The sequence below is a fragment of the Miscanthus floridulus genome, chromosome 8, assembly GCF_019320115.1.
Source record: "Miscanthus floridulus cultivar M001 chromosome 8, ASM1932011v1, whole genome shotgun sequence".
Taxonomy (NCBI): Eukaryota; Viridiplantae; Streptophyta; class Magnoliopsida; order Poales; family Poaceae; genus Miscanthus; species Miscanthus floridulus.
The window spans coordinates 225,060,482-225,130,843 of record NC_089587.1 but is presented as its reverse complement, the minus strand read 5'-3'; the positions used below and the strand labels follow the sequence as shown (position 1 = coordinate 225,130,843).

Here is a 70,362-nt window from a genome sequence, read left to right as displayed (position 1 = left end):
ACCTGCTAATCGCGAGCGCGGCCCATTGCGAATCCGGCGCAATGGCCGCGGTGGCGATGGGCCCGTGCGTGAGCTTCTGCGGCCGCAGGGAAGCACGGGCACCCGCCGGCTCTGTGTCACGGCCGTGGGCGTGTCGGCGGGCTTCCTCAGCGCCGCGGCCGTCGCGTCGGCGTCCGACGGCGGCGCCGGCGCCGCCGGCGCCGCCTGTCCGCCCTACACTTGTTCACCACAGGAGGGGTAAGCGCTCGCGCACCGGCAGCTACTACCTGCACTCCATTCCACCCACCGTCGTTTCCTTCCTCAGTCAGTTTGCTGTCTGCGTGTGCTTCGAGTGGGGCGTGGGGCGGGCACAAGGTGTTCGTGCAGCACGATTGCGCGCCGTGCCACTCCGGCCTGCCGTACGCTGGCCTCGCCGACGAGGCCCTGGCAGCCGGAGGCGAGGTGCAAGCCAATGCGGCCGAGATCGTGACGCTCCACGGCGGCGCCTGCCCGCCGGACGACCTCTCCGTCATCACGAAAGTAAGCGCGTCCGTTTTGGTTTCTCATCGCTCCAGCTCTGCTACCGTAATCCGTTGCTGACACGAGTTGTTGCTCTGCCCTGTGCATGGCAAAAACCAAAACCAGATGCTGGAAGGGCTGCGCCGCGACGACCTGTACAACGCCGACGAGGTCAAGAAGCGGATGTCACTGCCTTCTCATGTCTGGCTGCAGTTTCTTCAGCCGTACACGAGGACTCCCCAGGCAGCTTCTGCTGCAGTGCCTGTGTTGGGACCATCCTCTTTCTGATTGAAAGAAACCAATACTACCACATCACTATGCATTATGGTCTTTTTGCTATGTTGTTGACAGTACTCAAGGTGCAACAATAGATTACGCGAGAAGCATGTTGACGAAGTTTGTAGTTCCCAGTGTAAAACAGGTCAACGCTGTGTTGACTCGGATTCGATGAACGAACCATGAATTCCAGTCTCACTGACACAAAACGTAGTTTCAGAGTAATACATGACCGATAAGTTAAGTTGCTGTATCTCTTATCTGAAAAAAAATAAAAAGAATTAAGCTCTGATTCTCGCCTGCTGCAGCAAATGACTTGGGCGACCATTCCATTTCTCACCCTCTCTGTTGTGCTTAATGTGTCCGTTCTTCAGAGAAATAACCTGAATATGATAGTTACCGTTTTGCTCACGTCTATGTGTTTTCTTGGAATCTCTGATTCTTGCTCAACTCAAAGGAGCCGGCGCGTCCACCACCTGAGCTTATTTGGGTTTCAAACGAAAAAAACTCATCAAACATAAATATGAAAAGAGAAGGAGATGTTACATATATATTTATTTTTTATTTTCTATGTAAAATTTAAAAGCTATAAGTTGTTATATAATAATTACGGCATCTATAATATAAGTTAATATTGACCATGATATAACAATGTCTTATTAAATCTGCATCAAATTAAAATACAATCTTAATAGATTTTTTCTTCTGTTTTAAACACAAAATTATTTATTTGTCAATATATCATAACTTTATTTTTCATAGTATCTATATGTATTGGTAGTGTTAGTGCCAAGCTGTCTTTCACTATGTATTCTGTGATGATGAGCAACTTCTTCTCCTCCTTGAAGAGGTAGGTGATGACATGGAGCATGTTTGGGTGGACGATCCCCCCTCCCCAAGCCAACACATGTGGTCCGAGAAGTCCTCCCATCCAACGCCGTTCATCTCCTTCAACCAATTCACCACAAGGGACGACCCATCCAGTAGAGTCACCTTGTACGGCGTGCTAAAGTTGCCGCTACCTAGCACCACGGCATGTGCGCAAAGTAGGTCCTCCAACTCGAACTGCACCTGCTTCTCATGGACAAACACCAGCTTCCAGTGGTCGTCGCGTCGCGCTTCTCGGCCGCGCCACATGGCCTGCGCATCACCTCACTCATCGTCTCGCCCACATGCTGCCACCATCGGACCCACTCCATAGCCGTAGGACTGGCCATAAGCCTAACTCGTGTTCTAAATTTTTGATGCGGGTGGGGTGAGGGAGAAAGAGATAAGGATAAGGGGCAACTTCATATTTTCCCCTTCTTTTCCACGGATTTTGTTTTTTTTAATAGTTTATTCCACCCTTAACAGACAGATATCCAAATTAGGGGCAAACCACAAACAGAGGTTTTGTTTCAAAATTAAAAGTGTAAAATCACAAAATTGAAAAAGGAGGCACACGCCTCGCCTAAATGCCGCCTAGCCCATGCACTGCCTCATTCGTCGTGTCGCTCGCGAGCTGCCACCATTAAAAGTGTAAAATCACAAGCTCCCTCCTTGATCTTCTTCACAACTTATTTTAGATAAATAGATAGATAGATATGGTTTTCTGGCTTTGGACTTGGGTGGTGACTGGGGCCAATGGAGCGGACTTGCCAGTCCATGGCACTCCTAGCATGACACGAGTGGACCGACAGAGGGAGCTCGATCGACGAGCCAAACAGATCGAGGCCACGTACGCACCCTCCACCGATATCAAAATGATTCGAGATGGAATCTAAACCACGTCACGAACACATGCAACCACGGGGGATGAAGTCGGACTCGGACCAACTCACCTATAAACCACCGTACCGGATCCTACCTCTCATGCCTTGTGTTGGTGCTACCTCTCGAGTCTCCTCAATAGCATGGTCGCCGGACTAGGTGCTGTCGGCCTCCCGCCTCCCGCCGGCCGACCCGGCGTGCCTCTTCCACACCTCCCTGGTCTACAAGCACTGGCGTAGCTGAAAGGTCCTTGTGTGGTTTTGGTAATTGAGTGACAACCTAGGTGGACTAATTGTGTTTATGTGAGATACACAGGTGATTAGTCCACAGGTACATGTATATGAGCAACATATGCCATGAAGGTGAAAATGACTTGGAGATGTTGCAAAGCTCACACATATGATGATGAAGGAGCTCATTGCAAATGAGATATGACATTGAGTCATGTGATCAAGGTGGAGAAAGATCAAGACATGAATTGGCTCGATAGACCGGTTGCAAGCGTGAAGGGCATGTTGGAGGTTTGGAGCGATGGACCGCGTGGCGGTGAAGCTTGAGCAAGACTTGACGCCGATGGACGAAGGCAACAGTGAAAAGCAAGTGAAGTCAAGATTGATGAACCAATATGATCACGTGATGATATGAAGTGGATCATATCATTGATGATCATGTTGGTGCATGTGTTGCATCAACATTGGAGAAGATGAAATGGAATGCGCAAGGCAAAGGTATAACCTAGGGCATTTCATTTCACCGGTCATAGGTGTATAGAGAAGTTGATGACCGGGTTTAGGATAGATGGCCGTACTATCAAGAGGGGTAAACTTATTTGCATATCGATCATCTAGTGCCACTCGAGTGATCTAACTTTGCATCATCGCTAGGATTGAGTGGCGTGGCAAGTTGAGTGGCTAATCCTTTGGAAAATGATTGTGAAAATGCTAACACACATACACATGATGGTATACACTTGGTGGTGTTGGTATATTTACAAAGGAGATGAAGTTGGAGTTGATGTGGATCAACTCGGCGATGAAACGGAGGCGAGAAGGGTTTAAAACTCCACCGGTGCCCTATATATAAAAGATAGGGTCTCACAGAGTGGACCGGACGCTAGTCACGTGGTGACCGAACGTTGGGGTCCTACATCCGGTCAGTGGTGGCCGAGAGCGTGCAGGCGTTGGTCTTTGACTGGACGCTGGCAGGGTGCGTCTGGTTAGGCTAACGTATGATGACGTAGCCGACATAGAGAAGTTGGAGTAGGACCGGACGCTGATGCTGCGTCCGATCATGACTGACCGGACGTATCTGGTCGTGACTAGTACCTTACTGGAAACGACCGGACGCCGGCGTTGCTGCGTCCAGTCAGTTTGAGCAGCTATGTCCGGTCATCACTTGACCGTTGAGATCAAGTGACTGAGGTTGAATGGAGGCGACACGTGGTGAGCATCCGTTGACCGGACGCTGAGGTCCTACGTCCGGTCGATACGACCGGAGCGTCCGGTCGTCTCAAGTTTTGCCCAGTGAAGGGGTAACAACTAGTTTAGCCCATGGGGCTATAAATAGAAGGTGGCCTCGGCCATGGCTGGAGCAGAGCACCTCAGAGGACTTTGTGTCTATGCTTGTGAGTGCTTGGGAGCCCTACATCTCATATATACTTGATAGTGATCATTTGATTGTGTGAGAAAGCTATTCTAGTGCGATTTCATCGTGAGGTTGCATTGAGTGGCACTAGGTGATCGAGTTGCAAGACGGTGGTGCTTGTTACTCTTGGAGGTTGCCACCTCCTAGCGGCTTGGTGGTGGTCTCCGTTGAAAGCCCGCAAGAAGCTTGTGCGGTGCTCCGGAGAAGAGCTTTGTGAGGGGCATTGTGCTCCCTGCGGGAGCCGCGAAGAGCAACTCTAGTTGAGCGTGTCATTGAGCTACTCTCACTTTCGGGGTAGGTTCTTGTGGTGCCCGACGTGCAGGCTTGGCGGGTGATGCCAATTAGCCGCCGAACCACCAAGTGAGCGGTCGACACAACGGGGACTAGCGTGTTGGCAAACACGTGAACCTTGGGAGAAAAATCACCGTGTCAACCTTGTTCTTCCCATTGGTTTGCATCCTCGTTACACAAGCTTGTAATTACTTTTATATACATTGTGCTTGTGTAGTTTCTCTTATAATTAGTTAGCTTGTGTAGCTTAAACACAAAATTATTTATTTGTCAATATATCATAACTTTATTTTTCATAGTATCTATATGTATTGGTAGTGTTAGTGCCAAGCTATCTTTCACTATGTATTCTGTGATGATGAGCAACTTCTTCTCCTCCTTGAAGAGGTAGGTGACGACATGGAGCATGTTTGGGTGGACAATCCCCCCTCCCCAAGCCAACGCATGTGGTCCGAGAAGTCCTCCCATCCAACGCCGTTCATCTCCTTCAACCAATTCACCACAAGGGACGACCCATCCAGTAGAGTCACCTTGTACGGCGTGCTAAAGTTGCCGCTACCTAGCACCACGGCGTGTGCGCAAAGTAGGTCCTCCAACTCGAACTGCACCTGCTTCTCATGGACAAACACCAGCTTCTAGTGGTCGTCGCGTCGCGCTTCTCGGCCGTGCCACATGGCCTACGCATCACCTCACTTGTCGTCTCGCCCACATGCTGCCACCATCGGACCCACTCCATAGCCGTAGGACTGGCCATAAGCCTAACTCGTGTTCTAAATTTTTGATGCGGGTGGGGTGAGGGAGAAAGAGATAAGGATAAGGGGCAACTTCATATTTTCCCCTTCTTTTCCATGGATTTTGTTTTTTTAAATAGTTTATTCCACCCTTAACAGACATATATCCAAATTAGGGGCAAACCACAAACAGAGGTTTTGTTTCAAAATTAAAAGTGTAAAATCACAAAATTGAAAAAGGAGGCACACGCCTCGCCTACATGCCACCTAGCTCGTGCACTGCCTCATTCGTCGTGTCGCTCGCGAGCTGCCACCATTAGACCCGCCCCCAGCCGCCTGATCTGCCACAAGCTTGAGTAGGTCCTCCAACTCGAACTGCACATGTCTCTCATGGACGAACACCAGCTTCCCTTGGTCACCGTGTCGTGCCGCCAGCCTCACTTCTCGGCTGCGCCACATGGCCTGCGCATCACCTCACTCACCGTCTAGCCTGCATGCTACCACCATTGGACCCACTCCCTAGCCGCAGGACCTGCCACATGCTAACTCGTGTTCTAAATTTTTGATGCGGGTGGGGTGAGGGGAAAGAGATAAGGATAAGGGGCAACTTCATATTTTCCCCTCATTTTCCATGGGTTTTTCTTTTTGAAAAATAATTTATTCCACCCTTAACAGACGGATATCCAAATTAGGGGCAAACCACAAACAGAGGTTTTGTTTCAAAATTGCAAGTGCAAAATCACAAAATTGAAAAAGGAGGCACGTCGCCTCGCCTACATGCCACCTAGCCCTTGCATCACCTCATCCATCGTGTCGCTCGCGCGCTGCCACCATTAAACCCAACCCAAGCTGCCTGACCTACCACAAGCTTGACTCGGGCTATAAATTTCCAATGTGGGTGGGGTGAGGGGGGGAGAATTATGGGTAAGGGGTCAACTCCATCCTTTCCCCTCCTTTTCCCCATGGTTTTTGCTACTTTAAAAAAAGTTCATTCCACACTTAAGAGATGGTCACCCAAACCAGGCGCAAATAGAGGTTTTGTTTCAAAATTGGAAGGGCAAAATCACAAAATTAAAAAAGGAGGATAAGATTGCTAGATAGGGGCAAGATGGTTGTTCTCCCTAATAAATTTTATTCATAGATAGATAAAAACTACATCAATAATTTAGTGGTGAAAAATATTTATTTATCAGAGAAGAATAAATAACTGGTTTAAAAACCTAGAATGTTGTATTTTATGATTTAATTGTTATGTTTACAAGAAAAAGTTGGAGATAAAGAAAAAGAAAGTTATGGAAGGAGCAGACTAAAACAGAAAATATTAGGGATACAGGTAAATAGATTTTTTAAGGGAAGCCACACTCTTTATTCATGGAGTTGGTCATAAGAGTTACAAATGTCCAAAGGCGGATCTAACAGCCAGACATGTGCCTGTATCAAAAGAAATCAAGCTCCTAGCTAGAACATAAGCATCAACATTGGAATTTCTATTCTCATGAATGAAATCAACAAAAACAAAATCACAAGCTCCCTCCTTGATCTCCTTCACAACTTATTTTAGATAAATAGATAGATAGATATGGTTTTCTGGCTTTGGACTTGGGTGGTGACTTGGGCCAATGGAGCGGACTTGCCAGTCCATGGCACTCCTGGCATGACACGAGTGGACCGATAGAGGGAGCTCGATCGACGAGCCAAACAGATCGAGGCCACGTATGCACCCTCCACCGATATCGAAATGATTCGAGATGGAATCTAAACCATGTCACGAACACATGCAACCACGGGGGATGAAGTCGGACTCGGACCAGCTCACCTATAAACCACCATACCAGATCCTACCTCTCATGCCTTGTGTTGGTGCTACCTCTCGAGTCTCCTCAATAGCATGGTCGCCAGACTAGGTGCTACCGGCCTCCCGCCTCCCACCGGCCGACCCGGCGTGCCTCTTTCGCACCTCCCTGGTCTACAAGCACTGGCGTAGCTAAAAGGTCCTTGTGTGGTTTTGGTAATTGAGTGACAACCTAGGTGGACTAATTGTGTTTATGTGAGATACATAGGTGATTAGTCCACAGGTACATGTATATGAGCAACATATGCCATGAAGGTGAAAATGGCTTGGAGATGTTGCAAAGCTCACACATATGATGATGAAGGAGCTCATTGCAAATGAGATATGACATTGAGTCATGTGATCAAGGTGGAGAAAGATCAAGACATGAATTGGCTCGATAGACCAGTTGCAAGCGTGAAGGGCAAGTTGGAGGCTTTGGAGCGATGGACTGCGTGGCGGTGAAGCTTGAGCAAGACTTGATGCCGATGGATGAAGGCAACAGTGAAAAGCAAGTGAAGTCAAGATTGATGAATCAATACGATCACGTGATGATATGAAGTGGATCATATCATTGATGATCATGTTGGTGCATGTGTTGCATCAACATTGGAGAAGATGAAATGGAATGCGCAAGGCAAAGGTATAACCTAGGGCATTTCATTTCACCGGTCATAGGTGTGTAGAGAAGTTGATGATCGGGTTTAGGATAGATGGCCGTACTATCAAGAGGGGTAAACTTGTTTGCATATCGGTCATCTAGTGCCACTCGAGTGATCTAACTTTGCATCGTCGCTAGGATTGAGTGGCGTGGCAAGTTGAGTGGCTAATCCTTTGGAAAATGATTGTGAAAATGCTAACACACATACACATGATGGTATACACTTGGTGGTGTTGGTATATTTACAAAGGAGATGAAGTTGGAGTTGATGTGGATCAACTCGGCGATGAAACAGAGGCGAGAAGGGTTTGAAACTCCACCGGTGCCCTATATATAAAAGATAGGGTCTCATAGAGTGGACCGGACGCTAGTCACGTGGTGACCGAACATTGGGGTCCTGCATCCGGTCAGTGGCGGCCGAGAGCGTGCAGGCGTTGGTCTTTGACCGGACGCTGGCGCTGGAAGTGACCGGACGCTGGCAGGGTGCGTCTGGTTAGGCTAACGTACGATGACGTAGGCGACACAGAGAAGTTGGAGTAGGACCAGACGCTGATGCTGCGTCCAATCATGACTGACCGGACGCATCCGGTCGTGACTAGTACCTTACTAGAAATGACCGGACGCTGGGGTTGCTGCGTCCAGTCAATTTGAGCAGCTACGTCCGGTCATCACTTGACCGTTGAGATCAAGTGATTGAGGTTGAATGGAGGCGACACGTGGTGAGCATCCATTGACCAGATGCTGAGGTCCTATGTCCGGTCGATACGACCGGAGCGTCCGGTCGTCCCGAGTTTTGCCCAATGAAGAGGTAACGACTAGTTTAGCCCATGGGGCTATAAATAGAAGGTGGCATCGGCCATGGCTGGAGCAGAGCACCTCAGAGGACTTTGTGTCCATGCTTGTGAGTGCTTGGGAGCCCTCCATCTCATATATACTTGATAGTGATCATTCGATTGTGTGAGAGAGCTATTCTAGTGCGATTTCATCATGAGGTTGCATTAAGTGGCACTAGGTGATCGAGTTGCAAGATAGTGGTGCTTGTTACTCTTGGAGGTTGCCACCTCCTAGACGACTTGGTGGTGGTCTCCGTTGAAAGCCCGCAAGAAGCTTGTGCGGTGCTCCGAAGAAGAGCTTTGTGAGGGGCATTGTGCTCCCCGCGGGAGCCACGAAGAGCAACTCTAGTTGAGCGTGTCATTGAGCTACTCTCACTTTCGGGGTAGGTTCTTGTGGTACCCAACGTGCAGGCTTGGCGGGTGATGCCAATTAGCCGCCGAACCACCAAGTGAGCGGTCGACACAACGGGGACTAACGTGTTGGCAAACACGTGAATCTCGGGAGAAAAATCACCGTGTCAACCTTGTTCTTCCCATTGGTTTGCATCCTCGTTACACAAGCTTGTAATTACTTTTATATATATTGTGCTTGTGTAGTTGCTCTTATAATTAGTTAGCTTGTGTAGCTTACTAGTTACCTTCTTGCTTGTGTAGCATAGAAGTAGCTCCCTTGCGTGGCTAATTTGGTTTGTGTAACCTTGTTAGTCACATTGCTTAGTTTGTGTAGCTAAGTATTTGCACTCTCTAATTTGGCATTGATTGTCTTGTTATTGAGTATTGCTAGTAAGCTTAGATAGCTTTGTGCTTTTGCTTACATTTTGTATAGGAGCTTACTTGTTGCTTAAAGTATTAGTGGCATAGGTTTGTGTGACCTTGCTTCTAGAATTGGTTAGACGAGCTCTAGCTAGCCCGACACCTTTGTTGCTTATTTAGTATCTTTGGAAGGTGCTAGAGAACATAGATAGAGTGGTGTAGTCTGTAACACCCCTGGTGTTACGAGCTTGTTTAGCACCGCGATTGAGGCCTAAGGAAAATTTTCGAAGCGAGTTTTCTCGGATTTTGGATTTAAAACATACTTGAGGCAATAAGCGAATCCTATGCAACTTAAGCGAATCATGTGCGACTTAGAGTTGTGGACTCAAATCAACGCTAAAGCTAAATTACGTAGTACGTAGAAATATTTAGGAGTGTCCGATAACGACTCTAGCAAATAAATAGCGAACGGCTTGTTTAATTGATTAAGCATGAAAATCAACGTTTTAAAAATAAAATAAAATCCAATAATAAATAGAACTATGTATATATTTACTCGCGGGTTTATTTTGTTAAGCACGAACTGATGATAAAGAGAGCGTAGCAATTTCATTTATTTTTTCTGGCGTATAGTGTACTCATTATAGGGCAATTATTCACTGTCTCGTTCCCGTCATGGTTCTGCACCCCGGCGCGTCGTTTTGCCAGCGTCACTGGCCTTATCGTGCCCACGCCCCGCTAAGCGCCACCATTCGACTGCCCGTTTCATCACGTCATCTCTGCTACAATGAATGCCGCTGTCTGCCTTGCCTGTCTCTACGGCCGCGGTCTTCTCCGTGCCAACCGGCACGCTCTGCCAGCCACGTTGGGCTGGACCGTCCTGCCATCGTGTTTAGAAAGTTGGCCGGGTCACTCACGTTGTTTTCTTCCTCCTTTTCTATTTCTGCTGCATTGGTCTTGTCTGCCGTGCCGAACCGTTGCTCGCTCTGTCCTCAGTCTTTGCTTTTCCCTCTCTCTCTGCCTTGGTTTCTTGCTTTAGGTAAACGTACATGAGCTGACACTCGACTGCACGTTCTAGTATTGTCTCAGCGGCCAGCATTTTTCGACGCACGCGCGCGCACACACACACACACATATATACACACACACACACATATGATGCCTCATGCCTGTAACAATGTCGAGTTCAACAACGTCTGAAGTAGCAAGTTGATTAGGTTTAGGGATTTATTATAGAGCACTATATATATATAGACACACACACACACGCACATACACACACTATCTGTCGAGCAACCGCATGAGCCAGCGTCCTTGCTGTTGCCGTGTCTCTCTGCCTTGATTGCCTCTGTACCTGCTGAGACATGTTAGCGCAGTGGTTCACATGGAGTTTCCTGCACGATGCAACGCAGAGGCCAAGTAGCTACTGCTGCTGCTGTTCGTGCTGCTTGTTCGCTTTCTCTTGCTTGTGACCGCGAGTGGTCTTGTCCATTTTTTTAATGGAAGCACAGCAGTCGTGGCTCACCTTTTTGAGCACCAGCAGCAACGAGTTTTCAGCACAGCAACCGAACCATTGTAGCTGCAAGCGGCTCCTGTTCTTGCGAGCCGTCTTCCCCGCCGCTGGCCACCGAGCTCCGCCATGTTTTTCTGGTGGTGGCTCCACTGGTCGGGATCGTCGCTGCCGCCGCCGCCATGGACACAGTGATTGCCGTGCACATGGACGGGAACCTCCCAAGCTTTCGCTGCGTCACCCAACCTCGTCAGCCATCTCATGGTGAGCTCCTACTGCTCTAATCGTAGATGGATGGATTATTTTGGCACTGAGCCGGCCAAAGCCGCGTCGCCATGCTCGCGCAAGCAAGCAGCCGACCGTGCTCGCTTGTTAGCTTGATGGTGTCACTCCAACATCATGCGTGATTTATGGCCGTTTTCCTTTAGAAAAAGAATTCCAGAGATACAATGGAAATACACCAATACTAACCTCTTCACTCATGACTGGGCTCCACCGATGGACTGGGCCGGTTTGGTGGCCATTGCCCTTTTAATTTTCTAAAAGTACGTGTTAATTTAGTCTCAGAAATAAACTGGTAAAATTCGTAGGAAATCATAGAAAAATCGTAAAGATGTCAAACCATTTTTGTTAGTTTCCTAAAATAATGATCTACCTGTTAGTATAGTTTGTTCACATAGAGTGATAATATTCTTGGAAGCTATCTAATTAATTTAAGGTACTTAATATTGTAAAATATAAACTTGTAGGAATTTTCATGATAAATTGGTAATATAGTTGAACCTGAAATTTATACAGTAGGTTCCTAGCAAAATTAGGTACTCACTGTAATATTTTTGTAGCTCCAGAATGATCAATTTGCTAGGTAGCTAATGATGCTCTATTTCGAATGAGGATTAAGTCGATAGAATAAAATAAAGAAACACCTTGGTTTATATAACTAAAATAATTGTGGGCAAATAACTCCTTATCCGACAACATGTATATGTAGCCTAAGTACGGTTGTTGTTAGAATTAGCCCATTAACTCAAGAGGCGTACGTCGTATTTTATGAGTCACAATTGCAGTTGATTAATTATATCTTTGCATTGCATCACATTCATATCATATAGGTACGATGATGGATCAATGGATTGATCAAAGGATGATTGGGAATCCGAAGATGGTGTAATGGTATTCTCTCCAGGAGATAATGCAATGGGCTTTCTATTCAGATGATGTGGATGATCTGAAGATGCTGATACTAACTTTTTAATATATCTTACACAAGCAAGCCCCGGTGCATAACCTCTACTTTTCTGCAGTTTAAATTATATTTGTGCATTAAGTTTTAAGGAGTTGAATGAAACCCACTTGCATATATATCTTTATCCTATGAGTCTTACTAGTATGACAGGATTGTGTAGATTGCTATGCTACAGGACTCCGGTAGAAGTCGAGTGATTGCCTGTCACTCGCGAGATATAGAATATATATTACTATATGATTATCACTTTGAATATATAAAATGGTGGAAAGGAAAAATGGTGACCGGGCAGGGATATAGTTTGGGTATTGGTGGGTGTAAGAAGTTGTATCGTCGCGGATGCGGGTCATAGCTTGGTTACACCGTTGTTCCCTATCTGGCGGTTAAGGACCGTTCGTTGCATAAGATTCTAGGCAAGTCACAGACTTATTATCCCGAGCACATACTTGTGTATGGGCGCTTGGAAGACTTGTTGCTCTCTTGTCGTAGATCCGGCTCTTTCTGGACTGACTGTTAGGGTTTTATTTTGGTGGAGGAGGTCCTTGTACCGCACTGAGTCCGGGACTCAGGGGTGGGGGCTTGGAGTCCCAGTTTGGATGGGGATCTAGACACCTAGGACAGGAGAGTGATAGGTTGGTCCTGCTTATGCCTGGGGCACAAGCAGGGCGTGTGTTTTCGGGGTACCTAGCTGGGGGCATTGATTCACGAATCGCCGGGCGATCCGGTACGGCTTGTCTACGGTTTAGCATCGTAGTAAGAACTGAAAGATGAAAGATGGAAGATGGAAGAAGGGAATCTGATTGCTTACCACCTACTTAAAAGTAGCATAGGTGCTTATATAGAATGATTAGTTAATGAACCAATGCGGCTATTAATAAAAATAGAATATAAGGACACACGTTTAGTAATGCTTCCTGCAAATGCAATAAAACCCACAAGCTAGATAGCCTTGCATATCCTTGGAGTCTTTTCTTTCCTCCTGTCGGGTAAGTCTTGCTGAGTACAATTGAGTACTCAGGGTTTTATTCCCCCTGTTGCAGGTGACGGGTGGATGCCAAAGCTGACCTTTGTGTGTGGATTCCTCCTGGTGGGCTCAGAGAGGATTTCCTTTACACTGCGATCGTAGTTGCTATTTATAACTCTCACCAAATGCTTTTATAAATGAAAGTTTCATAATCCGTTATCATGGTGTATATATCAATACTTCATCATGTCATTAATAGATGTTTATTTCCGCTATAACTCTGTTCACATGTTTAAATTCCACTGTTCAATTAAATTATTCATAACTCTGATAATATGATTTCATTCCGTTGTTATATTAATAAATATTATACTCTGATATTGTATTAAAAGTGATGTAAGAAATGATTCAGAATGATGTAAGCTTTATTCTCTCATTTGTGATCCTGATGGCAAAAATGTGGATTTTCGGGTCCTCCCCTGGGGTGTGCCCGACGGAACCGAGTAATTTAGTGTTCTCCTTCGAGTGCTTAGTGTCTAATAGAAGACAAGCACTCCTATGAGGCATTAGATTAGGCGGTTCTGCCACATTGTCTTGGCTAGACCGATAGTTATAATTCAGCACTTGTTTTGGTTAGCCGACGTGATTAATTTTAGAAAGGACTATTCACCCCCCCTCTAGTCCGCCATCTCGACCCTTCAAGTGGTATTAGAGCTAGGTCTCTCATTTGTGGTCTTTACCGACCCAAGAGGATGGTGAACTTTGGGCTAGAAATTGTTTGTGACACACACATTTTTAACGGCACACACTATGCATGGTGGAAACGTTATATGCTTGATCATTTCTGTGATTTGGGTCTCAAGGCATGGTGGATCATTGTTGTTGGTTTTTCTTGTGATGCTTTGGATAAGGACAACTTAACCCAAGCACAAGAGGATTGCTTACAACTTGATCATCGTGCTCTCTATTATTTAACGTGTGCTTTACATGATGATGTTTTTAGACGTGTGTGGGACTTGGAGAGTGCTTATGATATGTGGATGGCACTCCAAGCCTTCTATGGTGATTCCTCCATATGGGATGATGGTAAATTCAAGGAGGATGAGCCCAAGAAGGAGGCACACGAGTGTGTCGAGCATGATCACAATTTGGTGATTGTGAAAGATTGCTCCACCTCATGGTCAAGTGATGATGATGATGATCGATCCACCATAAGCTCACTTGACAAGGTTGATGATGATGCCACAAGTGTTGCACATGAAGACTCTACCTCAAGCACACTTGATGGTGATCTTGATGATGATGGTTCATGCTCGGGCCATGATTGTGATGCTACTACAAGCTCTTCTCTATCACCACATTGCTTCATGTCACAAGGTGACACCAAGGTATCAAATAATAATGTGGTTGATCATGTTGATTCATATGATGAGCTTGTTAGTAGACTTGCTAGCATGACCATGTCTTTAGAAAATGAGAAAGCTAAAACAATGAAATTAGAAAATGAAAACTCATTTCTAAAGAACTCATGTGAAGAACATAAGAAATTACTTGATGCTTTTAAATCTTCACATGATGAGCTAAAATTGAATCATGAGACACTTCTTGCATCTCATGATAAATTATTAGAACAACATACTTCTCTCATTAAAATATTTACAAAGAAACTTAAAAATAATGAGAGCTCTTCACACGGATCAAATGATAAATCACAAATTATTGCTAACCCTTGTGATGTAGGCAAGAAGCATGTATCCACCTCTAGTGATGATTTATTAGAAATGCCATGTTCTTCACAATTAGATGCTTGTTCTGCTTCTATGTCTTGTGAGACTAACCTTTTGAAGGAGAACAATGAACTCAAAAATGAAGTAAAGAATTTGAGCAACAAGTTAGAGAGATGCTACAACTCAAAAGTCACCTTTGAGCACATGTTGAAGATTTAAAGAAACTATGGTGACAAGTGTGGCCTTTGCTTCAAGAAGAAGATGACAAAGGGTGAAATAAAGAGAGAAAGAAAGATGAAGAAGTTACAACAAAGAAAGCTCTCTCATACCATGTGCTACCGGTGTCATGAAGCGGGACACCTTGCAAATGGTTGCCCTAACATTGAGAAGCTCAAAAAGACAAAAGAAGAAGAGAGGCTCAAGCATGTGAAGTGCTTCAAGTGCCGTACTTGGGGTCATCTTACCTCAATGTGTCCAACCAAGCAATTGGTGAAGCAACTAGAAGAGCCTCAACCAAAGCCACACGTTGAGCAAGAGAAGACACCCCAAAGGCAAATCAAGATCAACCATGAAGATGGTGGTTATTTGATGATAAAGAAGAAGAAAACAAGAAGGGATGGAAAGGCAAGGCATCAAATGCAAACTCAAGATGCCAAGATGATGAGCAAGAATAAAGATGAGAAGAAAGATTATGCTCACATCAAGTGCTTTAAGTATGGAAGTACGGGACACTTTACCTCTAAGTATCCTACCAAGCTTGAGAAGAAGGCTCAAGCAATCCATAAGAGGCAAGGCAATGAGAAGCATCACATGAGTAAGGAAGAGAAGGTTCAATCAAAGAGAAAGTGCTACTTATGCCGGGAAAGGGGACACATGGCACATTTATGTCCCCTAGGTAAAACTTCTAAGCCTATTTCAATTGGATAAATATGCAATGTTGCTTGCTATGAGTTGATTGAATGGATAATTGCTGAGTAATCAAGTTTGGATTGATTTGTGTTGGATAAATTTGTGAGATGATATTTAGTAAGTGGAATGAATGGATTTATGTCTTGTGAAAGTATTCAAACAAGTTGGTTTCAAGTTTGATTCATACTTGATGAAGTATAGCTCAAGTGATTGAAATATGTCCTATATTGAAAATCTAAGCTAGCTGTGATCTTAGCCATGTTTGAGTGATCAAAACTTTTTGGATTGGCATGAAATTTTGTGTACATGCTCTAGACTTATGGTATAATACTTTCATGAGGATTGGATAAGAAATGCTTTGGTTTTAGAGTGGATCTTATCAGCTATAGTGCAGCAGTTTTCAGCATGTAGCAGTGGTGGAAGAATTGAAATCTGGTAGCAATCTAGAAGTCAAAGGAAGCTTAAATTTTTACAGCTGCTAGATAACTTAGTTAATCACATCTCCATCAAATTTCGTGACATTTAGATTTGTACTTTGGGACATATGTATTTTTCTTTGAAGAGAACAAAATCTGCTAGAAAAGTGACAAATATTTGATTGATCTAGAGTCACTTTGATTGAAAGGTCCTCAAGTTGGAAACATGTTTATAAGTAATTGAGGCACCTAAGTTTGGTTTTGAGATGATCTAAAAGCATGACAAGATATGAGTACAAGGCTATTTGATTGTGGAGTGTACTTTGCACACTTTTGGTACTCAAGATGAAGATCAAGATCAAACTCAAGTTGAAGATAAAGTTTAAGTTCTAGATATGATTAGAGATCATTTGGTAGAAAGAAAATGACTTAAACAAGTAGAAAGAAAATAACTTAAAGAAGGAATTAAGGTTACTCATCAGGTTAAGTCCATCACTTGGATCAATCAATCAAGCTATTTCAAGTGAGTATCAAGAATGGTTCTTTGAAGAGAGGTCACTTCTCCCTAGTGTAGGGGCTTGCCGCCTATGTGTAGGTGAACTAAGTGTGGTACTTAGAAGGCTAACATGGAAGTGGTGATCCGAGGAGCATTTGAGATGCTTAGTTGAAGCAATCAAAAGGGTTGATTAAGAAAAGCAAGCAACACCCAAAAGAGAGCTAATCATATTATTTTAAGTGGTATTCCAAATAGTTCTCTCATGCAAGCACTGATCAAAGGATGAAGCAAGCCAACCACAACAAGAAAGTGCACTTGATCATAAGTGGTATTCATTTCATATGGGTGAAGAATGGAATTCAAAATGGTATCTATTGGTCTTTACATTGCTATTGGAGTAATGAATTGGAATCTATATGACTATCCTCTACTCCAACATAGCAAAGGTATCATTGTAATATGCATGATCATTTCATCCCTTACTAGTATGCGGTTAGTGCATATAGTACATGCTTCATAGGATCATGCATAACAAATAAAATATTTAAATTTATAACCTACCACTATTGCTTGAATTATTACTTGATCTAGTGGTTATTATATGAATTTATTTATGAGCTAGTGATCCCAAGTACTTGATCTAATTTGGATTGCTAACAAGTGACAAATACAACATTGGTAAGACAACCCTTGCAAGAGGTGTGAAGAAGCTTGTCATTGGTTTAAACCGGACTTGAAAGCTTAGGCAAATCAATTTAGTTCAAGTTAATCAAAGAACCTCATGACAGTGATAAGAGTACAAGCACAAGACAATAATGCAAATGGATGTCTAGTTTGTTTGTTTCAAGTGGTATCTAGACTCAAGCATTTAATCAAGAATCTACAAATGATGTCTAGATTAACTCTCAAGTGATATCCTATAAGTGGTACTCATGAAGATAGAAAATATTCAAGAAATGGTTTTTATTGATAAATCCAACAAGTGGTTCCATACTGAAAGATTCTTTCAAGTGGTGTCACATCTACACATGGTATCAATCATGCAAGACGATGGTTCCACAAGTGATCCTCAAATTTAAGTGATCATCAAATGAAAAATGCATCCTTCACCTACAAGAGCTCAAGTGTATTAAATGGATGACCCATGCTATCACATAGGGGGAGGTGTCCCACAAATTGATCTCAAGATAAAAAATCTTATGTGTGGTATCTCAAAAAGCCCTACACAAGATACAAGTGGTACAAGTTACAAGTGGTATCTACAATTGGTGTCATTCCAACAATCAAGTGATGTCCATAAAAAATGCAAGATTCAAGCCTCAACCAACTATCCTAAATGCATACCTTTGTATCAATAAGAAGCACACCTTTTATGGAAATTGATGACAAAGGGGGAGAGATTGTACAAAGATATGAAATCTTTGAGATTGAGATTGTACAAGGGGGAGAGATAAGATATAAAAGCTCAAAGAAGTAGAGGTTGGACATGGACATGGACAAAGAGGGAGCAACATTGAAGAAAAGAGATGGATCAAAATTCTTAGATAAGAGAAGCACACAAGTAGGGGGAGCAAGCTCATGAACTTTGATTGATTGCATTTGATATGTGCATATTCATGTGCTTGCTTGTATTGCATAAGCTTTCAAATTCAATATGCATGCTTGTGTGGGTGTATGCTAGTTGTAGAACTTGAATGATGATTTGATAACTAGTATGCATAGGATGATAGCTAGACTAGTACCTTGCTTTTAATGTTGATCTCACAAGGCATCTAGTGCTTTTATTTTCAAGTGATATCTAGCTAACCATGGTGCTAAGGATGAACTTAAAGGTGCAAATCCGATTAGTACACGCTTTAAAGATTTATTCTATACACCTTAGCATCATTTAGTAGTAATTACTCTCCCATAATTTTAATCTATGCATATGTGCGAGCTTCAAATCAAACACTCTAGCACATATGTAGGGGGAGCTAATACTACCATTTCAGGTTTGTGGTACCTGTCCAAAATTATTTTCACATGGTAAAATTGCTTGGGCAAGCAACATGAATCCAAAAGAGCTTAATTTCCATATCTTTGTAGAGTTGTCATCAATTACCAAAAAGGGGAAGATTGAAAGGTCCTTGTGTGGTTTTGGTAATTGAGTGACAACCTAGGTGGACTAATTATGTTTATGTGAGATACACAGGTGATTAGTCCATAGGTACATGTATGTGAGCAACATATGCCATGAAGGTGAAAATGGCTTGGAGATGTTGCAAAGCTCACACATGTGATGATGAAGGAGCTCATTGCAAATGAGACATGACATTGAGTCATGTGATCAAGGTGGAGAAAGATCAAGACATGGCTTGGCTCGATGGACCGGTTACAAGCGTGAAGGGCAAGTTGGAGGCTTTGGAGCGATGGACTGCGTGGCAGTCAAGCTTGAACAAGTCTCTAGACAGTAGTGTTTGAAGTTATTGAAATAGTGAGAAAGTTTTGGGTTTAAAGAAAATAAGAAGGACAATAGCGTTTATGTAAAGTTCAAGAATGAAAAAATCATTTTCCATATCCTGTATATAGATGACATTCTACTCACTAGTAGTGATGTTAATCTGCCATTGGAGAAGAAGTTCTTGTCCTCAAGTTTTAATATGAATGATCTTGGTGAAGTAGAAATTCACCTGAGATAGAAGAAAAAGGGTATTAGGACTATCGCAAAGGCATACTTAGAAAAGATTCTAAAGAAATAAAGTATGCATGCGAGTAGACCTACGTCTGCTCCTATAGTCAAGGGTAATAGATTTGGGAACTTTAAGTGTTCTTGGAACCGATATGAGATTGATCAAATAAACATGGTTCCATATGCTTCAGCTATTGGAGTAAGAACTTACCCTGATGTAGCTTACGTATCCAAGATATTTTGGTAGAAGTCTAGTCCAGATATAGATCACTGGAATTAAGTTTAGAATGTCTTGCAATTTTGCAGAGTATTATAGGCCTCATGTTGAGTAAGAAAGAACAAGTACTCTCAAATAGTTATAGGTACAAAATGTTAAGTCTTAGCGAGATGTGTAGTGAAATCCACAGTAGTTGTTAACACTCGCAGTTAGAGTATTATTGTGGAAAAGCTCTAAAGAAACAGTTGTGGTGTCATCAATGATGCATACCATAGTATAGCTTGTCATGAGGCTTAAGGAACATGCAAAAGAAGGTTAAGGAAATTTGTACCTAGATTTAACAATGGTAGTCAACAGCAATAACCATTTAAAATAGTTAACTCTTAAGATAATAGGTCAAGTGTGCTGCCAAACACATTGACATTGAGTTATATGTTGTAAAGGAGAAAATCCAGAATCTTTTTGAAAGCATTGAGCATATGAGTACCAAGCAAGTACTTGCAGATCCGCTTACCAAAGGCTAACCACCCAGTGCGTTCAGAGAACACACAGTCAACATGGGTTTACCGGAAAGCCTATGATTTCTAGATACTATGGGCTTAGTTGAGAATCTGTTTCAAAATAGAGAGGTGCATTGTAGCTGTTTAATCTAGTGGCAACTGACCGTGACGATAGAGCACACTCTATGCACTGATCTATGATGGAATGGGAAAAGATAAAGTAAGTTAAGTTTAAGTCATAAGGTGAGATTAAGGGGGAAGAACGTTAGATTGATCTTCACCAAGTTGGCCCAACGACCAATTGAGCCCTTAATCCGCGCCCTGATCGGGGGCACTCAGCCGTACTCCTGGCTAATGGGCCCCCGTCGCGCAGTACTATAAATAGGAGGTGGGGGCTAGGGCTCGAAACACAAGATTGACCGCAGCCGCTAGCGTCCCACCGACGACCTAACCCTAGACCGATCTCGAGGGTGTGTTGTGAGCGACGGGAAGCGTCATCGCCTTTGCCGCCGCCACTGGACCGCGCCTCCACGTCGATGCTTCCTCTACTCTGAGCATCGCTGCGGCACCATGGCCACGACATCGGTCCAGCGAAGTACATAACCAAGTCCTTATCTAAGTTATGTTTTACCCGCTAGATCTACACCTAGAAGTCCTATCAGATCTGTCACCTTTAGCGACGCTCACCGTCTGGGATCCTGTCACCGGCGATCACGAGAGCTTCTCCCCACCCTCGGACGTCGACCCGTACTACCACTTCACGGTTGCGGTGCTCTGCGCCTCAGCGTCCGCCTCCGACGGCGGCGACTGTGACCATCTCGAATGCAGCGGGGGGCCTTTCCTCGTGGTTATCGCGGGCGTAAGTCACGGCGAGGACTACGACGAAGGTGGCGTGGCATGGGCTAGAGTCTACTCGTCGGAGACTGCCACGTGGGGCGCACTGACCACCCTTGACGTCGAGTCCTCCGTCGGCCCTGCCCTCCCCGGCCTGGTCACCGCAGGCGCGATCTACTTCATGCTTGAGTTTGGCAGAAGAATCCTCAAGTACGACCTGGCGGCCGGGGGTGCCCTGTCGGTGATGAAGGCGCCGCCCCCGCCCCAGATTGAAGAACCAAACATCATCTTTGCAGCGGCACGGGATGGCGAGCTGGGAGCCGCCACCGTGGAGGGCTACAACTTGCACCTGTGGTCGTGGTCGTGGGACGCTGGCGTTGGCGAATGGGCACGTATCAGGGTCATCGAGCTTGATACCATGATCCCAACCTCCATGGCTGACCCCTCGACTGAGTTTGATCTGGCCGGCTTTGCTCAAGGCGCTGGCTTGATTTTCATCAGTGCAAACGATTATCATCATAGCATCTTCACCGTTGAACTCAAGTCTGGGCACATCACCAAGACAGGCAAGACAAGAAATTCCGGCAAAATCTTTCCTTTAACCAGCTTCTGCACTCCTGCATGGTACTAGCTAGCTAGCTTCATGCACATTCATATATACGGTTGTACCGGTGCTGATTGGAAGGACCACCGCGTTACCGGAAGAAGCATGGCGCTGCTTGTCGATGATAATGATACGGAGAAGGCGACGTTCGAAGGGAAATGGATCAGCTTTGCGGGTCTCGGTGAAGCCTGGGGATGTAGTTTGGTGCTCTTTGTCAGTTCTTCTTGTTTTAGTCGTCACTAGGTTCCGCTCTGTGTATCGTTTTTTTAGGCCGAACTATGTAAGAATGCTTAACTGTTGGTCTTTGTAATAAATAAACCTAGATTGCAAGCGCCAATAATGACTGAGTTATCAATGGCATAAATAAACCCAGCTACTGTATGACACGGGGAGTTGATGCTTGTGATGTTTTGTATCAGCCATTGTCGATGAATATGACTACTGTTCCTAGTTAGAAAGAAAACAATATCCTGCTATGGTTTTTCCTCTTAACGAGGAGTCCATGACGGCCATTTTTATTGTTTTTTGCAAGGGTTTTACATTACTATTATTTACTTAAATTAAACAGGTAATGAAGCCGAATCACTGCTGCAAACCTAAAAAAATCTTGAAAATTTACAGTTTTTTTACATGCCCATGCATCGTCCCTCTCCGTAGCCGTGCATCCTGCTCCATGCGATCATTGTTACCTGTCCCAGTCGCCACTGCCCCGGAAGCAGGACGCCGCCCGGCGCCGCCTCCGCCTGCCACTGCGTCGGCCTTCCTTGAGGCCAGGCCACAGCTCCGCCTTCCACCTCTCCAGCGTCAGCTCCAGCTTCTTCTGCTCCACGGCGGCGCCTCTGGGGTCCAGGTGCCCGGACTGACCGACCAATTCCGGGTTGCTTCGCGCCTGCTGGCCGTCGTCCACACCCGGCTCCTCGCTGACCTCGCCGACCTTGCACAGCGACGCCGGGCGCTTCATCGCGAGGTCCTTGACGGCGACGGCGTCGGGCGAGCCCGGCACGCCGTAGAGCGGCGGCGCGCGGGCGGCGTCCAGCAGCGCGACGGCCACATTGACGATTCCCTGCGGGCGGAGCGAACGCGGCCGCCGGAGCTGTAGCGCCGCCACCTGCGGGCCGTGAACGCTGCCACCGGGTCGCACGAACGTGCTCACCACGATGCGCGTGACGCCCAGGACGGGGTCCGCGCCCAGCCCGCCCGTGCCTGCGCACCTCCACGGTCACCGCCGCCGTGTCGGAGCGCAGGAAGGCGCCGTCGGACGCGGAACAGGAACCGGTCGTTCCAAGTGGGGACGGCGCCGCCCGCGTGGTCCACGCCCGTGCGCAGCTTGTGCCCCGCGTCCGCCCACGCCACGGCGTACGCGCGCACGCGGCGGCCCAGCCGCCGCCGGTGCAGGTCCTGCGCCGAGATGACCGTCACCTCAAGCAGGTGCAACGGGGACGACAGGGATTCGTCGACGTTGCCGGGCGGCGCCGACATCCCGCCGGCTGGGGATGGAGGCGTCCAACGAAGAAAGAAACATCAGTTATTACCAGACGGGGTACGGTCGGCTATGGTTAAGGGAAAATTATAGGAGAGGTCAGAGACGAGTTTGGGCTGCTTGCAGAGTTGGCCACAGCGCAGATGCTGCATATTTGGCGTTGTAACAGTTATTAGTACCAGCTAAGCCAGCACCTTCGACAGCCAGCCATGCTACAGTTTCACCAATTTTAACAGTTAACCCTTGCAAACAAAAAAGTCATTGAAAATGCACTCTCAGCTTCTCAAACAAGCATAACCATCACATCACAGGAGATTCATGAAGATTATGCTAACCAAAAAGAATCACAAAGGCATGTGTAGACAATTCTGTAAACAGGGTGACAAAGCTAACACTCTGGACACTAAGGGCCTCTTTGGCACGGCTTATGCCGGTTTCGGCTTCATCTATTTTGCGCAAATCGAGGCACTGTAGCGTGAAGCCGTTTTGTAAGCCGGGGTTAAAATGAACTAGAAGCCGGGAAAAGCCAGTTTTTCTGGCTTCACCGGTGAAACCGTTTTGGATGAGCCGTGCCAAAGGGGCCTTAACAATCTGTACGATTCAATATTCAAAACTGAAGGGTTAACATCCAGGGTATGAAATGACATAACCAAGCATCGTTCGCCTCTCAATTTAGGAACACTAGTCTCTTGACCCACAGCCCACTCTAGCATAAGTGCATAACAGATTTGATACGGCCTCGGTTCCTGAAAAGTGTTTCCAGGGCAGGAGTTTAGCATTTCAATGTCAAAAAAACCGAAGGGTGGACCACTGGATGCCACAAGAAAAGAGAACAGGAATTTACCCTTAAGTGGCCCTGTTTGCTCGGAAAAATTTGGAGGAATCCGTGAGAGTATAAACAGTAAAAACCAGCCGTGAACGGTAAATTCAGGCTGGTCTTCATACCATCCGAACGAGAGTCAAGTTGCTCTTGAACCTCCGTGGCACGTGGCGAAGGTACCTCATCCTCCCTGTGCCGGTGGTCTTCCTCCTAATGGCCTTCACACTGTAGTTGTCTGTTTTCCAAGAAACAATAAGGCACCAGAACTGCATGAAAATTAGGAGAAAAATGTGTATACCTAACCAAAGCAACAAAACATGTGATCTGCCTACTTAGCTAGGTCTTCTATGAGCGACTTCTCATAAATCATACAAGAACAGCTACTGATGTGTTAAATCAATAAGCATAAAAGATGAGGTAGCATCATGCCATGAAAATTAGGCATATTAACCATATAACTACTGAATAACGATTAAAACAATGACTGAACATATCAGCTCCTTGGAGTCAAAATACAAACGCAACATGAATAAACGGCAGTTCAAAGAGACAGACACAAATCCACATATATGGACAGCATATTATCAAACAATTCATAAGCAAGGTAATATGGTATTGCAGCAGTGCCAACATAATGTAATTAATTTCATGAAAACTACAAGTTCAATCTTACATAGTTAGACACGACATACAAATAGTAACAGCTACAAATCAAGCCAAACCCTAGACAACTTAATCACAGAGTTGGCGTGCGATTTCATCGAGCAGCAGACACAATCTCTCGCTCTTACGTCGAGTCTGCATTGATATCCACCCATACTACCCAGTCCCAGCCACCGTCAAATTGGTCATCCAGTCACTGTCAAATCTATCAATCGTAAGGAAACTGGCCAGGAAAGGAGAGAGCACCAAGGGATCTTACACTTGCGGATGCGGGCCGCGGGTTAGCCGCAGGTGGAAGCTGCGGCGGCCGCAGCGGCAGCGCACGCACTGCGTGTGCGTCTTGTTCCAGCGCTTACCGAAGTTCCCCGTACCCTTACCCTGCACAAACCCACAGGCGATCGGCTAGCACGCGTCCGATCCAAGCAAGGAGAGCTCGAGGAAGCAGCTACGAGAGCCGGTGATGCGATCTCTCACCATTTCGCCTTCAGCGTCCTTCGCTTGCCGCCGCCGCCACCGCCGAGGAGAAGAATGGGCCTCATGCCATTACGCTTTCTCAATGGGCCGTTGCATTCCGTGATTAACAGGCCCTGGTCCATAAAAGCCCAACCCCTTAATAACTCAGCCCAGCGGCAGCGACGAGGTGACAGATTCTCCCCCACACCGCATCACCGCGCCGGGCACGCCGCACGGCGAGAGCCGCCTGCTCTCCTCTCGCCGGCGATGGAGGAGGTCGGCGTGGACGTGCCTCTCCCGCGAGAGAAGCTCTCCGCTGGACCGAACAGGTAGGAGAAATCTTGTCTTGTCCTGTTTCGATCGCGTGATGGATGGGCTCGTCTGTCATCTGATCCCCGGATTCTCTGATGCGGCAGCGGAAGGGACGGAGGAAGCCGAGGTGGCGTCGTGCTCGTGGCCACCGGGAGCTTCAATCCTCCCACGTACATGCACCTGCGCATGTTTGGTATGCTTCGAAGCTTGCTGATTTCTGCTGACACTTCTTTGCCACCCCTTCGGTTGTGATTGGGAGCGAGTAGTGAAGTTTCTTGCTGCCCCTGTTTGCTGTAGAGTTGGCAAAGGATGAACTCGAGCAGCGAGGTTATTCTGTGTTGGGTGGCTACATGTCTCCGGTGAATGATGCATATAAGAAGAAGGTACATGTTTGACCTCGCAGAAAGCTTACGGAACTGTATAGTTTGTGTTCATGTTCTCTTAACTGAGTTCAGATTTAAAAGTTGTTTAGGACCTCTTACCGGCTGCTCACCGAATTCGCTTTTGTGAACTTGCGTGCAAAAGCTCATCTTTTGTGATGGTTGATCCGTGGGAGGTAACTTGATTTTACATGCTCCGAGTCAGTAAGTTTTTTTTGGGTTATGCTATGAATGAATAGTATGAATTGTCTGTCTTGATAGGCAATGCAGAAAGGTTATCAGCGCACTTTGACCGTTCTTTCGAGAGTCCGAAACTTACTGTGCAAGGATGGTGTAGCTGACCAAGGTATGTATATGAGGATTTTTTTTGGTGCTCCAACATAACATGTAAAGTTTTTATACTTTTGTCTGTTGGATCCCACGGGTGTAGTTTACACTTCAATGGTGATATTTCCTTTTATATCAGCTACTAATTAATTCTTTCAGGTAGCCTGAAGGTAATGCTTTTATGTGGTTCTGACTTGCTCGAGTCATTCAGCACTCCAGGTGTTTGGATCCTAGACCAGGTAGAAATCTTGAACTTTGCTAATAATAAACTTTTGCACCCTTTTTGCAAACTTATGGCATGGTCTTTAGTTGCATTTTGATTTTCCTTGTCAACCTTACTTTGATGACACCTACTTTTGCTTCCAGGTCAGAACCATATGCAAGGACTTCGGTGTCATATGTATACGCCGAGAAGGAAAAGATGTTGGGAAGTTGATAGCCAACAGTGATATATTGCAAGAATGCAGGGTACAAACTTGTTGTCAGATGGTTTCAATTGAAGCAGAATAAGTTTTTTTACTGATGTTCGCTGTGTATGATCATTTCTGAACTCCTTTCCAGGATAACGTTATTTCGGTCGATGAGATTGTGCCAAATCAGATCAGTTCATCCAGAGTAAGGTATAATTCTTACAGGCATCTGTTTGTTGATAGCTTTATGCTGTTCATGTGCTTGATCGCTTCTTGAACAATGATGTGCTTCTATGTATGACTGAATTTCAGAGACTGCATAAGAAGATGTCTATCGATAAAGTATCTTACTAGTGATGAAGTAATTGAATACATTAGAGAACACAAGCTGTTTATGGAAACGGAGGGCGTTGATACAACGTTGCGTTGATACAACGTTGTAAAAATAGTGTTGTTTGGAGGTAATTTTACATGCTGTCTTCATCTTTGAGCATATACCATATTTGTAAGCCATCCACGCAATGTGAGTGAGCATTGGAATATGTGGTTCTGGTGCAGATTTTCACTATTATGCAATTAAACTCTGTAATCAACATGTATCGGCTGTGGACTGATAGACTTGACAGGATCATCTAGCCATAGATCTAGCATACAGATTGAATAGCAAACCCTAGAACATGCTAGTGCGAGAAACAGAGAGAAGAGAGAGAGAGAGAGAGAGAGAGAGAGGAGAGAGAGAGAGAGAGAGGGGTTGCGGAGGTGCAAATCATCGGCCGTCTTCATAGAAGACGAGCTTACCATGGGGTGCTTGTCGGTGGCGCGGTGAGGTCCGGTGGTGAAGTCGCGGATGCAGTGGCGGCGGTGTAGAGGGGGCGGTCTTTCCGTCGCTGGCAACGTCCCCTCACTAGATCGACTTAAGGTTTAGGGACTGTAGGTGGGGCGTTTGACGGCTCAGGTGAACCTTGTGCCCTGGCCCCCACCTCTCTTTTTATGGCGCTGTGCGACGGGGGCCCACCAACCATGGAGTGGTTGGGCGCCCCCGATCAGGGCGCGGATCCAAGGGAATTGGAAGAGATCAATCTAACATTCTCCCTCTTGATCTCACCTTATGACTTAAACTTAACTTACTTACTTTATCTTGTTCCTATTCCATCACATATCAATGCATAGAGCGTGTCTCATCGTCACGGTCAGTTGCCATTAGATTAAACAGCTACAATGCACCTCTCTGTTTTGAAACATATTCTCAACTATGCTCTCATTGTCTAGGAATCATAGGCTTTCCCTTAAACCCATGCCGGCTAAATGTTCTCTGAACACGCTGGGTGGTAAGCCTTCTGTAAGCGGATCCACGAACATCTTTTCTGTTCTTATATGCTTAAGACTAATTATATGATCCCGTACTTTATCTTTCACAACATAATACTTTATGTCAATGTGCTTAGCAGCACCACTTGACTTATTTTTGTGAGCATAACATATTGCTAGATTATTATCGTAGTATAACTTGAGTGGTTTATATATGTTGTCTACCACTTTCAACCGGGGCATGAATTTCTTCAGCCAATTCACCTGTCATGTGGCCTCATAACATGCTACAAACTCGACATACATTGTGGACGATGTAGTGACGGTTTGCTTTGAGCTTCTTCACGATAAGCTCCTCCTATGAGAGTGAATATGTATCCTGACATGGATTTTTTGTCATCTCCCACATAATCAGAATCTGTATACCCCTCTATGTGCAGGGAATCAGATCTTCTGTACGTTAGCATGAGACCCTTCGTACCTTGTAGGTAACGCAAAACTTTTTTTTACTAATTTTCAGTGTTCTATTTCTGGATTACTCTGATATCTGCCAAGTAACCCGGTAACAAATGCCAAGTCAGGGTGAGTACACACTTGAGTATACTGTAAACTTTCGACAGCTGAACTATATGGAACCGCTTTCATTTGATCGATCTCATATTAGTTCCTGGGACATTAAAATTCTCATATCTGTCGCCCTTGACTATGGAAGCAAGTGAAGACTTACAATTTTGCATACTGTATTTTTTTAAACTTTTTTTAAGTATGCCTTTTGTGAAGTTTACCAATTGAGCATATTGTATTCCTAAAACATCATTTTCTCTATCTCGGTGAATCTTTATTCCTAGGACGAATGAAGCTTCACCGAGATCCTTCATATCAAACTTTGAGGACAAGAACTTCTTTGTTTCTAGTAGTAGATTAACATCACTGCTAGCGAGCAAGATGTCATCCACACATAAGTAGGAAAATGTACTTCCTATTCTTGAACTTTGCATAAACGCAATTATCCTCTATATTTTCTTGAAACCCAAACTTTCTTATTATAGTGTCAAACTTCAAATACCACTGTCTTAAAGCTTGTTTTAATCCGTAAATGGATTTCTTCAAGCGGCATCCCATACGTTCTTTTTCTCCCACAACAAAAATCTTTCGGTTGTGCCATGTAAACATTTTCCTCCAGATCCCTGTTTAGGAACGCTGTCTTTACATCCATCTGATGTAATTCTAAATCATAATATGCTACAAGTGCCATTATGATTCTAAAAGAATCCTTACATGAGACTGGAGAAAATATCTCGTTGTAATCTATGCCTTCTCTTTGCGTGAAACCTTTCGCCACAAGTCGCGCTTTGAATCTTTCTATATTCCCTTTGAAGTCATGTTTGGTTTTGTAGACCCATTTACAATATACTGTCTTGGCTCCTTTAGGAATTGTTTCTAAGTCCCAAACATCGTTGGTTTTCATTGATTTCATTTTATCTTCTATGGCTTCAAGCCACTTGGATGAGTGAGCGCTTCTCATGGCTTCTTTAAATGAGGTGGGATCACCCTCCATTTGAAATTCCTCACATTCATAAACTTCGTAATCATCAGAAATGGCTGATCTCCTAACTCTTTGAGACCTTCTAGGGGCCTCATTAGATTACACTTGTTCTATATGAGCGGTTGTTGCTCTCTCTCATGTGTGACAACGGATTCTATGGGATCCTGAAGGACAGGTTCCTCATGTTCATTCATTGTTGCCACAGGAGAACTAACAACAGGTGCTGTTACTACAGTGTCTTACACTGTTGGTACAACAACAACAGGTAGCGTGAAGAATGGCTCATGAACCAAAGGAGTGGGCACGTGCACTCGTTTCTCTTCAAAACTAATTTCTCGCGCTACCATGCTCCCCCTGATCATATCATCCTCCAAAAAGACAGCATGTCTTGTTTCTACAAACTTTGTTTGTCTGATAGGACAATAGAAGCGATAACCTTTTGACTTTTCTAGATAACCAATGAAATGACAACTGACTGTATTGGAGTCTAGCTTCCCTATGTTTGGGTTAAAAGCTTTTGCCTCAGCTGGATAACCCCACACACGTAAATAGTTAAGTGAGGGTTTCTTTCCTGTCCACAACTCATACGACGTTTTGTGCACCGACTTGCTTGACACTCGATTAAGAATATGAATGACGGTTTTTAATGTCTCCATCCATAAACTTATCGGTAAGGTAGAGTAATTTATCATGCTTCTCACCATATCCATTAAGGTACGGTTGCGTCTTTCAGCTACTCCATTCTGCTGAGGCTCGCTCGATGTAGAATACTGGGCTACTATGCTATTTTCCTGTAAGAACCTTGCAAAGGGTCCAGGAACTTGGCCATATGGGGTGTGTCGACCGTAGTACTCTCCTCCACGGTCAGACCTTACTACCTTAATCTTTAAGTTGTGCTGATTTTCTACTTCAGCCTTAAATATCTTAAATTTATCCCATGCTTTTGATTTTTCCTTAATTGGATAAATATAGCCAAAACGAGAATAGTCATCTGTGAATGTTATAAATGAATCATAACCATCCACACTCTTCACAAGAAAAGGACCACAGGTGTCTGTGTGAACTATTTCTAAAATTCATGCGCTTCGTTTGGCATCTTTCTTTATTTTCTTAAGGTATTTTTCTTTTTATGCAATCAATGCATTGCTCTAAATCTAAAATTTCTAAAGGCGGAAGAATTGATTTCTTAATCAATCACTCTATTCTCCCCCTCGAAATATGGCATAAACGACAGTGGCATAATTTCGAAGATACATCATGCACTATCTTCCGCTTATTTGTTGCATTCATAGACAAGGAAGCATTCTCATTCTCAGTGCTCACAGCATTCACATTCTCAGAAAGTGATAATAAATAAAGTTTGTCTTATCGCAAGACAAGACCAACATACTTATTATTATACACAATCCGACATTTGCCATTACCAAAATGACAATCATAACCATCATCGTCAAGTCGTGAGACACTTATCAAGTTTCTACGCAAAGAGGGTATATAAAGAATATATGAAAGCTGAAGTATAAATCCATCATCTCCAATGGCTTCAACTTCAGCTTCAACTCCATTTGTTACTTTAATCCTTCTTTCTCCTCTTTGCAGGGTTCTCCTCGTACGGAATTTCCTGTAATGAATTTGCAACATGAACAGTTTCATCTGAATCAATCCACCAAGTAGATTCTGCATAACTTAAATACAAGGATTCATTTATGAATATAACAAAATCATCACCTCTCTTCAGAAGTCTCTTTAGGAAGTCTGGACAGTCCCTCTGGTAATGTCCATGCTTCTTGCACCATTTACACTGATCCTTCTCAACTTGAACATTGTTGTTCTTCTTATGGTGGTCATTCTGAGGAGGCTTTCCCTTAAGGTTTGACATTCTTATTAAAGTTCTTCTTCTTGTCCTTCACAAGGTTAGCAGAGTCACCCTGTTAGGATTTCAGCCTCTCCTTTTCTTGAACACACATTGCGATGAGCTTCTCTATATCCCACTTATTGGGATGTATGTTGTAATTAACAACAAAAGTTTTATATTCCTTTGGCAAGGAAGCAAAACCAAATGAATTAGGAACCCATCCTTAAGCCCTAAATCCATTGCCTTCAGCTTCGAAGCCGTGTTACTCATCTTCAGTATGTGCTCTCTGATACCGTCACTAGTATATTTCTTATTGAACAATTTCTTGATCAAAGTATTGGCATAAGCCTTTGAAGAGCCAGTGAACTGACTCTCTACCTTCTTAAGATACTCTGTGGTGGTATCACAATCTGGGATAGACCCTCTTATTGCATCTGAAATTGTGGACTTAGCCACCATCAAGCACTTGCGGTTTGAAATGTTCCATTTCTTGCGTTTGAGATCAGACAGCGCAAGTGCTAGTTCATACTTCTCTCGTCATACCCTGTAGTTGTCCCCTTCAAGATGCGGTATGTGCGAGATAAAAGCCATTGGGTTGAGTCCTGGAAAACATCGTCAGAGATAGTGAGAAAATATGACATCATAATTGCATGCTTTAATTTAACGTTGGTCAAAATTAAACCATACAACATTCTTATACACTAATTCTACATCACCGTTGGACAAAAATAGAATTAATTCATGGAAAAACTTATGAATAAAATTACAATATTGTTATCATCAACGTTGGTCAAAAAATAACAATATCATAATTGACTTAAACAAATATTACTACTCCTCCAATTAAAATTTTCCGTTAATTCCAAAATTAATTAGAGGATAAACATAATCATTGTAGCGGAAACTTAAACTCAATTGACGAATTTTAACCCATAGGTTTATTTGAGCCAATAATCAATTTCTAGGAAAAAACTAAATTCACTGGAAAAAAGGCTCAATCTATATTGTTCATCTGGCCCGAGCAACAAAACGGCCCACGGCTGCGCTCTCTCTCTCCCGCGCGCTGCCCCGCGCCCAGGCCGCAACCTGGGCCTGGGCCGGGAAAGCGGCCCGCCGCTCGCGCCCGCCTGGGCCGAAAGCTGGCCCGAGCGCTCTGAGCCGTTGATGCAGATCGGACGGCTACACGGCGTTCTCGGCGGATCAAAAACGCACGACACAACGTCGGCTCCTGAACCCTAGCTCATTCTGTTCTCCTCCCCTTCCTCTCTTAGCGCATCCAGCGGCAGCCACCGAGCGGCAGTGAGGCAGCGGCCTCGTCGGCGGCGCGCTCCCCTTCGGGTGAGCGCGCCGTCGTTGAACGGCCTAGCGGTGGCGCCCTAGCAGGCGGCGCGAAGCCCTTCCCGAAGACTCCGGTGAGTGGAGGGCGGCGAGGTAAGCCGCCTCCGAAGCCCTTCCCCTTTCTCCTTCTTTTCTCTGCTTGGATCTTCTTCTATTTTTCTTGGATCTTGTCCGATTTTGGGTTAGGGTTAGGGTTAGGTCGAGTTAGGGTTAGGGTTTGGCTACTTTTTTTCTTCCCCGAGTTGTCTACACGGGTTAGGGTTAGGGTTTGAGTTCCTTTTTAAAACTGAAACCCTTTCTTACTCCTTTTCTTCACCTGATTTGGGTTTAGGGTTCGATGAACCCTCTGCTTAGATCCGAATCGGATCTCTCATCTCCTTCTAATTGCTGCTACTTGGTTTTCTACCCCGATAAGCTAGATCTACGTCTAGTTAGGTGACTGATACCATTGATAGAGATTTACATGATCAACTAGCCATAGATCTAGTATGTTTACTGACATTTGGAATAAATAGCAAGTCCTAAAATATGAAGTAGTACGAGATTTACAGATAGAGAGAGAGAGGGGGGTTGCTGAGGTGCAAACCATCAGCCACCTTCGTAGAAGACGAGCTGGCCATGGGGTCGCTTGACGGTGGCGCGGTGTAGCCCGGCGGTGAAGGCGCTGTCGCGGTGGCGGAGCTTCCCGTCGCTGGCAGCGCCCCCTCTCTAGATCGGCTAGAGTTTAGGGACTGTAGGTGGGGCGTCTGGTGGCTCAGGTGAACCTCGTGCCTTGTGCCCCGGCCCCCACCTCCCTTTTTATGACGCTGTGCGACGGGGGCCCACCAACCATGGAGCGGTTGGGCGCTCCCAATCAGGTTGCGGATCTCAGGGCCCTGGACCAATTGGAAGAGATCAATCTAACATGGACATCTACCTCTGGATAGCATCTGGATCATGCATGCTGAGCAGTTACTTCACACAAACGCAGTGAAATAAACGGAGCTGACCACTTAAATGACTACTATATTTTGGTTAAATGTGGTTCTGGAGATTGCAGTGAGTTGTATTTTGATTAAATTTGCTTGAGTGCCAGAATCAAGTGCTAAATACAACATGCAATTCTGACTCGCAATTATATAAATGCTCACCTTTACTTATTAACCAGTGCCACACGATGTTCTAAAACCAGTTCATGCGAAATAGCAATCGTGGATATACTATCGTTTAGGCAAACAAATCATATAGAAGTAAGTCTCATTTGCAGACAGTTCTGATGCATATTTAGACAGTGATGGGCTGATGGCTCTACAACACAGACTAACAAAGATATCTTGTAAGCTGTACCAGACAATTACCCATGGAACAGAACACATGCCAATAGTCAATAAGATTCATCTTTTATACAACTCACTCATCAGCTGCTTTACAAAATTTACATGTCCAAAGAGGTGCGCTTTATTACACTAAGGATTCTAATAAGTACACTGGAATTCACAGTTTGGGTACACTGAGCAGAACCAATTCTATCTTCATCCGAAACACTATCATAATCATCACTGGCAGCACAGATCTTGACAACATATTTAACCAGTGACTCATATGGCCAAGAGTTTATGAATGGCAGTTTCTTGATCAAATGAAGCTGAAGCATCAGTATCTGGTAGAACTATAAACTCTTTCTGCAGTTTCAGAAGCTTTGTTCATAGCCTGAATTATGAAACGCCGGCTGCTTCAAGCGGCGTGCCAGCAGCACAGGACAAGGCCTCCCTGCCGTGTGGCCTCAAGAGCGACTCCCTATCGCAGGTCGCCGGCGGGAGTGGCTGGATCCCGCCAGGGTTGAGCGGGAAGAGGGTCTTGAAGTATCCTGCCATGATGGCTTCCATGTCGCACGTCTCGGCGACCTTGGGCATCTGGTAGATGTCGCGCGTGTAGGCGTGGAGGCTGGGGTACTCGGCCAGCTTCCGCCTGGTGCACCGGAACAGCGTGTTGTAGACGAGGTCGAAGCGGATGAGCGTCGTGAAGAGGCAGACGTCGGCCAGCGTGAGCCTCTCGCCGCACAGGTAGCGGGAGCCGGCGAGGTGAGCCTCCAGCCTGTCGAGCGCGCCAAACAGCTCGCTCGCCGCGGCGTCGTACGCCTTCCTGGCTCTGTGCAAACCCACATCCTGCAATTGGTAATTTGATCACAGAATTATCAGCCAGGGATCAGAGAATTCAGTTGCTGTAACTGATGATTTGATCAGGGCAATGCTGCAGAGCAATCCAGTTTCTGATATACCTGTACACGCCGTTGTTGACGCTGGGGTAGATGAGGCCGTACCAGCGGTCGACGTCCTGGCGCAGCTCCGGCGGCCACAGGTCGAGGCCGCCGTCGCCCGCGAGGCCGCAGAGGAACTTGGCGATCTCGATGCTCTCGTTGCAGACCACCTCGCGGCGTTCGGCGTCCCAGAGCATCGGCACCGAGGCCCTGCCCTCGAACCCACCGCTCCGCAGGGCGTACACCTCCCGGAGCTTCTGCTTCCCGTAGAGCCGGTCGGGGCTGCCGGGCGTGAAGGACCACGCGCCGTCGTCACCGGGAATGGCGACGGAGACCGGGAGGCGGGCCTCGAGGCCGAGGAGCGCGCGGACGACGAGGGCGCGGTGCGCCCAGGGGCAGGGGAGGCCCACGTAGAGGTGGAGCCGGGAGCTGGGCTCCCCCGCGACGGCGGGGAAGCGGGCAGGGCTACGGGTGAAGGCGCCCGTCGCGGGGTCCGACGGCGCCAGCTGCCGCATCAGGAGCTGCCACGCCGTGGTCCAGCCGTGGCGCACGGCGAGGACGAGCTGCGCCGGTGGCAGCGCGCGCCCCCACAGCACGCGGGTCAGCGCGGTGAGCGGGTCCTGTGAGGCCGCGATGCAGTCCAGTCCGCTTGTTACGGCGGCGGACGAGGAAAGGAGGAGGCGGCGGTCGCCGGAGCTGGAGTGGGTGCGGCGGAGGAGACGTGGCCCACATGTCCGAACTCCGAATGACTTCGCCACTGGAGATAGAACATTCGCCACTGGAATCTGGAGATAGAACGGCTCTCCATCTCTAGTCCCCTGTGTTTAGGCGAGGCTGGGATGCGCCGGACCTGGACATCTATCGGGCCATCAGGTCTGGCCCGCTGCCGAATAGGTAGGATGGGTATAAGCATGGGCCTAGTTAGGGCCGGATATTGTGCCAGCTCAGTTCGGCTCAGTCTAGCTCAAGCTGGCTCGTTAGTGAGCTCGAGCTGTCTCGTTTAGCTCGTGAGCTACTAAAAAAATAGGACACACATGTTTATGCTACATTAATTTCAGAAGGTCACGTCCATAATTATGCAACCATACATGATTAATACACATTAGGTTCATCAAAAGTATCAACCATGAAACATAGTTGGTCCATCCATGATCCATACAGTTTCAGCATACTTACTAGTTGCTTGCCATCGCAGACTTAGGAAAGTCCACAAATTCAATATCAGCATCATCATCTTCTATCTGGAAAATAATCCATAAATCAACATTTAATTACCATGACAATTATAAAATCAAAATCCATATAAAAAGCTAAAAATAAGGATTACATACCAATAAAATAGGTTGACATTTCTAGGTCAGCATCATCATCATCATCATCTTGTGAATTCATGGTCGTGGACTGACAGGCCTCAACTCGTGAGCAGCTCACGAGCTGGCTCGTTAAAACAGCGAGCTAGACTTCTAGCTTAGCTCGTGAAAAGTTAAAACGAGCCGAGCCGGTTACGAGTCGAGCGATTTGACGAGCCACGGGTATTTTGTCCAGCCCTAGGCCTAGTAGGCTGATATTTTCAACTATTTCACGTAGGTACGACAAGACTCCACTCAAAGCATCTCGTTCCCCTGCTACAGTTAAGACGGGCGACTTCAAGGCGATTCTCGCTCCCACCGCCAGATTCACTACCTCTCCTCGCCGCCGGTGGCCTTCGTGGCGCCGGTATGCCTAGAGAGTCGGGGATCCGGTGGGTGGTGTACATATTCCCTCCTATTAAAGTACTTCTAGTTAGGTTATGGTTAGGGTTCTTCGCTTAGACGTCAGTGACGCGAAGGCGAGCTTATCTCGGTGGCTTAGGGTTTAGGCGACCGGTTCTTTTGTTCCTCCGGAGCATCTCTAGCAATCGCGGCGGTGGCGCCGTCTTCTGGGGATGGAGCTGTGATGTATGTTTCCTTCTACCTTGAGAAATCGGGTTGGAGTCTCCATTTTGGTGTCGCTTCGTCGTTGGTTGCTTGGAGGTCGCCAACATTGTCTTGAGGCGCCAGATCTCCTTTCTCTCGGCGACGGATTGCTCGGGCGTTCAACGATTCAAGTGTGCATCGGCTTCTTCGGTGTGCCGACTGATGTAGCGTTTAAAGTTTATGTCGCTTCTTCAGAAGTTCCTTCGTCAAGCTAGGAATTGGCTTCAAGTTGCAGCTTTGGCGCTCCTCTCTTCGTGAGCCGACGTGTCGAGCGGCAACTCCGGTGGCCAACGTTGAAGATGACCAAGAAAGTCTTACAAGGACTTGGATGTAATTTTGCTTTTATCAAGGGTGTCTTTGTAAGAAATGCTAAACTTTTATATCAATAAACCTAATGCCACCCGGTTTCTAAAAAAAAGTAAGGCTGATATTTTCAATAAATCTAGTCAAATTGAAAAATATCCAGTATTTCTTCTGAAATGGAGAGCACATTCCCATGTTTCTGAATGGGGATGGCAAAACAAAGACAAAATCAACCAATGTTTCAAATGACAGATTTTTTCCCTGTTTCCTGTATCTTTTTCAATGAAAATTAAGTATAATTCACTTGAGATTCTACGCCATTCCCTGCATTCCATTCCAAAACAACCCAACATTTCAAACTCTCCCAAGGAAAAGCAATGCGAAACAGCACGAGATATCAAAACTTATAACATTTAAACTCTGCCAAATGTCAGGCTAAGCAACAACTTCTTATCGATATGGGGAGGATATCATCAAAGCTAACAGGAAACGATCCAGCAGCACAAAAATCCGGGGAAACATCTTTGGGGCCATCAAATGCTCATCTAACCAAGAACTATCTTCTCAAGTCTCAACACAATGGAAATGCTACTTTAAATAAAGTTCAACCAACTGCTTCGATTAGACAATCGCATTTGCCGCGCTAGCAATCCTGGGCCAGAGATCAGCACACTCCTTTCCGATGGGTCCAGTGATGGCAGAACCTGCAGCATGGAAGACGTATTAGCTTATAATAAAGGCATAAAGCTATAAGCAGCTTGCTGTATTCAAGGGATGATTTTCAACTATGCCTACAGCAGAATAGTTGTAATAATGCATATAAAACCATAGAACTTTCAGGACTATACCCTTCATCTCTCCCTTTGGGTTCACAATCACTCCAGCATTGTCTGCAATATCGCATAAACAGAACATTATAGAAGTATGAACAGCGAACAAAGGCTAAAGTAAATGTGATGACCAGAAGAGCAGCAGGTAAATAAAAAAGTTGCTGATCACCAAATGTCTTCTAATCTAAATCTAACAACATATGTGAAGATAGCACAAAAAATGTCAGAAGACAGAAAATATAACTCAATTCAACCATATGTTTATGCCAAATTATATCAAGGCATAACTAATATCAAATCCAACCAAGATGCAACATATAACTTGCACATGTTCTTTCATGTTTATAGTGGGCCATAAACCTTCACCATTACTGAGTTTGAATTAACTGAGCAAATACGTAATATTGGGCATTGTTTCACGAATGCTTTAACATGTGCCAGGAGACAGGTAACACTGCACAGCAGAAAAATGCACAATGCTGTTTAATACTGGCCAGTTCGCTTATATGCTTCCTCTTGACAAATGACCATACTGGATGGTCACTCTTTATTATGTAAAGAAGCAACACTGTTTACACAGAGAACATGAGCTTCCAAAAATCTAATCATAACTTCTCAGGATAAAGTATTCTAGAGTACAATTTTGCAGAAAACAACTATGATGTGTTGATCACCATGTTTACTAAAATTCAGAAGTAATATCAAAAGTAGAATGTTAGCTAAGCAGACATCACACTCTAAAGAATCAAAACTAAATCAAAAGAAGCCTATTCAAGAGAACTGAATTCTCGATAATTCTACAAGCACACAAAAGCTCAAATGATTAAACCATTTAGGGTCAATGCATCCAGTCATGATGAGAAATGTACCTTCAAAGTACATGTAGACACCATCCTTTCGGCGCCATGGCTTGCGCTGCCTCACAATGACAGCTGGCATCACCTTCTTCCTGAGGTCAGGCTTTCCCTTCTTCACAGTTGCCATAACCATGTCACCAACACAGGCAGAAGGAAGCCTATTAAGGCGCCCCTTGATTCCCTTCACAGAAATGATGTACAGGTTCTTGGCTCCAGTGTTATCAGCACAGTTCACAGTGGCTGCCACTGGTAGACCCAGTGACATCCGGAACTTGTTTCCAGCAGTACCTCCACGTCCTGCAGTTCAAAGCACATTTAGACCACAGAACTCCATTGCATCATTATTAAGTGTAAACTATAGTAACAAGCAGCATTTAAAGCACAGAGATGCAAAACGAATTGTATACAAGCCCAAAGTTTGTTTAAAGAAAGCTTTAATCTGATTGTCCAGTAATAGAGGAACCTAAGTAGGAGTAAATGATAAAATAGAGAAACACCTAGATTGAGAAATGTGACATGCTGCGCTTCACTTAAGATCAACTAGATTAGCTCTATAATGCACATGAAACAGGAAACCAATGGGACAATTCGATTAACTCTACACATCACACTGGAGGAGTTTAGGGGCCCAAAAATACAGTCTGAGAGTTGATAGACCTAGATGACACCTCAAAAGTTAATGGACCTCCGGTGCATTTTACTCAAAAGTTAATGGACCCAGAGCTGCAGTTTGAAGGTTGATGGACCTAAGTGACATACGACCAAAAGTTAATGGACCTAGAAATGCAGTTTGAGAGTTGATGGACCTAAGTGACACACGACCAAAAGTTAATGGACCTACGGCGCATTTTGCTATATAAATATCATCATTTTTCAATCTAAGTGTGGATCTGACTACAAGTAAGGAAGTGTAACACTTCAAGCATTAGAACTGCAACAAAATATATAGATTTGACATCCGTAATAATCCAACTAACATCTAAACCACAAAGCTCAACGTATAACCTCAGATGTAACTACGTATCAAACTCATGACCGTGGCATCAAAATTTAGAACAATTCGTTTAAAAATATCACTAATCCCGAACCCACCAGCTGCTACATCAGATGATTTACTCATTTACGATGGGCTCCAAATAGCGCAAGGACTCGCGCATCAGAAACGAAATTTCTCAACATATAACCTGAACGATATACTACAACAGCACAAGCGGCGAACCATGCACGAGAAGATCGAGTGGGAAAGGAGCATGGAGTTTACCTCGCTTCGACATCTTGGAAGCGGAGAGGAGGAAACGCGAGCGCGGCGCTGAGTGGCGGCGGCGCGGGGGTGGGTGGGTTGGCTCGTTTATACGGGAGACGGAGGTGAAGTTAGGGTTTTGCGGCTATTATTCGATTACCCCCTTGTATATTCGAAATTGCATTTTCAGGACCTCAGCCTAGTGTGCCGTGTCCGTGTGCGAGGTGCGAACCACAACCGAGTGATAGAAAGGAAAATGCGCAAGGATAGGGTTCTGAGTGCAAAGTGGAAAGTGCAGGATTTCTTGCCCATCAGTCCCTTCAGAAGTCAGGATTGTGAGAAAGGGGCTCGGAAAATGGGGTGGGCGCACCCAGCGGTGGCCATGGAGGAGGTGCTCGGTCTGGTCCGGGGTTTCGTGGACGTCGTTGTCCTTGCCGGCGGCCGCACCTCGTCCGGCGTCGCCGCTACTTGGAGCGCCGACGAGGTGAAGAAGGCCCTCCGGTGGGCGCTCTTCTTCGAGGAGGTCAGCAGCGATCCCTTTCGCCTCCTGCCCCTCGACTCCATAATGTCTTTTGGTCTGTGCCGCGTTCTTATGCTAGACATTTGCAGAATTTTTGCGGCAAAAGGTTTGAAGTGATTGCGATTACTGACTCGGAAACATGTCTCCTGAGTTGCTCGATTGTGCCTACATTGTGTTTAGGTTTTCAAGGACCTGCGTGACTCGGGCCAGTACGAGGATTCTGCAAGAGAGCTCGATGCGGCACTCCTTGAGCTCACTTCGAGCCCCGAGTTCCCGAAGGTGCTTCTCCAAAGCTTGTACGGTGTATGTGTTGATTCTGGGGTTGTTACGCGTAGTGATGTTCTGTTACATGTGCAGGGTCTTGCTGCTGTACGTTCAGAAATGCTTTCCATGGCAAGGGTGTTGGTTGTGCGACATTTTCTGAAAGCAAAAACAATGAGCGTGGAAAGCTTTGATGCTCTTCTTGAAGCGGTTGTTGAGATGGATATTGATGGCATTTGTGCTACTGGTGTGCACAACGCTTGCCAAGAGTATGCTGAGTCAATATTGAATATGAATCTGTCATGTTTTGCGCAGTCCATGAATGCTTGTGATGGTGGACTTCCCACTAGTTCTGATGAACCGCATGCAGAATCCATGGGCAATTCACGCATTATAGTTAAAGAATTTCAGAAAACGCTGGATTCAGCATTGTGTGCTTGTTTGGCTGAGAGAGGACTGGAAACACTTTTGAACAGTGTGAAAAGAAATAGCTTCGAAAATCGTAGTAATAAGCCATGCGTCCCAGTGATTCCAAAGTAAGCATTCACCTTCGATATGTTGCCTTTTGTTGTCAAAATCCACATTTCTGTGTCCTTTATCTTACTCGATAGCATGCCCCAGTCTGAACTTACTCAATGCTATTACAACACAGAACATCGCGAATGATCGATGAGTTTCTAATGTGGAAGCAATGGAGAGCCAAGTGTTTGTCATATTTGCTTGATGAGCGGACCATTCGGGTTTTGGCTGGAGCTAGTTTGATTTTTAAAGCTCCTAAAGAGCAGTGGATGAAAGTGTTTGAGCCCTTGAAAGGTTTAGCCGAACCATGTCATAGTGGTCTTGTCGAAACCATGGTAACTACTCATCTTGTGGCCTTCATCTGTATACGGTTCTAGTATATAAACTTTCTACATTGTCACATCAACATGTATGTGTTATCTTTGTAGGAGCTATGCTTGCTGGGTTCAATTACAGGGCGATGGAACACATTGATAGAGGGCTTCATATCACACAGTTTCTGTTTCATTCCTATATCCAAGAAGTACGCTGATCTGCACCAGTGCCTTCACAGAACTTCTCAGGAGAAATTCCAAGACGAACATCTTAATTTGGAGGTTTTTCCTATTTTGGACTTATATCATGTTAATAGTTTGCCAAGGATTCTGTATGTAGGAAACTTTAACTCAGTGAGAAATTTTTTGAAATATGGGGATTGTACCCGTCAACTAAGTATTTATCTGTACATCTTAAGAATAAATTCAGGAAGGTTCACCTAAATACTGAACACTGTTATGTGTCTTTGTGCGAACTATCAAGGGTGCTTCTATGAATCCTCAGTGTCCATCTGTAACTAAAATCTGTGGAGGGCATATGATCAAACTCCTTTGCCAGAACCTGTAATGTGTTGTATACCAAATCAGGCCTTCTGTGCACTTACTGGAACTGTGCTTACACATGTGAGTATGGGGACAGGAAACTGAAACAAAACCATTTTTTGATGAGAGCTGCTAATGCTCAGTCCTTAGTCTACATTCAACAATGGTAAATAACATTATCAAAACCAATAACTTGTCATACTACCCTTCGTCTAGTTTGACGTACTTGATTGATTTAAACAATACTTGAGTCAGCGAACTAGTTCCTTACCTTTATATGCTAATATTTATTTTCTGAAACCATGTTCCTTGTCTTCATTTCGATTAGCATATGTCATTTTAATTCATTTGTAATATATCTAATCAAGGCTTTGTTGTTGTTGTAATATATCTAATCAACTTGGACCCTTCAACTGACCCATGAATCCTGGTCAGGTTTTGGAACACTTACTGATAAGAAAATTTGACACGCTATGTTGGGCCTTCTGATATATGTTTTAATCTACAAAAATTCTTTGGAACTGATTTCATAATAGTTTTATTAGTTATGATTAGCATGCCTTTCAGAGATCCCTCAGGAAATAAAATGCATAATGGGCCTGTCACAACTCGCAATAACAATTGTTAGCAAGAGGGCATATATTTTTAATCTTGGTATCTACAATGTTTTATTTTCTCAGACCTCCTGAAAAAATGTATCTTCATGCAAAGCTTTGAACTACAGGAAAAGGATATTCTTGACTATGCAAGACAGTCATTAGAGAGTAAACCATCCTTACTATGGCTTCTACCTCCAGCTCTTACTGCCGCAGCAATTCCACCACGGTGAGCTGACCTTTTACCTTATGGGATGGCTTTTCTTATTTTTTGTGATCATTAATGGTAATTCTATGTTTGTAACTGATCGCATAGGTCAAGCTTGTTCCAGATATACCTTGCTCAAATAGATAAGCAATTTCATGATGCTACTCCTGCAGATCGGTATGCTATTAAAAAAATAGTTACTATGAGATATGTCACATTTCAAATTCCTTTGTTAGTTATTTGTGTTAATGTTTACTGTTTTCAGAAAGTGTAAGTGCAGAGAAGATGAAATGGATCAGCATCACTGTAAGTTATTCATAATTGCAACTGCTCCCTTTCTCAGATTTAAATGAGATGAGCACCCAAGCGCTCAGAATTCTTCAGCTAAAGCTAGATTTTATTCCTTCCAGGTGAGATTACTGAAAGGATTCAATGTCTCTACGCATTCCATATTCAGCAACTTCATCTAATGGTTCCATGATAACATAGTTATAGTTCAAGATCATGCTGAATATTACAATTTGCACGCTGATTCTGACATTTCGCTTTTAAGTTTTAAAAGAGTGACTGATCGGCTATGGGAAGGGCGGGCCTGGTGCAAGCGGTAGAGTCTTACCGCCTGTGACCGGAAGGTCCCGGGTTCGAGTCGCAGGTCTCCTCGCATTGCACAGGCGAGGGTAAGGCTTGCCACTGACACCCTTCCCCAGACCCCGCACAGAGCGGGAGCTCTCTGCATTGGGTACGCCCGACTGATCGGCTATGTTGGTTGTATCTTTTACTTTTCATGTAGCATGATCAAGAACTAACGTGTGTCACTGGTGTGTTTGTGCGTGTGTGTGTTGGCGGGGTCGGGTTGATGTTGTACATCTTTTGTACTCTTCTGCTTTAATGAAATGACGCCAACTCTCCTGCATCGTTCAAGGAAAAATATGAGTGACTGATCCCCCAGCTGACTGCAAACATTGATTGGCTGAACCTGAAACAGCAGAAAATCAATTGATTCCACCTTTTTGCATGCTGGAAACAGTCGAAATGAAAGAGATATAGATTATGGCTATTTCATGCATGTAAACCTAGAGGCTGAATCTGTTCTTGCTCTTTTTTGTCTTCAAGGTGAAATGAAAGACAGTTACTAGATTCATCCTGTGTTCATTCTTCTATATTCTTTTTGTGCTTTCTGGACATGAAACGTACGGAATTTTTTTTAGGGTGATAAATGAACTGTTTGTGATGATATATATAATAATTTTGTAGTGTGGATTTTCTTGTTATTTGGTTTGCAATCCAGTTTCATCTCTTTATCTTGACTGAAAGCAGTATTTCACATCGGCCTAAGTATGTTTTTACCTCTGTTAAAGCTGCTACCATTTCGATTCTGCAAACCAATCAATGCCCAGTTGACTTTTTCCTCATTACTTTCTCCCCTTAATGCTTTTAGATTCTACCTACCCCAGATCAGAACTCCAAATGTAAGTAATGAGGTGTTTGAGAACCTCTGGTTTTCTATTTCTGCTACTCCAATTGAAATTAAAAAGTGTGAGATAATGGATAATGGCAAAAGAGAAATCTAATGTAGAATGGGTCATTGTCAAGCCAGCTTCTCAATGAAAGTTTGGTACATGCCGAATCGGGGTTTTCATCTACGAGGCACATTGCTACCAAAGAGAACTCCTAGAATGCAAGCTCATTGTTGGAATTTATTATAGGTGGTGCTTCATCCACACAGTTAGCTGATCAGACAAAGAAGCTTTGGGAAGGTAGATACTAGTAATTTAATATAGCCAGCTTTCACAATATAAACGGTTGGGTCTGTATATATCTGAGTCACATGTAAAGCTTTTAAAAATTGAAGGTATACATGTTGCTTATAGGAAAGGTTGGGTGTGCAATAGCTTGTTGGTTTAGATAATTATCATTTCTAAATTAAGAGAGCATGTTGTTCAAGTTGCTGCAATATGGAATGGCAGTGGACTATTAGTTTGGTCATTGAAGAAAGGGGTACATGTAGCAGGTCCAGAACCATGGTCCCCACCCCAGACCTCTGAAAGGAAAACAATTGATGATTCTAGATGATGCTAATCTCTCATCTATCTAAGATTTAAAGTTTAGCAGCACTTCTTTCATCGGTGACAAAAGGGTACCACAGAAGCTAAAAGGCAAGTTTTATAGGACGGCGATTAGACGTGCTATGTTGTATGGTGCAAAATGTTGGCCTACGAAAAGACGACATGTTCAACAGATAAGTGTCGCGGAAATGTGTATGTTGCGTTGGATTTGCGGTCATACAAGAAGGGATCGAGTTCGGAACGATGATATACGTGATGGATTAGGGGTAGCATCAATTGAAGAAAAACTTGTCCAACACCGGTTGAGATGGTTTGAACATGTCCAATGGAGACCTCCAGAGGCACCGGTGCGTAGTGGAATCCTAAGCCAGGATAGTAACGCTGAATAGAGGCAGAGGAAGACCGAAGTTGACTTGGGTAGAGGCAATAAAAGGATACTTGAAAGGATGGAATATACCCAAAGACTTAGCCTTAGATATGAGTGCTTGGAAAACAGCTATTCACGTGCCTGAACCTTGATGACTTCTGCTGGGTTTCAACTCTAGCCTACCCCAACTTGTTTGGGACTTAAAGGCTTTGTTGTTGTTGTTGTTGTTGTAGCGCTTCTTTCATCGATTCCATTACCTGAAGAAACAAGTAAGTAGCAACCCAGAAGCCAATTTCAGCTTACTCGTTGCAGTTTGTTCTGTCTGTATTTTCTCTTATGATCTCTTTCTTTGATGTTCTATTTCCTTGTATTCTTCGTTGCACTTATTAACTCTTTTCATAAACTACTTTATTAGGTGTATCTTGCTCTAATCAGCTATCTGATACTTCTTTCCTTTTATCTCTTATCTTTATGTTTAAGGAGTGGTTTAACTCTGCAATTCATGCTAGATGTCTTTTGTCAATCCTTTGCAGTTTGCTCTCTATTACATTATGATTACAATCTTTAGTTTGCCTGCAGCCACTTGTTTTTTTTTTCTCCAATTGTTTTCTTCACATGATTGATGAAATAAATCTCTGCACTTAGTGAATGATATGACTGAAGCTTCACTTGAACAGATTAAACTGATGGGTACTGCATGCAGCCATACATCAACCATGAATCGGCTTCACAGTGGAAGAGTTCCCCCATGTCTTTCGTCAGCTCTAACATTAGTACCAGCATTCTCAGAGGTATCATTTCCTAGTTTTCCAGAGCAGAGATCATCTATTGTTGAAAGGGAACTGCCTATTAGTTCTGTCACCTCATTCGACACTTCTATGGATGCACATGATACCATGTCAACACATATGTTAGCTTCCAATTTCACCAACGAATCACCTAATGCAGCTTTGTTCTGGATCATATGTTACTGAGCCATATGATCCTGATACTCCATTGCTAGCAACGCATTCATCATTAATCGGTAATTCAAGGCCTTTGGTGATGGACTTTCCAGAAATATCTGAACAGATATGTTCGAACCAAGAACAACTCCTAGGTTTATTTGATTATCCAGCAAGTGTCGATTTTTCCAAATAAAAAAATGTGACCATCTTGGGCCAACAAGTTTCAAGACACCATTACAGCCGATCCTAATTCTCACCTTACACCACAAAATGAGTGGTTCTCGTCTGGGGGTTCTATGCAGCTTCAGAAGAATGTAGGTTCTGCTGAATCTGTGCTGAAGGTATCTGGATATATGTTTTGGTCATGCCATGGCCTAACTATTCCATGACTTCCTCTTCTCCTTTGTTTTATACTACCTGTAAAACAATATGATATGATCTTTACCACTTATCAGTGAACCTAATTTTGAAAATTGAAGTTGGACTTCATCTTGCAATGCTGAATGCAATTAAAGACTTAAAGTTATTCCTTTTTCGTAGACAGTTGATGCAAGAATTGCAACACCTCAAAGTTACTTATACTGCCACTACTCAGAGGAGCGTACCAGATCCCTTTCAACTGTGATAAACTTGGCGCTGACAGCCTCCCTTCTTCAAACACTGCTCCAAAGCCAAGGATGCGCTGGACACCTGAGCTTCATGACTGTTTTGTTGATGCTGTTAACAAGCTCGGTGGGAGCGAAAGTAGGATACTGATGTTTTTTTCTTCTCTATGATCTGTTTTACATTTATCTTACTTGGACACTGAAGTGCAAGTCTCAAATTTTTTCAGTCACATTGCTAGTTGTCTTACCCTTGTCAGCAGATAATTTTATTCCTTTTCTTTGTTCCTGCAGAAGCAATTCCAAAAGCAGTCCAGAAGGTTATGAAGGTCGAAGGATTAACTATATACCATGTAAAAAGCCATCTAGCAGGTATCAGTTTGTTGCTTCGAAGTTTTCAGTGTTTTTCTTTATCATTCTTCTCTTTTTACTGATAGCCATGCGTGTTATTGTTCTACAGAAGTACTGTACAGTTCAACATCGGTCTGAATCATCCCATGGTCTGTTCGTCTCTCTTTGTTGTAATATCAGTATGGAGGCATCCTGCATCATATATAATATTCCCCGTCCTAGCAGGTGTTTCTGGAGGGAGAAGCAGCCAGGCAGATGAAGATTCCATTCCACAATTGAAGTGAGATGATTTTTACTGATATCAAGTCTTTCCTAGTTCCTACTGTTACATGGTCCATATCTTGCCCAATTTTGTAAATAGCGATGCATAAGGTTTCACCTATTTACCTGACTGGCTGAGTTTTGGTTACCACCTGTTCACCTATTTTTAGTTCCAAATATATGTTTTTATTTCTTTAAGCGCATGAACTTATAGTGGAGTTTCTTTATAAGATTCAGTTCAGATTTATAATTATGTGCCTACGGCAGCCGAATTTTTTATTTTTTTAGCCCTTATTTTAAAAAAAATATTCATAATTAGACCCCTAAAGATTTGAATTCCGTGTTTTTTGGACAATAGAGGGTCGGCGTCGTGTTCGACAGCGCTGTGATAACACGTCTCGGCGATGGGCCAAGGTTCAAGGGCAGTTGAGATGTGGCAACGGATGTGTCCCCACTGACGTAGCAAAGTCTCAACGTCAGAACGCATGGCGTCGATCTTGGATCATGGCGCCGAGGTCTGGCATATGGTTGTGCAGGAAACATGGCTTGCGTGACTGTGTGGCGTCTGTTCCCAAGAAATCAACGCAACGGTCAGTCATAGAGCCCCTACTCTAGGATACTCCTATACGCTACTCCCTCCGTTCTCACAAATAAACGCAATTTTTTGACTTCTACGATTACTGTTTGATCATTTGTCTTATTTAATTTTTTTTGTATAAATAATAAAATAAATAAATTATTATGAAAATATCTCTAACGATAAAATAAGTCATAACAAAATAAATAGTATTTATTTAAATTTTTTAAATAAGATAAATGGTCAAACACGAATCGTAGAAGTCCAAGAATTGCATTTATTCGTGGGACGGAGGGAGTATGCTACTCTAGCTAGTAGTACTCTACTCTTGACTAGGGCCTCCATGCAGCGGCACAGTGCGCCAGCGAGTGGAGAGGCCTTGCAGCGGCGCAGTGTGAGCCAGTCATGTTGGTGGACCAATTGTATGCACGCATGCTCCAACTACAGTGCATTACTCCTACAACATGCACTCATGTTCCCATTATTTAGAGTATTATTTATTTACATTGCAAAAATAAAATATGCTATCTCCATCCGAAATAAATATATAATTTTAGTCTTACAAGTTTAACCAAATCTATAGAAAAAGATAATAATATGTTAAATGGTAACACTCTTTTCTAAATGTTTGGCCAAACTTAAAATGATTTTATTTAGGATAACTTAAAATCCCATATCTAAGTACTTGGCGTCTGGCGTGCTATATTGTTTATTTCTCCATTAATTCCTCATCCAGGACAACCAGCAATAAGGACATGAACGTTTTTTGCAACTTTCTTATTTTCAATAGCTTGGACAGCTTGAGATATGTCCACATCTACGATATCAAAATGAACGGTTTTTGTAACTTTCTTACTTTCAATAGCTTGGATAACATGAGATATGCCCAGATCTACGATATCAAAATGAACGGTTTTTGCAACTTTCTTATTTTTTGGTGGCAAGTTCAAATCCAAACCAGCAAATGCTTCATTGTCATCTAGTAGAGTGCACGTGAACGTGTACACTTAGACTTCATGTAGGGAGTATGCTAAATGTTGTTCAAAACAACTTTATTTTTTAATATGAAGGGAGTATGTTTGTTCAAAACAACTTTATTTTTTGAATATGAAAGAAGTATGTAATAAACCTTTTGATGCCAATAATCAATTTTTTTTATTTTTTTTAATGATTTTACCAATATTTTTTAACTAAATAAACCTTTTGATACAACCGCATTCATGTTGATCAATTGTATACCACACTCCGAACACTATGGGGCTGTTTGGTTCCTTCCCCTCCTCCTAAAATTTCTATCACATCGAATGTTTAGACACATGCATGGAGTATTAAATATAGACTAATTACGAAACTAATTACATAACTTACGACTAATTTACGAGACGAATATTTTAAGCCTAATTAGTTCATGATTTGACAACATTGTGCTACAGTAAACATGTGCTAATGATAGATTAATTAGGTTGAAAAAATTCGTCTCGGAAATTAGCCTCCATCTATATAATTAGTTTTGTAATTAATTTATATTTAATACTCCTTATTAGCCTCTAAATATTTGATGTGATATAAATTTTAGGAGCGCCTAAAGAACCAAATACCCCTTATGAATTGAACTACACACTATAGATGGATGTGAAAGATTTCTGCTCAGCCTTGCGTGAAAAAGCATGCACTTCTTTTAAAGAGGGAGGCAGGAGACATGCATGCGCATGCATGCTGCCTGCTAGTGTCAGGTTGCGTGCATGAGTGTAGCTGCCAAAACACCAGTGTGTGATGCATGGCTACTACCGCCAGGACATGCGCGGGGTATAGGGTCCGAGCTCGGCGCCGAGTGAGAAATGGAATGGTCGCCGAACTCATTGCTCCAGCAGGCCAGAGTCAGAGCCCAATTCTTTTTCAGATAAGAGTGACTGCAACTTATCGGTTTCTTGCGGATTTTACTCTGAAACTAAGTTTGTGTCAGTGAGACTGCAATTCATGGCTCATCGATTCAGAGTGAACACAGCGTTGACCTGTTTTACTATGGCATCACAGGCTTCTCACATCATTGTCGCAATTTGAGTACTGTCAACAACATAGCAAACCAAAGACCAGAGTACATAACATAGTGGTGTGGTTGGATAGGTTTGTTTCAATACACATAGAGGATTTTCAACACAGATCCAAATGTTATTTTCACACATGGACACGGTAGACTGCAGCGGAGCTGGGTTCTTCTAGTGATGAATCTGGCATTTCAGGCTGCCTGGGGAGTCCTCATGTACGGCTGAAGAAACTGCAGCCAGACAGGAGAAGGCAGCGCCACCCGCTTCTTGATCTCGTCGGCGTTGTACAGGTTGCCGCGGCGCAGCCCTTCCAGCATCTGGTTTTGGTTTTGCCATGGACAGGACAAAGCAACGACTCGTATATGTCAGCAATGGATTATGGTAGCAGGGTTGGAGTTAGAAACATGGGAGAAACATCTTACTTTGGTGATGACGGAGAGGTCCGGCGGGCAGGCGCCGCCGTGGAGCGTCGGCGCCGGCGCCGCCTCCTCGTGCTCGTGGACGACGACGATCTCGGCCGCCTTGGCTTCCACCTCGCCTCCGGCCGCCAGGGCCTCGTCGGCGAGGCCGGCGTACGGCAGGCCGGAGTGGCACGCCGCGCAGTCGTGCTGCATGAACACCTTGTGCCCGCCCCGCGCCCTGCTCGAAGTTGAAGCACACGCAGCCAGCGAACTGAGTGAGGAAGGAAACGATGGTGGATTGGAGTGGAGGTAGGAGCTGCCGGTGCGCGCGCGCGCGCTTACCCGTCCTGTGGTGACCACGGGTAGGCCGGGCAGGCGGCGCCGCCGTCGGACGCCGACGCGACGGTCGCGGCGCTCAGGAATCCCGCCGCCACGCCCACGGCCGTGCCGCAGTGCCGGCGGGTGCCCGTGATTCCTTGCGGCCGCAGGAGCTCACGCACCAGGCCCATCGCCGCCGCGGCCATTGCGTCAGATTCGCGGTCGCGGCAGGAACTCAGGTGGCCGGCTGGTCAGCGGTGAAGTGCTGGTGAGTGCTGCCTGTGGTTGGTGGAGCTCGAGTGCTCGACGATTTGTAATCCCTCCACTGCCAGTGCTCTGCGGATAAGAGGGCCCGTGGGCATGTGGCCATGACGGCTTGGGAGTTACGGACTGGGCGGCGCGACGTTGACTTCCGCTTCCAAATCCGACCACCACGCTTATCGTTCACTCGTCAGTTACAGAGGCGAAGCCAGCATAAAATACTACCGGGATCGGTTCAAATACACAATACTTAGTTTAGCTTATGACAGTGGAGTATAATACTTATCAGTTGTGCTGCCCTTCCTCACCTCCGAAATAACTAGATCATTGTCCATAATAAACGGTCATGCAGTCCATTTACACAACGTTTAAACGTTTAAACGCTACATAAGGCAAGCGGCACATATTTTTCTTAGAAAAGTAATTTTATTCTAATCTCTCTATAATTATACTCATTACCATTGATTATTTTAGTTCTAGACTTCTAGCCTCCGGCTCATTAAAACATTCTCTCAAAATGGCAAACATGAAAAGAGAGAACAAAATATGATGTAATGCTATTCGGTGTTTACTTCTATATAAATGACGAGCAGAAAAAGATAATCATATCCTTATTCATCAATCGGTGATTAAGGAACTCTAAGAAATATGATGTCCTCCCTCTGTCCAACAAAACATAAAACTATGGGTTGCGTGTCGAAAAAAGTAGTTTATGTTTGATCAAATTTCTAGTGAATACTATTCACGTTTATGATTCTAAACTAATTTATTATAAAAATACATTTCGTGATGAATCTAATGGTATTTATTTAATATCGTAAATATTATATTTTTTTATCTATAATTAATCAAGCTTGAGATACTAAACCATGGCACAATGTTAGAATTGCATGTTTTTCTGAATGGAGGGAGTACTTCAGTAACACAAGCAACAAATAGGGGATCGATGAACTCTAAAGATTTGGCCCTTCGGGGTTACCTCATCTAGGTGTTTTGGTAGAGAAGACGAGAGTCTCCTTGCAGCCGTCGCTAGCACCCAAGACGATGCATTTAGGCGAGAAGCCGAGAACGGCGATGCAGAAAGACTCAGACCGATGGAGGGGACTAGTCACTAGTCAGGAAGAGGAATTGTCGATCGTGCAAAGGCCAAGCGTTTTGGGCTCAAGCTGTGCGAGTGCTGCATGTCCACGGACTGGGCTATTGCCTACTGGGCTTGCCGCTTGCCTTGCCCTTGTGTCTTGTGTTGCGTTGCAAGGCTGGGCCGGCTGGACCCTGCTGCGTTGGGTTGCTGGGCGCGTTTGTCGTGTGGATGTGCTCTGCCCGGGTCGGGGTCAAACTATTTTTTGGCCGAGGTCTTGGCTGGCCAAAATTAGTCTGGTACGTGAAGTGGATGCTAAGTCGTCGGGGTCGACCGACCCCGATCACACAAAACACAAAGTAGCTTCGCCACTGGTTCAGTGGGTCCTGTTTGGTTCCGTGTATACGCGCCTTACGACCGAGAGAAGCGATCAAATCCCATCCAACGCCTCGCGTCGGTCGCACGTTGGATGGCCACACACCACGCGATACGCGGGAAATGATCTGCGCGATCTAAAATCGCGAACGCAGCTCCCGCGCCGCGGAACCAATCAGGGTCTTCGCTTCTCTTATAGTCCGTTTTTTCAATTTATTTTTTTCCAACCAGAACAGTGTTTCTCAAATCAGTCGAAATAGTATTTTGATTTGCTTCGCTGAAAAAAAAGTTAAAACATTGTTCGGACTAATTTGTTGTGAGAGAAAATACTATTTTAACTGAAAAGACAAGTTGAAAAATACGGATTCTAACACAAGCGAACAAGGCCTACGTCGTTGATCTTTCCGGTGATCTTTTGTACGGTTCAAAATAGCGAAAAGCCTCGCCTGCTTTTGCTCCTTATTTACGTTACACGTACAAATACAGCAGATACTGCCACCATGCGCGGGCTGGCACACGTGCATGCTCCTTCCTGTCACAGGCCTTGCTAGGCCGTTACCCTTACGCAGCAACCCAGTCGGCTCCCCCCTCCCCGTGTTTCTGATTGGGCCTGGTGACACGATCTCGCTTGTACACTGCGGCCCGCCCAAACAAGGTCCGCACGCACAGGCACAGGGGTCCACTGCCCGATGCGTGTCCGAAGTGAAGGTAAATAAAATGAAGAACCGTTGTTTTCATCGATCTCTGAAATATATTTATATACAAGTGAAGGAGTATCATGAAGGGACATGACTATTTCTAAAAGACATACCCTTTGAGACTAAAACTAACTGTCTAATCCTATACAATACTCCTGTGCTTGATGGATGAGATCACTCATGAAGAGACGCATGTTCGTCTGTGGACGCCTATTCGTGTATAGGTGTCATTTCACAATACTCCCCCTTGATCGAATCTTCATTGAGATTAATGCAGCTGTAAGCTGAGATTCCTCGAAAAACTCTATGGGAAAAAACTGAGAAATATATGGATATGCCATAAAAACTCTTTTAAATCTTATTGGAAAATAAGGAGAAAATAGCATATTTGTTTGTGTGGTTTAAATAAACCACTATGTCATTGGAATCCCATTAAAAATCTCATGAGGAAAAATATTAGAGATACGACATAAAGATAACTCCCCCAAAAACCTTTTAGGAAAAATATGAGGAGCAATATAAAGTGATATGCCGCTAAAACTCCTGTAAAAATCCAGTGGGCAAATTAGGAGAAAATATGACGACATATTATTGGTATTGCCTCTTGGATAACTCACATGAAAAACCTTTTCAGAGAAAAACTATTGATAAGTTGTGAGGGCAATATGTGTCTTTGATATTTCCTACAAAAACCCTGATGGGAAAATAAAAAATATGACACATGCTTATGTTAATATTACCTCATTAAAATTTTGTAATACCCTAGGTGTTACACCATAAATTATTTACTAAAACATGTCATGAGCATCATGTTTATGTGTTAATGCATGTGATAAAAGTGTGTAGATCAATTTCTGTAACTCGAAACGCTCAACTAGAATGCGAAACAAAAGTTGATTCGATGGTCATGTTATGTCACTTAGGGTTTAAAACCAATTTTTGTTAAGCAAAAATGCTATAGAACATGTATGTGTCACTTTAATAAAGTTGAAAGTACAAACTTTGTAGATGACAATGAAATACTTGTGGTCGAAAAATGATATTACTAGCTAATATTTCCACTAGCTTAGAAATCGCAAATGAAAGAAAATTTAGCTAAAAAACTTAGAAATTTTCAAGTCTATCGACAGCTAGACATTGCTATGTTTAGCAATTTATTGTGAGAGATTGGGTTAAAGAGTGGTGTAGTATTCTGATTCGTTTTGGTAGTTCCATATGCCATCTTGAATGTGGTGAAGATGGTTTAGGTTCAGAAGCAACCGTTTGGTCGTGCTGAGCGCATTAAAATGCATGCGCGTTACCGGTCTCGGGTTATTTGGCGTCGGGTGCGCAGTCACCGTGCGACCTCCCCACGCTGCGCACACGGTTGCGTCCCACGCGGTCAACCATGCCATCGCGCTTGGCCAGTCGAGCCGCCTGGGCATGGCCGAGGCCGGTCACAACGAGCCGTTGGCCCCGCATCCTGCTACCCCACCCACGTCGCGACGGAGTCACCGCTGTTACCCCCTGCCCTGTCCCACATTGCCGCTGTCGTCGCGTTCGCCACTGCTGCCTCGTGTCGCGACGCTACCACTATCATCGTGTCGCTTCTGTACGCATGTTTGCTTGCTGCACCGCGCTGCCCCTCCCTGGCCTAGTTGGGTGTCGTCCGCACGTGGCCATACATGCCGTCGTCGCTTTGTCAATTACGACACTACGGTCGCACGGGCCACACCGGTCGAATGTGTGCACACATTGTTCGTAGCACTGGCGCGTGGGCCTCCTAGTCTCGCCGCTCGCGTCCTACCAAGGCAAGGACGAGCCAAGCCCACCTATCACGTCGTCTCTCTCTTTCCCTCTTCTCCTTCTATTTCCCGCCGCCGTCGCGTCTCAAAACAGTGAAGCCAGAGAGCGAGCACCTCTCATTAATTCCTCGTGCTCACGTCTCTGCCTTCACGTCCCCTCTCTAGCCGACCCCACCCCGCCTTGACTCATGTCACGCCGAGCTCCAATTTTGGAGCTTTGTCCACCGCCGTGCCGTTAAGGCCCGTCATTGCCTGCGCCGTGGCTAGCCTCCACAACTTCACCTCACGCTAATTCCTCTACACCACTAGCTTGCCTTGGCTCCCTCTCCACCATGCGCACGCTAGTGGCAGCGCTACTGCCGCTGACACGGCCGTGCCTTTGCGGTCTACCGTTCACCTCACAGCACGCATGTGGCTAGCCTCGCTCGGGTCATCTCCGGCCGAGCCGGCTTCTCGATAAGGTCACTAGTGAGTTGTCATTGCTCACCCGCTATCCCTACCGCCTTGTTGCTGCGGCTCGCCAGAACACCATCGCCATTGTCGCAGGGTGCCCGCCGTCGTGGAAAGGTCCTTCCATGGCATCCTAGCTCATGGAACCGTCGCCCATCATCTCGCGTCGAACCCTAGGTGAGTGTTGGCCTCGTAGATAGATCAGAGTGGGTCCTGTGTGGCCGGTGTAAGCGCTAGTGGCATCGCTCGCTACGCCAGTGCGCGTGGGAATGGTCGAGGACCTTACCGTTGTAAAGAGGAGAAATATCCAAGAGTTTCATTGCAAAGTCATTGTCTATAGAAATAGTAACATGGACTGCAGGTTGCTTTGCTCATAGTCCAGGGGTGTTGTTTTGCTAATGTGCCAGCGCGCGCAGGATTACCCCGCCGTGGGCTGCCTCGCGCTGCAGGCTGGCCTCGCGTGGGCCGCACCTATGGGCCGTCGCGCGCTCGCACGCGCGAGCGTTGCATCGCGTGGGCCGCGTTGGGCCAAAATCAGTTTAGCTTTTTCATGGAGAATAGAAATAGATTTTTATTTTAATTCTGAGATGAACTTTGGTAATTAATATAAAATCATGTAGGCATCCAAAAATTATGAAACAAATTTTGTTAAGTTTCTAAAATTGTGTTCTATCTGTTAGTGTATTTAGTTCATATATATGTTTGTTGATACTATGAGCTATTAAATTATTCGAGAATGCTCAATATTATTAAGTTAATTATTGTAGGAATTTTTGTGGTAGATTGGTGATAGCAAAAACCCTAAAATTTTTATAGTAGCTTCATTGTATTATTATGTGCTCGCTATAATTTTTATAGCCTTAGATAGGCTAAGTACTAGCATAATTAGGTGCTCCTTGTTGTAATATAAGTTAAATCGCTAATAAGAGTAAGATTACATTTTAGTTGCTAAGTTAATATCCGTTAGATGAATCCATACCTGTTTTTGTGGAAATGATAGTTAGCTTAGTATCTTAATCATTAGAGGTAGCTTAGTAGCTTTCTATCGATAAAAGATGCTCAGCAGTCCTTCAAGGGGTATCCCATGAAGGTAGATTGATCGGTAGAGGTGTGCGTAATTAGGAACCAGATGGTGATATAAGGCACAGAGACAGCGATTTAGATAGGTTTGGGTTGTCTGATCGACGTAATACCCTACGTCCCGTGTCTTTGTTGTATTGTATTGAATATGAGATGTCTGTCGATGTCGACTAGGGGACCCCTGCCTCTCCTTATATACTCTGGAGGGGTAGGGTTGCAAGGAAAGTATCCTATTTGGTACTATACAATTCTTGCGGTACACGTCGACCAGTGCCGTGCATGCCTTGATCTTGTGGGTTGGGCCACCTCTGATGGTACGACACGTGTCTTGTTTTATGGATACCGGGGGTCATATCCTCACAGCTAGTCCCCGAGCGCCTTGTATCATTTGAACAACATCGTCTTGAGCTTGTCTGAGCTATCCAACTTGCTGTTGATCATCAGGAATAGGTGTCCCACCAGTTTGACTAGGAGCCGAACTGTTGAAGCGAGTATTTGAGCAGTTGAACAGGTGTCCAAGCAGTTGAATAGGTGTCCAAGCAGTTGAACTATCATTTGAGCTGTTGTCCGAGTAGTGGGAATGGTGTCTGAGCTGTTCAACTGTGAGCAAACCTAGACTTACTCGAAGCTGAGGTTTGCTAGAAGGATATAAGGGGCTCAAGATAAAATTTGAAAATTCTTCCACTTAGGAGAAGTGTAGCCACTTAGACTCCGTCAATAGGGAGGGTAAATCAAGAAATAAGCACTACATTCACCGCTAGGTGAAGTGTAGCCACTTAGTCTCTGAGCCTGCTGGAAGATAAAGAATGAATCTTGTAGCAGGGTCAAATAAAAGAAGTCTGAAAGGTTGCCGATGTCATCTGACATGCGCGTATCAAGACCCCAAACGTGCTGCCCAAGATCAGCACCCTGATCCAAACAGCATGGAGTAGCTTGATAGCACACCAATGAGATGTAGCAAGATCCAACCACCAAGGGAGTCCTCAGCTTAGCGGGCGATGCTTGCATGAAGAATCCAAACATTGAGGAGTCCCTAGCGTAGCTGGCGATGTCCGAGCATTGAGGAGTCTCTAGTGTAGCTGGTGATGTCTGAGCACCGAGGAGTCCTCGATATAGCTAACGATGTCTGAGCACCAAGGAGTCCCCCATATAGCTGGCGATGTCCGAGCATCAAGGAGTCCCCAGCGTAGCTGACGATGTCCGAACACCGAGGAATCCCCGGCGTAGCTGGCGATGTCCGAGTGCCAAGGAGTCTCTGGTTTAGCTGGTAAGCCCCAGCATAACTAATGATAAAGCACGAGCGACGAACAGTCTAGTCAACTAGTCGGCGATGATGTGAGCATTGAGTAGAAGCGACCGGCGAACAGTCCGATCAACTAGTCAGCAATAAAGTCCATGAATCTAGCGATTCGACCAGTTGAATGATGGAGAAGTCCGAGCACCAAGTGGTCCGATCACCTAGACGATGATCCTACAATACAAATATGTAGAACGGGTAGTACATAATGTAAAAATATATGAACTCTAGAGAAGAATCAGCAATGGTGATGAAATAGCGTATGTAGCTCGGCGATCAGTTAGTGTGAAGATGTATTTATATTTAATATAAACCGTTTGACCAGTTAGTGTGTAGCTGAGTCTCTAGCCCTAGCTAGCCTGTTAACCATAACACGGAGTGTGGAGCCCATGTGCGTGTAGGAAGAATAAAGCATCGCTAAGGAGTCGCTGCCGACCACCCGTAACGCAGAGGGCAGACACTCGTGCACGTGTAGGGAGGAGCCAAAGATAGGCCGTCTCTAGGGACATCCGAGCATCAACATGACTGTTCGAGGGTTCGCCTTAGACTTAGCTATATGTCATCTTTAAGATGGTATACATGAAAGAAAATCATTCAGAGAGCAAACATGGAGAAAATAGCTCAGAGAAACATTATGGCGATATACGAAGATTAGAGAATATTTAAAAAATATTAAAGCGAGACTTAGCTGTAGACAAAAAGTCTAGTCAGCGTCGTATGACGTTATCTGGCCGACGACGTGGGCAGCTCGCTTAGTGGCTCGCTTGACGACTGGAATGAAGTTGATCTCGTGTTGGAGTAGGATGGATGTAGTCAGAGCTTGGTGGTGTCAATCCGCGTATGAAGACGTGCGTCGTGGTTGTCGAAGGATGTCGACGCGATCAGCCGAGTTGCCATGAAGGATGTTGATCTTAAGTTACACCATCTGGTTCGCCAGGGTTCAGTGCGCATGAGCCCCACGGTGGGCGCCAACTATCGATAAAAGATGATCGGTAGTCCTCCAAGGGGTATGCCACGAAGGTAGATTGATCGGTGGTGGTGTGCATAATCAGGAACTGGATGGTGACACAAGGTGTAGAGACAATGATTTAGAGAGGTTCGGGCTGTCTGATCAACGTAATACCCTACGTCTTGTGTCTTTGTTGTATTGTATTGAATATGAGATGTATGTCGATGTCGACTAGGGGACCCCTGCCTCTCCTTATATACTCTGGAGGAGTAGGGTTACAAGAAAAGTATCCTATTTGGTACTATACAATATCTCGCGGTGCACGTCGACCAGTGCCGTGCACTCCTTGATCTTGTGGGCTGAGCCACCTCTGATGGTGCGGCCTATGTCTTGTCTTATGGATACTGGGGGTCATATCCCCACACTTACCATGTGTATTCTTATTTTAAGACTTGTTGTTGTCAAAATGCTGAGTGTTGCATCATCATCGCATGCATGTAGAGAACAAGTTGGCGGAGATCATGACCATCAGAGATCATGAGTTTGAGGAGTACGAGGAGGAGATCCTTATGTAGGAGGTCTCAGAGCTGCCACTGACTGACTGAGCTGACACCCCGCCTGCCCAAGGTAAGCCCCAGTGCATAACCCTTATTTTGAATAATCACTGAATATATATTTCTATGATGTGTATTTATGTTATAGGTATTTTATGGAAACCACCTGCATAAATATATCTATCCTATGAGTCCTACTAGTACAGGTGCGAGTAGCTACTATGTTAGGTTTTTCAGTAGCGTGAGTAACCTATCATTACTCACAATAGATGATTGTTATTACTCTCATGATAAAATGGTGAAAGGAAGTGGAGACCGGGCAGGGATATGCTACGGGTATTGGTGGGTGTAAGATTGTGTCCCACAGCCAACGGGGCATAGCTTGGTTACACTGTTTTCCCTGTCTGTGTCAGTTAAGGACCGGTCGTTACATTAGATTCTAGTTAGGTCACACACTTATTTTCCTAAGCGCATACTTGCTTATGGGGGTGGGAAGGCTCGTTGCTCTCTTGTCGTGGGTTTTGGCTCTTTTCGGACTAACTAATTAGAGGCAGGGATAGTGACGGTCTAAGCACCACACTGAGTCTAGGACTCAGGTGTGGGGGCTTGGAGTCCAGGTTTGGACAGGAACCTAGACCCCTTGATAGGAGAGTAGTGGGTTGGTCCTATTTGTGCCTAGGGTACAAGCGGAGTATGTGTTTCGGGGTACCTAGCTAGGCTACATTGATTTGCGAATCACCGTGTAATATGGTACGACTTGTCTACGATCTAGCACCGTAGTAAGAACTATAAGATGAAAGATGGTGAAATGGATCTGATTGCTCAACTCTTGCTTGAAAATAGAACATGTGCTTACATAAAATGGTTAGATATTGAACTAATCCTGACTGCTAATAAGAAACATACATAAGGATTTACTACTAGTAAGGCTTTTCACAAAAAAGAAACCCAACAAATCATAAAGCTTATCATATCCTTTGGAGTTGGAAAATTATTCCTACTAGTCGGATAAGTCTTGCGAGTACATTATGTACTCAGGGTTTATTTACCCATGTTGCAAGTGCAGCTTTAGGAGTAGCTATTGTGTGGAGAATTCTTCTGGTGGGCATAGACAAATCCTTGTATCTTATCGTTAGATGTTTATTGTAATTCTGTTGTTTAAATTCTGCAATCTAAAGTTGGTATTGTAATAATGTATTTCTGAGAACTCTTGATGTATAAAATGGACTAAGTATTGTAAACTCGTTCTCATTATTGGATCCTAGAGGAAAAACATGGATTGTTCGAGTTCTCTCTTGGGGTGTGCTCGACAGAATCGTCTGATATAGCTTGCTTTTAGAGTGCTTAGTGTCTAGTGGAAGACAAGTACCTCCGAAGGTGTGTTATTTTAGGCGGTTCTACCATAAAATTTTAACAAGAAACCTTGTGAGTAAAACATGTGAAAAAGAGTATAATATGATACTGGTATAGGTTAGCATCTAAGAGATGTCTCCCCCTGATCCTTGTAAATTTCAAAGTCATTGCATACCAATCTTATGTACAAATTTTGAAACATAGATGTTGGTAAGGACTTAGTAAATAGGTCAATGAGATTATCGCATGACTTAATTTGCAAGATGTTTATCTCCCCTACATTCTCGTAATTCATGGGGATAAACCAGCTTAGGGGCAATACTCTTATGTAACATGTTTGCATCTATATAACATGAGCAAAATTATCTTTATAGATAATTGTAGGTGATTCAATCAAACCATTACCACCTGACTGTTGTATGCGGTTAATCATTCTACGAAGTTATACACATTCATATGATGCTTCGTATAGAGCAATAATTTCAGAATGATTAGTAGAGGTCGTCGTCAGAGTATGTTCAGAAGACTTTATGAAATAGTTGTACCTCCATGTAAGAATACAAATCTTGTTTGGGATCATGATTTCTCTTAAAGAATAAACCAAGATCATTTGTGCTACTTAGATATATGAGGATATGCTTCGCTCTCATCTAATGACGGTGAGTTGGATTTGCACTATGTCTAACTAGTATGTTCACTACAAATACGATATCAGGCCTGGTGTAATTTACAAGATACATAGTGCTCCAATGACACTAAGATATGGAACCTTAGTACCAATATCTTTTCTTCAATATCCCATGGTCTAAATGGATCTTTCTCTATTTTTAAAGAACGAACAACCATCGAGGTTTTCTTATGATATGATTTGTTTGTATTAAATTTCTCCAATATTTTTGGATATAGGTTGATTGATGCACTAAAATCCCTGAAGGACGGTGCTCAAGCTATAAGCCTAGGAAATATTTTGTCTTACCCAAATCCTCCATCTCGAATCCACTTGATGGAAATTGTATCTCAAATGACTGCATAATTATTTCTGTATCATGATGATATCAAAATAATCAATATACGCAATCATGCTTAATTATATGCAATGTATGTTGCTATTTATATCTTGATTCAGAATGTGAAGTCCATTGGGACTTGTACGTCCAAATCTATCAAATTCATTTGATCTGCCAATTATTGAATTTGGAAAACTTCATTTTCGCACATACCATGGGGTATACTCTGTTGGGTCTCTGCGTGAAACCATATCCTATAAGCTCTCATTGTTTACCACCTTGCTTCTGAAAAGAAACTCTGTGAGGAAAGATATTACTGTCGTAATACTTCTTACCATTTGACAAGAGCAATCTCCTTAATTGCCATCTTTTAGTTTGACCAAATTTAAGTGTGAAGACACTCTGGCTAGGACTTTTAGTCTGGATCTAGTAAGGTGAAGAGCAATCTTTAAGGAGTATATGTCGCGATAATTTATAGTCTTTAAATGATTGATTCGATTCTTGGAATCAATATAGCATGTAAAAATGTTAACCCTTTTGGATTCCGAGTCATTTCCCATATGAAGTCAAGGTGTTCTAATGTTCTAGGATCAGAATTTGGGTGCACCGTTGATCTGGATGGATTTTGATCCGGGTTTTGGATGTCCATCTATTTTGGGTGTCTATCAACTTGAGGTTGGCTTTGATTTACTGATTTGGAGGATCTTGTTGTGGCAGAACTGCCTGAAATAACACGCTTTCGGAGGAGCTCGTCTTCCACTAGACACTAAGCATCCTAAAGTTAGCTACATCGGATAGTTCCGTCGAGCACACCCCACAGGAGAACTCGAATCAATCCACGTTTTACCTCCAGAATCCAACAATGAGTACGAGCTTACAACACTTAGTCCATTTCATACAACAAGAGTTCTCGGAAATTATTTGTTATAATACCAGAGTTCAGAGTGCGATAATTAAACAGTGGAATAAAAATAAACATCTAGCGGAAACGATACAGGGATCCGTCTATGCCTACCAGAAGAATCCTCCACACAAGATCTACTCCTCAAACTACACCTACAACAGAGTAAAATAAACCCTGAGTACACAATGTACTCGCAAGACTTACCCGACTAGTGGGAGTAGTTTCCCGACTCTTAAGGATATGATAGGCAATATGGGTTTGTTGTTTTCTTTTTGTTTGTGAAAAGCATTACTAAAAGTACATCCTTAAGATCAAGTTTAATTAACAGCCATGATTACTTCATTAGCTAACCATTCTAAGTAAGCACATATACTATTTTCAAGCAATGGTTGAGGAATCAAAACAAATTTACCATATTTCATATTATAGTTCTTACTACGGTGTTAAACCATAATCAAGTTGTACCGTCTCACAAAAATAACAATTCACGAACCAATGTATCCAGCTGGCCTCTATGACGGTGGCCGAGTCCGTGAGCGCTGGCACCTGTGCATCAGCAAGCAGCAGAACAGGATCTGTCAAACGGGATGAGGAAGCTAGCTTGTTCCGGAAAGCTCTTTACGTATCCTGGTATAAGCTGTGGTAAGAGCTGTTCGATAGATATCCAATGCTGACAAATTTCCGCTGACGTGGCCCAACGGATGGCCTGAGCTTGGCCCTGCTTTCGTCTTGTACTTGTAGAGAGAGGTACTGTACAGGTCGAGAGAGAGCATGCAGACGACTCTGCAGTCTGCTGTTGCCTTCACACTGGTGGTTTTTGAATTTGGCTGGTTTTACTGCACTGCTGCCACTGCATGCGGTAGCCGGACCTCAACGGAAAACCGCGCCAGAGTTCACCGCAGGTACAATGGGCCGCCCACAGACAAGCGAATACAGTGCTCTCCTCCGGCGGTAGTGGTCCAGGTCCAGTCCAGTCAGGCGGTCAGACCCGGACACCTACCACGCAAGGGCCGCTGGTAGTTGCTCGTCGGCATTTACACGCCGTGGCCGGCCCCTGCGACGACTGTGACCACGCACCGCTCACCGCTGCAAACCTAGCTAGTAGCCTAGTACCCCTACCTACAGCAGCATGATAGGATCGAAAACACTTCGTGACGTAGATAAGTGAGTAACTTATGTACTTTACCATGCGTAGCTATGGCCACGGAGTCAGAGCGACGTGGCTATTGAAGTCATAGTAGCTGTGCAGACGCGGTGCTTGTGGCGGCGTAGTCTAAGTGCCGACGAGGCAGTCGACGGTGCTTTCCGTCACTTGCAGCGCTGCCCACGATCGAATGGGCTTTCTAGGGTTACTTCGGTGGGTCAGTGGTGGCGGTAGACAACGTCCTTCGTGCCCTGCCCCTCATCTCTCTTTATATAGCGTTGTGTGATAGGGCCCGCCGACCAGTGGTCGATTAAGCGTCCCCGTTCAGACCGCGGTCAAGGGGTCCGATTGCCCGTTGGAGCAATTGGTGGAAATTAAACTAACATTCTCCCCCTTGATCTCACCTTATGACTTAAACTTAACTTACTTACTTTATCTTGTTTCCATTCCATCACAGATCAGTGCATAGAGCGTGCATCATCGTCACGGTCAGTTGTCATTAGATTTAACAGCTACAATGTACCTCTCTGTTTTAAAGCGGATACTCAACTAGGCCCTTAGTATCCAGAAATCATAGGCTTACCCATAAACCCATGTCGATTGTGTGTTCTCTGAATGCACTAGGTGGTTAGCCTTTGGTAAGCGGATCCGTAAGTACTTACTCGGTACTTATATGCTCAATGCTTTTAAAATAATTCTGAATTTTCTCCTTTACAACATATAACTAAGTGTCAATGTATTTTGTAGCACACTTGACCTGTTGCCTTATGAGTTAACTTACTTTAAATGATTATTGTTGTTGTCTACCATTGTTAAATTGGGGTACATATTCCCTTAACCACCTTTTGCTTGTTCCTAAGGCCTCTGACAAGCTATACTATGGTATGCATCATTGATGACACCACAATTATTTTATTGGAGCTTTTCCACAATAATACTCCAACTGCGAGTGTTAGCAACTACTGTGGATTTCACTGCACATCTCGCCAAAATTTAACATTTGTACCCACATCTATTTGAGAGTACTTGTTCTTTCTTACTCAGCATGAGACCTTTGATACTTTACAAAATTACAACATATTCTTAACTCTATTGCAGTGATCTATATCTGGACTGGACTTCTACCAAAATATCTCGGATATGTAAACCACGTCAGGATAAGTTCTTACCTGTACTTGTACACTCATCAAGCTTCCAACAGCTGAACCATATGGAACCATGTTTATTTCATCGATCTCATTTCGGTTTCTGGAACACTTAAAGTTCCCAAATCTATTACCTTTGACTATAGGAGCAGGCATAGGTTTACTCGCATGCATACTTTATTTCTTTAGAATCTTTTCTAAGTATGCCTTTGCGATAGTCCTAATACACCTATTTTCTTCTATCTCTGTGAATTTTGTTTCCTAGAAACCAATGACGCTTCACCAAGAACATTCACATTGAAACTTGAGGACAAAACTTCTTCTCCAATGATAGATTAACATCACTACTAGTGAGTACAATGTCATCTATTCATAGGATGTGGAAAATGAATCTTCCATTCTTGAACTTCGCATAAACGCTATTGTCCTTCTCATTTTCTTTAAAACTCAAACTTTCTTATCATTTAATCAACTTCAAATACTACTGTCTAGAGACTTACTTTTAACCCATAAATGGATTTCTACAGGCGGCATCCCATATGTTCTTTTCTTCCACGACAAAACCTTGTTGGGTTGTGCCATGTAATCGTTTTCACATGAATCCCTATTGAGGAATGTCGTCTTTACATCCATCTGATATAACTCTAAATTATAATATGCCATTAACGCCATTATGATTCTAAAAGATTTCTTACATAAGACTAGAGAGAAAACTCTCATTGTAATCTATTCATTCTCTTTGCGTAAAGCATATCGCCACAAGTCGTGATTTATATCTTTCTACATTCCCTTTGGAGTCACATTTTGTCTTGTAGACCCATTAACAGCCTACTGTTTTGGCTACATTAGGAATTACTTCTAAGTCCCAAAAATAATTGGTATTCATCGAATTTATTTCAACTTCCATAGCTTCTTGCTATTTAAACGAGTAAACACTTCTCATGACTTCTTCAAATGAGGTGGGATCACCCTCCATTTGAATTTTTTTACTAACGTAGATTTCATAGTCATTGGAAAAACTAGTTTACTAATTCTTTGAGACCTTCTGGGGCCTCAGCTACTGACACTTTCATATGGGGGCTGTTGTTGCTCTTCATTGCTAAGAGGTAATTGACTCTACATGCTCCTGTATTACAAGATCCTTGTTTACATTATTCATTTTCTTCGAAGAGCTAACAACATGTGTTGTATTAGTCATACAACATCAACATGTATTGAAAAATTTGTTGCTCTTGAGTAACTAGAGTGGGCATGCAGTCCCTCTTCTCTTTAAGTCTTAGGTCTCTACATACCTCTACATACTATGCTCCTCCAGATCTTTCCATCTTTTCTAAAGATAGTGTATCTTCAAATATCTTATTTTGAGTTTAATCTGTTAAAACCTCATATGACGCTTTAAACACCACCTTAACATCTTTGAGGCTGACTACGCTATTTTCCTGTCAGAACTTTAAAAGGTCTAGGAATTTAGCTATTTCTCTGCTTAGGGGTATCATTGTCGTGACCGTTGTGCTCCTCTGACGGTCGCATACATCTTAATTAATCTTTATCTCACTCTTAATGAAGAGTATCTTTCTTAATTAATCTTTATCTCACTCTTAATGAAGATTATTTTTTAATTGATCTTACTATTCTCTCCCTTGAAATATGACATGAACTTTACTGTCATAATTTCGAGAACCATTAAGAAAACCTGTGAACGAGGAGACACATATAACTTACTTCATTTATATGATTATGTCATGCGAACATAGTTATTTCTTGATTCGTATAGGAGTACACTTTTCTTATTTCACTTTGAGAATCCAACGAAGTCTTTCATTAGCAGTGCTTTTGCAAGTCACACTTGTATCTTTTCTTATCTTTTAGTTAGTATTGACCATGACGATGTATTCCTATTGTGTTAAGGTCAATACTAGACAGTATAAGAGCTACCCAAAACTTCTCTCGCTATGGGGATACAAAATATGTGAATCGTCACTAAACTTCTCCTGCCATGCAGGATTAACTAGCATAAATACTATACCAAAACTTCTCCCCATGCGGGATACATCTATATAAAAACTTAGACATTACGACTAAAACGTTCACTTATACTTTATATTCCAATTAAATCTTCCCGTTGGTTCTAATTTAATCAGAAAATTAGTAAACTAACAAAAATTGTCATGAACTGGCTTGACTCAAGCCTTTCCATTCACATATCCCAGCATTGCAGCCTGTTGGCATGCAGCCGAGTGATCTTGTTGGTTAAAATAAAACATACAATATGCTTCTGTATCAATTCTACATCACCACTGGGCAGAAAATAGAATTAATGCATAAAACTAATAAATTAACTTGAAATTTATATAACTGCTCTTCAAAATTAAATTGTCCCGTTGATTCAAATTTAATTAAAAGATAATTAACGTCATTGCAGCAGAAACTTGATAATGAAATAAATTCTTTTAGTTCAGGAATATTTCTTGGTCCTTATCTACTCTCTAAAAAATTGACCATGTTGGTGTAAAATTTATCAGAGATTTAAACTTCAAACTTAAATTTATTATAATATTGTCATCATCAACGTTGCTCAGAAAATGACAATACCATAATCTTACTTAAACAAAAAATAGACTACTCCTCTAATTTAAATTTTCTCGTTGGTTCCAATTTAATTAGAGGATAAACATAATCACAATCTACTAAATATAACTGTTCTTCAAATTAAATTCTCATGTTGGTTTGAATTTAATTAGAAGATTTAATCAATATTAAACTTTGCAGCGGAAACTCTATAATTGATGAATTTTACCCACAGGAAAATTCTCTTTACTAATTTTCTTTGAGTCATTAATCATTTTCCAGGAAATAGCGATTTACTGGAAAAAAAAGAAAAATGGACTCAAATCAATATTGTTTGCTCGGTCCGTCGGCAAATCAGCCCGGCCTATGTTCCTCACACGCCTGCAGTGCCTTCCAAGGCCATAACCTAGGCTTGGGCCGGCAAAGTTGCCCTCCACGTGTGCCCGCCTAGGCCGAAATCTAGCCCAATCACTCTGAGTCGTTCATCTGAGATCGACGGTCACGCGGTGTTCTCGGAAGAACAAAATGTCGACGCCGTGGTCGACTCCCGAACCCTAGCTTCATTTTTCTTCCCATGTCTCTCTCTCTCTCTTCGCCGCAACGGTCGGCTCTCTTTCCTTCTCTCTCTAGAATCTCAGCGATCGGAGATGGTGGCGTCGCCGCGGGGCCCCTTGCCGATGAGCGCGCTCGCCCGAGGCTAAGCGCGCTGCCGTCGAGCGACCTTGCGCCATTGCCCTTGACCGCCCGCTCGAGGCTTCCCCTACGACGGCCTACCACTGAGAGCCACTAGAGCGAGCCCACGACGGAGTGATGGTGGCGCCGTGAAAAGCTCTAGTTTGGTTTTGGTCAATTGATGAAACCCTAAGTGCTAACCTAGTTTATCAAATTGATTATAAGATATGTAGCACTACTCCAAGTGATGAAGCAAATGAAGATCATGACGTGATGATGTTGATGGCATGGTGATGATCAAGTGCTTGGACTTGGAAAAGAAGAGAAAAAAATAAAAAGATCAAGGCAAAGCTAAAATTGATAGGAGCTTTTTGGTTTAGTGATTGAGACACTTAGAGAGTGTGATCACATTTAGGATTGATAGTCGTACTATTAAGAGGAGTGAAACTCGTATCGAAATACGGTTATCAAAGTGCCACTAGATGCTCTAACTCATTGCATATGCATTTAGAATCTAGTGGAGTGCTAACACCCTTGAAAATGTTTGTGAAAATATGCTAACACACATGCACAGAGTTTCACAGAGTGTATCGGACGCTGGTCTAGCAGTGACCGGACGCTGGGGTCTGTGTCCAGTCAGTGGCGCGCAGTGAAGGCCACCCTCGGTATCTTGATCGGACGCATGCTAAACACTATTTAGCATCCGGTCATGCTGATGTGGCGGCGCACAGAGAAGATGGAGAATGACCGGACGCTGAGTGAGTCCGATCAGTGGTGACCGGACGCGTCCGATCACGAGTAGAACCTTACTGGAAACGACCGGACGCTAGGGTCCTATGTCTGGTCACAACTTAAATGTACCGATGACCATTGAGATCAGACGATCATTGTTTGAAGCAGGGGACACGTGACGTGTATCACACGACCGGACGCTGTGGTCCTGCGTCCGGTCGATCCGACCGGCGCGTCCGGTTACCCTAAATTTTTAGTGGACAGAGAGCCAACGGCTCTATTCGTGGGGGCTCTCTATTTAAGCCCCATGGCCGGCTCAAGCTCACTCTCTTGGCCATTTGCATCGACATAGCAACCTTGTGGGCTTAGCCAAAGCTCTCCTACTCATCTCCATCATTGATTCATCATCTTTGTGAGATTGGGAGAGAATCCAAGTGCATTGCTTGAGTGAATGCATCTAGAGGCACTTGGTGTTCGTGTTTCACTGCCGGATTCACTTGTTGCTCTTGGTGGTTGCTACCACATAGACGGCTTGGTGCAGCGGAGGAGGATTGGTACGAGTTGGTGATTGTTTGTGGCCATCTCCTGGTGATTGTGAGGGGACTTGTACAATCCCCGGTGGAGCGTCGAAAGGTAATTCTAGTGGATTGCTCGTGTCATTGAGTTACCTCACTTGTGGGTAGGTTCTTGCGGTGTCCAATTGTGTGGACGAGGTTCATGCAACACCTCTTAGCCGCCGAACCACCAAGTGTTGGTCGACACAACGGGGACATAGCGTGTTGGCAAGCACGTGAACCTCGAGAAAAAATTAGTTGTCTCTTGCCCTTTGGTATTCTCCCGGTGATTGAATTATTATTTATCTTGTGATTGGTTCACTTCTCTACACGGTGGTATAATCACCTTACTTACTCATTTACATTCCTACAAACTAGTCGTGACACGCTCTTTAGTGTAACTAAAATTGAGAGCTTGCTTTATAACTTAAGTTCATCTAGTGGAGCTCTTTAGAGTAGCAAGTGTGAGAGCCCTTAATGAGTAGTGACTTAGTAAATTGTGTATCTAGTGATCATAGTAATTAGAATTGTTGGATAGGTGGCTTACAACCCTTGTAAAGCTAGAGCAAGTTTGCTTTTCGCTATTTGTCATACTAATTAAATTGCTCTAGTTGGTTTGTAGAAGTTTTTAAATAGGCTATTCACCGCCTCTCTAGCCATATAAGGACCTTTCACGCCATCGTTGGCCCCCTCGTCGGCGCGCGCACTCCCCAGCGGGTGAGCGCGCCACCGTCGAGCGGCCTAGCCACAGTGCCCTAGCACGGCCGCAGTGCACCGGCGTGGAGGCTCTTCCCGAGATGATTCGATGAGTGGAGGTCGACGAGGTAAGCCACCTCCCTAGCCCTTCCCCTTTCCCCTTGATCTTCTCTGTTTGAACTTCTTTCTTTTCTTCTCGAAACTGGTCTGATTTAGGGTTAGGGTTAGGGTTAGGGTTAGCTCTACTGTTCATCTTCCCCATTTGTCTTCACAGGTTAGGGTTAGGGTTCGAGTTGTTCTTGAAACCGAGACCCCTTTCTGCTGTTATTTTTTTCACCCCGATTAGGGTTAGGGTTCGCATCAAACCCTTTTGCTTAGATCCAAATCGGATCTCTCACCTCCTTCTAATTGATGCTACCTCAAACTAGATCTACAAACTAGCAACCTTGGCTCTGGTACCATTGATAGAATCGAAAACACTTCTAGGCGTAGAT

The 70,362-nt window shown here is 44.1% G+C and overlaps 4 protein-coding genes, 1 long non-coding RNA gene, 1 other non-coding gene and 3 pseudogenes across 12 annotated transcripts; 3 read left to right on the top strand and 6 right to left on the bottom strand.

The window, feature by feature from the left end:
- The first annotated feature begins 41 nt into the window (after nucleotides 1–41).
- LOC136470724 (uncharacterized) lies at nucleotides 42–786 on the top strand (annotated as a pseudogene).
- Nucleotides 787–21,944: 21,158 nt separating this feature from the next.
- LOC136475181 (uncharacterized) lies at nucleotides 21,945–23,062 on the bottom strand (annotated as a pseudogene).
- Nucleotides 23,063–23,163: 101 nt separating this feature from the next.
- Nucleotides 23,164–24,798, bottom strand: LOC136475180 (uncharacterized). The gene is made up of 3 exons (XR_010763113.1): nucleotides 24,581–24,798; nucleotides 23,683–23,893; nucleotides 23,164–23,584 (listed from the first exon to the last, which is right to left on the bottom strand). It is a non-coding gene; the product is annotated as an uncharacterized lncRNA (long non-coding RNA).
- A 113-nt stretch (nucleotides 24,799–24,911) lies between these two features.
- LOC136478335 (nicotinamide/nicotinic acid mononucleotide adenylyltransferase-like) lies at nucleotides 24,912–26,804 on the top strand. The gene is made up of 9 exons (XM_066476753.1): nucleotides 24,912–25,103; nucleotides 25,191–25,279; nucleotides 25,384–25,469; nucleotides 25,559–25,642; nucleotides 25,728–25,812; nucleotides 25,953–26,032; nucleotides 26,160–26,261; nucleotides 26,355–26,413; nucleotides 26,516–26,804. Exons 1-9 carry the CDS (start codon nucleotides 25,042–25,044, stop codon nucleotides 26,631–26,633), a joined length of 765 nt encoding a protein of 254 aa, XP_066332850.1. The 5' UTR covers nucleotides 24,912–25,041; the 3' UTR covers nucleotides 26,634–26,804.
- Nucleotides 26,542–46,981, top strand: LOC136478334 (uncharacterized). Of its 7 annotated transcripts, XM_066476750.1 has the most exons (14): nucleotides 26,542–26,664; nucleotides 39,862–40,194; nucleotides 40,372–40,470; nucleotides 40,549–40,988; nucleotides 41,105–41,306; nucleotides 41,400–41,567; nucleotides 42,553–42,653; nucleotides 42,741–42,809; nucleotides 42,898–42,938; nucleotides 43,043–43,104; nucleotides 45,743–45,856; nucleotides 46,014–46,137; nucleotides 46,554–46,756; nucleotides 46,909–46,981. In XM_066476750.1, exons 2-14 carry the CDS (start codon nucleotides 39,928–39,930, stop codon nucleotides 46,939–46,941), a joined length of 1,923 nt encoding a protein of 640 aa, XP_066332847.1. In that variant the 5' UTR covers nucleotides 26,542–26,664; nucleotides 39,862–39,927; the 3' UTR covers nucleotides 46,942–46,981. The 7 variants fall into 7 exon arrangements, 2 of the variants coding, with proteins under 2 accessions (XP_066332847.1, XP_066332848.1); XR_010764241.1 differs by lacking the exon at nucleotides 46,014–46,137 and having other exon boundaries at nucleotides 46,557–46,756; XR_010764240.1 differs by lacking the exon at nucleotides 46,909–46,981 and having other exon boundaries at nucleotides 46,014–46,353; nucleotides 46,557–46,694.
- Nucleotides 33,611–35,285, bottom strand: LOC136475179 (uncharacterized; annotated as a pseudogene).
- LOC136478336 (large ribosomal subunit protein uL14x/uL14z/uL14y) lies at nucleotides 37,140–39,831 on the bottom strand. Its single transcript, XM_066476754.1, has 4 exons — nucleotides 39,693–39,831; nucleotides 38,444–38,728; nucleotides 37,593–37,634; nucleotides 37,140–37,448 (listed from the first exon to the last, which is right to left on the bottom strand). The coding sequence occupies exons 1-4, from the start codon at nucleotides 39,703–39,705 to the stop codon at nucleotides 37,366–37,368; spliced, it is 423 nt and encodes a 140-aa protein (XP_066332851.1). The 5' UTR covers nucleotides 39,706–39,831; the 3' UTR covers nucleotides 37,140–37,365.
- Nucleotides 38,005–38,141, bottom strand: LOC136478923 (small nucleolar RNA snoR137). Its single transcript, XR_010764575.1, has one exon. It is a non-coding gene; the product is annotated as a small nucleolar RNA snoR137 (small nucleolar RNA).
- Nucleotides 46,982–49,792: 2,811 nt separating the features above from the next.
- LOC136475178 (cytochrome c1 2, heme protein, mitochondrial-like) lies at nucleotides 49,793–50,884 on the bottom strand. The gene is made up of 3 exons (XM_066472733.1): nucleotides 50,592–50,884; nucleotides 50,271–50,487; nucleotides 49,793–50,165 (listed from the first exon to the last, which is right to left on the bottom strand). Exons 1-3 carry the CDS (start codon nucleotides 50,771–50,773, stop codon nucleotides 50,040–50,042), a joined length of 525 nt encoding a protein of 174 aa, XP_066328830.1. The 5' UTR covers nucleotides 50,774–50,884; the 3' UTR covers nucleotides 49,793–50,039.
- Nucleotides 50,885–70,362: the final 19,478 nt, after the last annotated feature.

Excerpts from the sequence above, each read along its gene's own strand:
- LOC136478334 (XM_066476750.1), top strand. The coding sequence starts at position 39,928 with ATGCGCAAGGATAGGGTTCTGAGTGCAAAGTGGAAAGTGCAGGATTTC. Across the intron at positions 45,857-46,013 it reads TAGTACCAGCATTCTCAGAG|CTTTGTTCTGGATCATATGT; the intron begins GTATCATTTCCT and ends CACCTAATGCAG. Across the intron at positions 46,757-46,908 it reads CAAGCTCGGTGGGAGCGAAA|AAGCAATTCCAAAAGCAGTC; the intron begins GTAGGATACTGA and ends TTGTTCCTGCAG.
- LOC136475178 (XM_066472733.1), bottom strand. The coding sequence starts at position 50,773 with ATGGCCGCGGCGGCGATGGGCCTGGTGCGTGAGCTCCTGCGGCCGCAA. Across the intron at positions 50,488-50,591 it reads CCGTGGTCACCACAGGACGG|GGCGCGGGGCGGGCACAAGG; the intron begins GTAAGCGCGCGC and ends AACTTCGAGCAG. Across the intron at positions 50,166-50,270 it reads ACCTCTCCGTCATCACCAAA|ATGCTGGAAGGGCTGCGCCG; the intron begins GTAAGATGTTTC and ends AACCAAAACCAG.
- LOC136478335 (XM_066476753.1), top strand. The coding sequence starts at position 25,042 with ATGGAGGAGGTCGGCGTGGACGTGCCTCTCCCGCGAGAGAAGCTCTCC. Across the intron at positions 25,470-25,558 it reads ATGATGCATATAAGAAGAAG|GACCTCTTACCGGCTGCTCA; the intron begins GTACATGTTTGA and ends AAAGTTGTTTAG. Across the intron at positions 25,813-25,952 it reads GGATGGTGTAGCTGACCAAG|GTAGCCTGAAGGTAATGCTT; the intron begins GTATGTATATGA and ends TAATTCTTTCAG.
- LOC136478336 (XM_066476754.1), bottom strand. Across the intron at positions 37,635-38,443 it reads TGTCTACATGTACTTTGAAG|ACAATGCTGGAGTGATTGTG; the intron begins GTACATTTCTCA and ends GCGATATTGCAG. Across the intron at positions 37,449-37,592 it reads CCCAAAGGGAGAGATGAAGG|GTTCTGCCATCACTGGACCC; the intron begins GTATAGTCCTGA and ends TCCATGCTGCAG.